Genomic DNA, 72,089 nt, shown 5'->3' on the forward strand with positions numbered 1-72,089 from the left:
ATGAAATGAGAAAGTGGTAAAGTGCTTATCTCGATGAGCTGAGCAAGTTGGAAGAAATCCAAAACCGTTTCCAAAGTTTCTCTGAATACCATCGAGCAGTGAATGCCATTTGGCTGGTATTCTGCCAATGTGTGTATCTCAACGAAATGAGAAAGTGGTAACGTGCTTATCTGGAGAAGTTGTGCAAGTTGGAAGAAATTCACAATCGGTTCCAAAGTTTCTCTGAATACCTTAGAGCAGTGAATGCCATTTTGCTGATATTCTGCCAATGTGTGTATGTCAATGAAATGAGAAAGGGGTAAAGTCCTTATCTCGATGACTTCAGCAAGTTGTAGGAAATCTACAAACGGTTCCAATGTTTCTCTGGATACGCTCGAACAGTGATTGCAATTTGGCTGATTTTCTGCCAATGTGTGTATCTCATGGAAATGAGAAAGTGGTTACGTGCTTATCTCGAAGAGTTCAGCAAGTTGGACGAAATCCTCAATATGTTGCAAAGTTTCTCTGAATACTATCGAGCAGTGTATGCCATTTGGCTGATATTCTGCCAATGTGTGTATCTCAATGAAATGAGAAAGTGGTAAAGTGCTTATCTCGATGAGTTGTGCAAGTTGGAAGAAATCCAAAATCGGTTCCAAAGCTTCTCCGAATACCTTCGAGCAGTGAATGCCATTTGGCTGATTTTCTGCCAATATGTGCATCTCAATGAAATGAGAAAGTGGAAAAGTGCTCATCTCAATGAGTTGAACAAATTGGAGGAAATCCACAAAAGGTTCCAAAGTTTCGCTGAATACTTTGTGGCACTGAATGACACTTGGCTGATATTCTGCCAATGTGTGTATCTGACTGAAACGAGGAAGTGGTAAAGTGCTTATCTCGATGAGTACAGCAAGTTGGAAGGAAACCACAATAGGTCCCAAAGTTTCTCTGAACGCCTTCGAGTAGTGAATGCCATTTGGCTGATATTTTGCCAATGTGTGTATCTCAATGAAATGAGAAAGTGGTAAAGTGCTCATCTGGATGAGTTGAGCAAGTTGGAAGAAATCCTCAATAAGTTCCAAAGTTTCTCTGAATACCATCGAGCAGTGAATGCCATTTGGCTTATATTCTGCCAATGTGTGTATTTCAATGAAATGAGAAAGTGGTAACATGCTTATCTCGATGAGTTCAGCAAGATGGAAGAAATCCACAATATGTTGCAAAGTTTCTCTGAATACTTTCGAGCACTGAATGCCATTTGGCTGATATTCTGCCAATGTGTGTATATCAGCGAAATGAGAAAGTGGTAAAGTGCTTATCTCGAAGAGTTCAGCAAGTTGGAAGAAATCCACAATCGGTTCCAAAGTTCCTCAGAATGACTTAGAGTAGTGAATGCCATTTGGCTGATATTCTGCCAATGTGTGTATCTCAATGAAATGAGAAAGTGGTAAAGTGCTTATCTCGATGAATTGTGCAAGTTGGAAGAAAAGAACAATAGGTCCCCAAGTTTCTCTGAACGCCTTCGAGTTGTGAATGCCATTTGGCTGATATTCTGCCAATGTGTGTATCTCAATGAAATGAGGAAGTGGTAAAGTGCTTATCTCGATGAATTGTGCAAGTTGGAAGAAATCCACAATCGGTTCCAAAGTTTCTCCGAATACCTTCGAGCAGTGAATGCCATTTGGCTGATATTCTGCCAATCTGTGCATCTCAATGATATGAGAAAGTGGAAAAGTGCTCATCTCGATGAGTTGAACAAATTGGAGGAAATCCACAAAAGGTTCCAAAGTTTCGCTGAATACTTTGTGGCACTGAATGACACTTGGCTGATATTCTGCCAATGAGTCTATCTCAATGAAATGAGGAAGTGGTAAAGTGCTTATCTCGATGAGTTGTGCAATTTGGATGAAAAGCACAATAGGTCCCAAAGTTTCTCTGAACGCCTTCGAGTTGTGAATGCCATTTGGCTGATATTCTGCCAATGTGTGTATCTCAATGAAATGAGAAAGTGGTAAAGTGCTTATCTCGATGAATTGTGCAAGTTGGAAGAAATCCACAATCGGTTCTAAAGTTTCTCCGAATACCTTCGAGCAGTGAATGCCATTTGGCTGATTTTCTACCAATGTGTGCATCTCAATGAAATGAGAAAGTGGAAAAGTGCTCATCTCGATGAGTTGAACGAATTGGAGAAAATCCACAAAAGTTTCCAAAATTTCGCTGAATACTTTGTGGTACTGAATGACACTTGGCTGATATTCTGCCAATGTGTGTATCTCAATGAAATGAGCAAGTGGCAAAGCGCTTATCTCGATGAGTTCAGCAAGTTGGAAGAAAACCACAATAGGTCCCAAAGTTTCTCTGAACGCCTTCGAGTTGTGAATGCAATTTGGCTGATATGCTGCCAATGTGTGTATCTCAATGAAATGAGAAAGTGGTAAAGTGCTTATCTGGATGAGTTGAGCAAGTTGGAAGAAATCCTCAATAAGTTCCAAAGTTTCTCTGAATACCATCGATCAGTGAATGCCATTTGTCTGATATTCTGCCAATGTGTGTATTTCAATGAAATGAGAAAGTGGTAAAGTGCTTATCTCGATGAGCTGAGCAAGTTGGAAGAAATCCAAAACCGTTTCCAAAGTTTCTCTGAATACCATCGAGCAGTGAATGCCATTTGGCTGGTATTCTGCCAATGTGTGTATCTCAACGAAATGAGAAAGTGGTAACGTGCTTATCTGGAGAAGTTGTGCAAGTTGGAAGAAATTCACAATCGGTTCCAAAGTTTCTCTGAATACCTTAGAGCAGTGAATGCCATTTTGCTGATATTCTGCCAATGTGTGTATGTCAATGAAATGAGAAAGGGGTAAAGTCCTTATCTCGATGAATTCAGCAAGTTGTAGGAAATCTACAAACGGTTCCAATGTTTCTCTGGATACGCTCGAACAGTGATTGCAATTTGGCTGATTTTCTGCCAATGTGTGTATCTCAATGAAATGAGGAAGTGGTAAAGTGCTTATCTCGATGAATTGTGCAAGTTGGAAGAAATCCACAATCGGTTCCAAAGTTTCTCCGAATACCTTCGAGCAGTGAATGCCATTTGGCTGATATTCTGCCAATGTGTGCATCTCAATGATATGAGAAAGTGGAAAAGTGCTCATCTCGATGAGTTGAACGAATTATAGGAAATCCACAAAAGGTTCCAAAGTTTCGCTGAATACGCTCGAACAGTGATTGCAATTTGGCTGATTTTCTGCCAATGTGTGTATCTCAAGGAAATGAGAAAGTGGTAACGTGCTTATCTCGAAGAGTTCAGCAAGTTGGACGAAATCCTCAATATGTTGCAAAGTTTCACTGAATACTATCGAGCAGTGTATGCCATTTGGCTGATATTCTGCCAATGTGTGTATGTCAATGAAATGAGAAAGTGGTAAAGTGCTTATCCCGATGAGTTGTGCAAGTTGGAAGAAATCCACAATCGGTTCCAAGGTTTCTCGGAATACCTTCGAGCAGTGAATGCCAGTTGGCTGATTTTCTGCCAATGTGTGCATCTCAATGATATGAGAAAGTGGAAAAGTGATCATCTCGATTAGTTGAACAAATTGGAGGAAATCCACAAAAGGTTCCAAAGTTTCGCTGAATACTTTGTGGCACTGAATGACACTTGGCTGATATTCTGCCAATGTGTGTACCTCAATGAAATGAGGAAGTGGTAAAGTGCTTATCTCGATGAGTTGTGCAAGTTGGAAGAAAAGCACAATAGGTCCCAAAGTTTCTCTGACCGCCTTCGAGTTGTGAATGCCATTTGGCTGATATTCTGCCAATGTGTGTATCTCAATGAAATGAGAAAGTGGTAAAGTGCTTATCTCGAAGAATTGTGCAAGTTGGAAGAAATCCACAATCGGTTCCAAAGTTTCTCGAAATACCTTCGAGCAGTGAATGCCATTTGGCTGATTTTCTCCCAATGTGTGCATCTCAACGATATGAGAAAGTGGAAAAGTGCTCATCTCGATGAGTTGAACAAATTAGAGGAAATCCACAAAAGGTTCCAAAGTTTCGCTGAATACTTTGTGGCACTGAATGACAGTTGGCTGATATTCTGCCAATGTGTGTATCTCAATGAAATGAGGAAGTGGTAAAGTGCTTATCTCGATGAGTTGTGCGATTTGGAAGAAAAGCACAATAGGTCCCAAAGTTTCTCTGAACGCCTTCGAGTTGTGAATGCCATTTGGCTGATATTCTGCCAATGTGTGTACCTCAAAGAAATGAGAAAGTGGTAAAGTGCTTATCTCGATGAGTTGTGCAAGTTGGAAGAAATTCACAATCGGTTCCAAAGTTTCTCTGAATACCTTAGAGCAGTGAGTGCCATTTGGCTGATATTCTGCCAATGTGTGTATCTCAATGAAATGAGAAAGTGGTAAAGTGCTTATCTCGATGAATTGTGCAAGTTGGAAGAAATCCACATTCGGTTCTAAAGTTTCTCCGAATACCTTCGAGCAGTGAATGCCATTTGGCTGATTTTCTACCAATGTGTGCATCTCAATGATATGAGAAAGTGGAAAAGTGCTCATCTCGATGAGTTGAACGAATTGGAGAAAATCCACAAAAGGTTCCAAAATTTCGTTGAATACTTTGTGGCACTGAATGACACTTGGCTGATATTCTGCCAATGTGTGTATCTCAATAAAATGAGGAAGTGGTAAAGTGCTTATCTCGATGAGTTCAGCAAGTTGGAAGAAAAGAACAATAGGTCCCAATGTTTCTCTCAACGCCTTCGAGTTGTGAATGCAATTTGGCTGATATTCTGCCAATGTGTGTATCTCAATGAAATGAGAAAGTGGTAAAGTGCTTATCTGGATGAGTTGAGCAAGTTGGAAGAAATCCTCAATAAGTTCCAAAGTTTCTCTGAATACCATCGAGCAGTGAATGCCATTTGGCTGATATTCTGCCAATGTGTGTATCTCAAGGAAATCAGAAAGGGGTAAAGTCCTTATCTCGATGAGTTCAGCAAGTTGTAGGAAATCTACAAACGGTTCCAATGTTTCTCTGAATACGCTCGAACAGTGATTGCAATTTGGCTGATTTTCTGCCAATGTGTGTATCTCAAGGAAATGAGAAAGTGGTAACGTGCTTATCTCGAAGAGTTCAGCAAGTTGGACGAAATCCTCAATATGTTGCAAAGTTTCTCTGAATACCATCGATCAGTGAATGCCATTTGTCTGATATTCTGCCAATGTGTGTATTTCAATGAAATGAGAAAGTGGTAAAGTGCTTATCTCGATGAGCTGAGCAAGTTGGAAGAAATCCAAAACCGTTTCCAAAGTTTCTCTGAATACCATCGAGCAGTGAATGCCATTTGGCTGGTATTCTGCCAATGTGCGTATCTCAACGAAATGAGAAAGTGGTAACGTGCTTATCTGGAGAAGTTGTGCAAGTTGGAAGAAATTCACAATCGGTTCCAAAGTTTCTCTGAATACCTTAGAGCAGTGAATGCCATTTTGCTGATATTCTGCCAATGTGTGTATGTCAATGAAATGAGAAAGGGGTAAAGTCCTTATCTCGATGAATTCAGCAAGTTGTAGGAAATCTACAAACGGTTCCAATGTTTCTCTGGATACGCTCGAACAGTGATTGCAATTTGGCTGATTTTCTGCCAATGTGTGTATCTCATGGAAATGAGAAAGTGGTTACGTGCTTATCTCGAAGAGTTCAGCAAGTTGGACGAAATCCTCAATATGTTGCAAAGTTTCTCTGAATACTATCGAGCAGTGTATGCCATTTGGCTGATATTCTGCCAATGTGTGTATCTCAATGAAATGAGAAAGTGGTAAAGTGCTTATCTCGATGAGTTGTGCAAGTTGGAAGAAATCCAAAATCGGTTCCAAAGCTTCTCCGAATACCTTCGAGCAGTGAATGCCATTTGGCTGATTTTCTGCCAATATGTGCATCTCAATGAAATGAGAAAGTGGAAAAGTGCTCATCTCAATGAGTTGAACAAATTGGAGGAAATCCACAAAAGGTTCCAAAGTTTCGCTGAATACTTTGTGGCACTGAATGACACTTGGCTGATATTCTGCCAATGTGTGTATCTGACTGAAACGAGGAAGTGGTAAAGTGCTTATCTCGATGAGTACAGCAAGTTGGAAGGAAACCACAATAGGTCCCAACGTTTCCCTGAACGCCTTCGAGTAGTGAATGCCATTTGGCTGATATTTTGCCAATGTGTGTATCTCAATGAAATGAGAAAGTGGTAAAGTGCTTATCTGGATGAGTTGAGCAAGTTGGAAGAAATCCTCAATAAGTTCCAAAGTTTCTCTGAATACCATCGAGCAGTGAATGCCATTTGGCTTATATTCTGCCAATGTGTGTATTTCAATGAAATGAGAAAGTGGTAACATGCTTATCTCGATGAGTTCAGCAAGACGGAAGAAATCCACAATATGTTGCAAAGTTTCTCTGTATACTTTCGAGCACTGAATGCCATTTGGCTGATATTCTGCCAATGTGTGTATATCAGCGAAATGAGAAAGTGGTAAAGTGCTTATCTTGAAGAGTTCAGCAAGTTGGAAGAAATCCACAATCGGTTCCAAAGTTCCTCAGAATGACTTAGAGTAGTGAATGCCATTTGGCTGATATTCTGCCAATGTGTGTATCTCAATGAAATGAGAAAGTGGTAAAGTGCTTATCTCGATGAATTGTGCAAGTTGGAAGAAATCCACAATCGGTTCCAAAGTTTCTCCGAATACCTTCGAGCAGTGAATGCCATTTGGCTGATATTCTGCCAATGTGTGCATCTCAATGATATGAGAAAGTGGAAAAGTGCTCATCTCGATGAGTTGAACAAATTGGAGGAAATCCACAAAAGGTTCCAAAGTTTCGCTGAATACTTTGTGGCACTGAATGACACTTGGCTCATATTCTGCCAATGAGTGTATCTCAATGAATTGAGGAAGTGGTAAAGTGCTTATCTCGATGAGTTGTGCAATTTGGATGAAAAGCACAATAGGTCCCAAAGTTTCTCTGAACGCCTTCGAGTTGTGAATGCCATTTGGCTGATATTCTGCCAATGTGTGTATCTCAATGAAATGAGAAAGTGGTAAAGTGCTTATCTCGATGAATTGTGCAAGTTGGAAGAAATCCACAATCGGTTCTAAAGTTTCTCCGAATACCTTCGAGCAGTGAATGCCATTTGGCTGATTTTCTACCAATGTGTGCATCTCAATGAAATGAGAAAGTGGAAAAGTGCTCATCTCGATGAGTTGAACGAATTGGAGAAAATCCACAAAAGGTTCCAAAATTTCGCTGAATACTTTGTGGTACTGAATGACACTTGGCTGATATTCTGCCAATGTGTGTATCTCAATGAAATGAGGAAGTGGTAAAGCGCTTATCTCGATGAGTTCAGCAAGTTGGAAGAAAACCACAATAGGTCCCAAAGTTTCTCTGAACGCCTTCGAGTTGTGAATGCCATTTGGCTGATATGCTGCCAATGTGTGTATTTCAATGAAATGAGAAAGTGGTAAAGTGCTTATATCGATGAGCTGAGCAAGTTGGAAGAAATCCAAAACCGTTTCGAAAGTTTTTCTGAATACCATCGAGCAGTGAATGCCATTTGGCTGTTATTCTGCCAATGTGTGTATCTCAATGAAATGAGAAATTGGTAACGTGCTTATCTCGATGAGTTGTGCAAGTTGGATTAAATTCACAATCGGTTCCAAAGTTTCTCTGAATACCTTAGAGCAGTGAATGCCATTTGGCTGATATTCTGCCAATGTGTGTATCTCAAGGAAATCAGAAAGGGGTAAAGTCCTTATCTCGATGAGTTCAGCAAGTTGTAGGAAATCTACAAACGGTTCCAATGTTTCTCTGAATACGCTCGAACAGTGATTGCAATTTGGCTGATTTTCTGCCAATGTGTGTATCTCAAGGAAATGAGAAAGTGGAAACGTGCTTATCTCGAAGAGTTCAGCAAGTTGGACGAAATCCTCAATATGTTGCAAAGTTTCACTGAATACTATCGAGCAGTGTATGCCATTTGGCTGATATTCTGCCAATGTGTGTATGTCAATGAAATGAGATAGTGGTAAAGTGCTTATCCCGATGAGTTGTGCAAGTTGGAAGAAATCCACAATCGGTTCCAAAGTTTCTCCGAATACCTTCGAGCAGTGAATGCCATTTGGCTGATTTTCTGCCAATGTGTGCATCTCAATGATATGAGAAAGTGGAAAAGTGCTCATCTTGATGAGTTGAACAAATTGGAGGAAATCCACAAAAGGTTCCAAATTTTCGCTGAATACTTTGTGGCACTGAACGACACTTGGCTGATATTCTGCCCATGTGTGCATCTCAATGAAAAGAGGAAGTGGTAAAGTGCTTATCTCGATGAGTTGTGCAATTTGGAAGAAAAGCAAAATAGGTCCCAAAGTTTCTCTGAACGCCTTCGAGTTGTGAATGCCATTTGGCTGATATTCTGCCAATGTGTGTATGTCAATGAAATGAGAAAGTGGTAAAGTGCTTATCCCGATGAGTTGTGCAAGTTGGAAGAAATCCACAATCGGTTCTAAAGTTTCTCCGAATACCTTCGAGCAGTGAATGCCATTTGGCTGATTTTCTACCAATGTGTGCATCTCAATGAAATGAGAAAGTGGAAAAGTGCCCATCTCGATGAGTTGAACGAATTGGAGAAAATCCACAAAAGGTTCCAAAATTTCGTTGAATACTTTGTGGCACTGAATGACACTTGGCTGATATTCTGCCAATGTGTGTATCTCAATGAAATGAGGAAGTGGTAAAGTGCTTATCTCGATGAGTTCAGCAAGTTGGAAGAAAACCACAATAGGTCCCAAAGTTTCTCTGACGCCTTCGAGTTGTGAATGCAATTTGGCTGATATGCTGCCAATGTGTGTATCTCAATGAAATGAGAAAGTGGTAAAGAGCTTATCTGGATGAGTTGAGCAAGTTGGAAGAAATCCTCAATAAGTTCCAAAGTTTCTCTGAATACCATCGATCAGTGAATGCCATTTGGCTGATGTTCTGCCAATGTGTGTATTTCAATGAAATGAGTAAGTGGTAAAGTGCTTATCTCGATGAGCTGAGCAAGTTGGAAGAAATCCAAAACCGTTTCCAAAGTTTCTCTGAATAGCATCGAGCAGTGAATGCCATTTGGCTGGTATTCTGCCAATGTGTGTATCTCAACGAAATGAGAAAGTGGTAACGTGCTTATCTGGAGAAGTTGTGCAAGTTGGAAGAAATTCACAATCGGTTCCAAAGTTTCTCTGAATACCTTAGAGCAGTGAATGCCATTTGGCTGATATTCTGCCAATGTGTGTATGTCAATGAAATGAGAAAGTGGTAAAGTGCTTACCACGATGAGTTGTCCAAGTTGGAAGAAATCCACAATCGGTTCCAAATTTTCTCCGAATACCTTCGAGCAGTGAATGCCATTTGGCTGATTTTCTGCCAATGTGTGCATCTCAATGATATGAGAAAGTGGAAAAGTGCTCATCTCGATGAGATGAACAAATTGGAGGAAATCCACAAAAGGTTCCAAAGTTTCGCTGAATACTTTGTGGCACTGAATGACACTTGGCTGATATTCTGCCAATGTGTGTACCTCAATGAAATGAGGAAGTGGTAAAGTGCTTATCTCGATGAGTTGTGCAATTTGGAAGAAAAGCACAATAGGTCCCAAAGTTTCTCTGAACGCCTTCGAGTTGTGAATGCCATTTGGCTGATATTCTGCCAATGTGTGTATCTGAATGAAACGAGGAAGTGGTAAAGTGCTTATCTCGATGAGTACAGCAAGTTGGAAGGAAACCACAATAGGTCCCAAAGTTTCTCTGAACGCCTTCGAGTAGTGAATGCCATTTGGCTGATATTTTGCCAATGTGTGTATCTCAATGAAATGAGAAAGTGGTAAAGTGCTTATCTGGATGAGTTGAGCAAGTTGGAAGAAATCCTCAATAAGTTCCAAAGTTTCTCTGAATACCATCGAGCAGTGAATGCCATTTGGCTTATATTCTGCCAATGTGTGTATTTCAATGAAATGAGAAAGTGGTAACATGCTTATCTCGATGAGTTCAGCAAGATGGAAGAAATCCACAATATGTTGCAAAGTTTCTCTGAATACATTCGAGCACTGAATGCCATTTGGCTGATATTCTGCCAATGTGTGTATATCAGCGAAATGAGAAAGTTGGTAAGTGCTTATCTTGAAGAGTTCAGCAAGTTGGAAGAAATCCACAATCGGTTCCAAAGTTCCTCAGAATGACTTAGAGTAGTGAATGCCATTTGGCTGATATTCTGCCAATGTGTGTATCTCAATGAAATGAGAAAGTGGTAAAGTGCTTATCTCGATGAATTGTGCAAGTTGGAAGAAAAGCACAATAGGTCCCAAAGTTTCTCTGAACGCCTTCGAGTTGTGAATGCCATTTGGCTGATATTCTGCCAATGTGTGTATCTCAATGAAATGAGGAAGTGGTAAAGTGCTTATCTCGATGAATTGTGCAAGTTGGAAGAAATCCACAATCGGTTCCAAAGTTTCTCCGAATACCTTCGAGCAGTGAATGCCATTTGGCTGATATTCTGCCAATGTGTGCATCTCAATGATATGAGAAAGTGGAAAAGTGCTCATCTCGATGAGTTGAACAAATTGGAGGAAATCCACAAAAGGTTCCAAAGTTTCGCTGAATACTTTGTGGCACTGAATGACACTTGGCTGATATTCTGCCAATGAGTGTATCTCAATGAAATGAGGAAGTGGTAAAGTGCTTATCTCGATGAGTTGTGCAATTTGGATGAAAAGCACAATAGGTCCCAAAGTTTCTCTGAACGCCTTCGAGTTGTGAATGCCATTTGGCTGATATTCTGCCAATGTGTGTATCTCAATGAAATGAGAAAGTGGTAAAGTGCTTATCTCGATGAATTGTGCAAGTTGGAAGAAATCCACAATCGGTTCTAAAGTTTCTCCGAATACCTTCGAGCAGTGAATGCCATTTGGCTGATTTTCTACCAATGTGTGCATCTCAATGAAATGAGAAAGTGGAAAAGTGCTCATCTCGATGAGTTGAACGAATTGGAGAAAATCCACAAAAGGTTCCAAAATTTCGCTGAATACTTTGTGGTACTGAATGACACTTGGCTGATATTCTGCCAATGTGTGTATCTCAATGAAATGAGGAAGTGGTAAAGTGCTTATCTCGATGAGTTCAGCAAGTTGGAAGAAAAGCACAATAGGTCCCAAAGTTTCTCTGAACGCCTTCGAGTTGTGAATGCCATTTGGCTGATATTCTGCCAATGTGTGTATCTCAATGAAATGAGAAAGTGGTAAAGTGCTTATCTGGATGAGTTGAGCAAGTTGGAAGAAATCCTCAATAAGTTCCAAAGTTTCTCTGAATACCATCGATCAGTGAATGCCATTTGGCTGATGTTCTGCCAATGTGTGTATTTCAATGAAATGAGAAAGTGGTAAAGTGCTTATCTCGATGAGCTGAGCAAGTTGGAAGAAATCCAAAACCGTTTCCAAAGTTTCTCTGAATACCATCGAGCAGTGAATGCCATTTGGCTGGTATTCTGCCAATGTGTGTATCTCAACGAAATGAGAAAGTGGTAACGTGCTTATCTCGATGAGTTGTGCAAGTTGGAAGAAATTCACAATCGGTTCCAAAGTTTCTCTGAATACCTTAGAGCAGTGAATGCCATTTGGCTGATATTCTGCCAATGTGTGTATCTCAAGGAAATCAGAAAGGGGTAAAGTCCTTATCTCGATGAATTCAGCAAGTTGTAGGATATCTACAAACGGTTCCAATGTTTCTCTGGATACGCTCGAACAGTGATTGCAATTTGGCTGATTTTCTGCCAATGTGTGTATCTCATGGAAATGAGAAAGTGGTTACGTGCTTATCTCGAAGAGTTCAGCAAGTTGGACGAAATCCTCAATATGTTGCAAAGTTTCTCTGAATACTATCGAGCAGTGTATGCCATTTGGCTGATATTCTGCCAATGTGTGTATCTCAATGAAATGAGAAAGTGGTAAAGTGCTTATCTCGATGAGTTGTGCAAGTTGGAAGAAATCCAAAATCGGTTCCAAAGCTTCTCCGAATACCTTCGAGCAGTGAATGCCATTTGGCTGATTTTCTGCCAATATGTGCATCTCAATGAAATGAGAAAGTGGAAAAGTGCTCATCTCAATGAGTTGAACAAATTGGAGGAAATCCACAAAAGGTTCCAAAGTTTCGCTGAATACTTTGTGGCACTGAATGACACTTGGCTGATATTCTGCCAATGTGTGTATCTGACTGAAACGAGGAAGTGGTAAAGTGCTTATCTCGATGAGTACAGCAAGTTGGAAGGAAACCACAATAGGTCCCAAAGTTTCTCTGAACGCCTTCGAGTAGTGAATGCCATTTGGCTGATATTTTGCCAATGTGTGTATCTCAATGAAATGAGAAAGTGGTAAAGTGCTTATCTGGATGAGTTGAGCAAGTTGGAAGAAATCCTCAATAAGTTCCAAAGTTTCTCTGAATACCATCGAGCAGTGAATGCCATTTGGCTTATATTCTGCCAACGTGTGTATTTCAATGAAATGAGAAAGTGGTAACATGCTTATCTCGATGAGTTCAGCAAGATGGAAGAAATCCACAATATGTTGCAAAGTTTCTCTGAATACTTTCGAGCACTGAATGCCATTTGGCTGATATTCTGCCAATGTGTGTATATCAGCGAAATGAGAAAGTGGTAAAGTGCTTATCTCGAAGAGTTCAGCAAGTTGGAAGAAATCCACAATCGGTTCCAAAGTTCCTCAGAATGACTTAGAGTAGTGAATGCCATTTGGCTGATATTCTGCCAATGTGTGTATCTCAATGAAATGAGAAAGTGGTAAAGTGCTTATCTCGATGAATTGTGCAAGTTGGAAGAAAAGAACAATAGGTCCCAAAGTTTCTCTGAACGCCTTCGAGTTGTGAATGCCATTTGGCTGATATTCTGCCAATGTGTGTATCTCAATGAAATGAGGAAGTGGTAAAGTGCTTATCTCGATGAATTGTGCAAGTTGGAAGAAATCCACAATCGGTTCCAAAGTTTCTCCGAATACCTTCGAGCAGTGAATGCCATTTGGCTGATATTCTGCCAATGTGTGCATCTCAATGATATGAGAAAGTGGAAAAGTGCTCATCTCGATGAGTTGAACAAATTGGAGGAAATCCACAAAAGGTTCCAAAGTTTCGCTGAATACTTTGTGGCACTGAATGACACTTGGCTGATATTCTGCCAATGAGTGTATCTCAATGAAATGAGGAAGTGGTAAAGTGCTTATCTCGATGAGTTGTGCAAGTTGGAAGAAAAGCACAATAGGTCCCAAAGTTTCTCTGAACGCCTTCGAGTTGTGAATGCCATTTGACTGATATTCTGCCAATGTGTGTATCTCAATGAAATGAGAAAGTGGTAAAGTGCTTATCTCGATGAATTGTGCAAGTTGGAAGAAATCCACAATCGGTTCTAAAGTTTCTCCGAATACCTTCGAGCAGTGAATGCCATTTGGCTGATTTTCTACCAATGTGTGCATCTCAATGAAATGAGAAAGTGGAAAAGTGCTCATCTCGATGAGTTGAACGAATTGGAGAAAATCCACAAAAGGTTCCAAAATTTCGCTGAATACTTTGTGGTACTGAATGACACTTGGCTGATATTCTGCCAATGTGTGTATCTCAATGAAATGAGGAAGTGGTAAAGTGCTTATCTCGATGAGTTCAGCAAGTTGGAAGAAAACCACAATAGGTCCCAAAGTTTCTCTGAACGCCTTCGAGTTGTGAATGCAATTTGGCTGATATGCTGCCAATGTGTGTATCTCAATGAAATGAGAAAGTGGTAAAGTGCTTATCTGGATGAGTTGAGCAAGTTGGAAGAAATCCTCAATAAGTTCCAAAGTTTCTCTGAATACCATCGATCAGTGAATGCCATTTGTCTGATATTCTGCCAATGTGTGTATTTCAATGAAATGAGAAAGTGGTAAAGTGCTTATCTCGATGAGCTGAGCAAGTTGGAAGAAATCCAAAACCGTTTCCAAAGTTTCTCTGAATAGCATCGAGCAGTGAATGCCATTTGGCTGGTATTCTGCCAATGTGTGTATCTCAACGAAATGAGAAAGTGGTAACGTGCTTATCTGGAGAAGTTGTGCAAGTTGGAAGAAATTCACAATCGGTTCCAAAGTTTCTCTGAATACCTTAGAGCAGTGAATGCCATTTTGCTGATATTCTGCCAATGTGTGTATGTCAATGAAATGAGAAAGGGGTAAAGTCCTTATCTCGATGAATTCAGCAAGTTGTAGGAAATCTACAAACGGTTCCAATGTTTCTCTGGATACGCTCGAACAGTGATTGCAATTTGGCTGATTTTCTGCCAATGTGTGTATCTCATGGAAATGAGAAAGTGGTTACGTGCTTATCTCGAAGAGTTCAGCAAGTTGGACGAAATCCTCAATATGTTGCAAAGTTTCTCTGAATACTATCGAGCAGTGTATGCCATTTGGCTGATATTCTGCCAATGTGTGTATCTCAATGAAATGAGAAAGTGGTAAAGTGCTTATCTCGATGAGTTGTGCAAGTTGGAAGAAATCCAAAATCGGTTCCAAAGCTTCTCCGAATACCTTCGAGCAGTGAATGCCATTTGGCTGATTTTCTGCCAATATGTGCATCTCAATGAAATGAGAAAGTGGAAAAGTGCTCATCTCAATGAGTTGAACAAATTGGAGGAAATCCACAAAAGGTTCCAAAGTTTCGCTGAATACTTTGTGGCACTGAATGACACTTGGCTGATATTCTGCCAATGTGTGTATCTGACTGAAACGAGGAAGTGGTAAAGTGCTTATCTCGATGAGTACAGCAAGTTGGAAGGAAACCACAATAGGTCCCAAAGTTTCTCTGAACGCCTTCGAGTAGTGAATGCCATTTGGCTGATATTTTGCCAATGTGTGTATCTCAATGAAATGAGAAAGTGGTAAAGTGCTTATCTGGATGAGTTGAGCAAGTTGGAAGAAATCCTCAATAAGTTCCAAAGTTTCTCTGAATACCATCGAGCAGTGAATGCCATTTGGCTTATATTCTGCCAATGTGTGTATTTCAATGAAATGAGAAAGTGGTAACATGCTTATCTCGATGAGTTCAGCAAGATGGAAGAAATCCACAATATGTTGCAAAGTTTCTCTGAATACTTTCGAGCACTGAATGCCATTTGGCTGATATTCTGCCAATGTGTGTATATCAGCGAAATGAGAAAGTTTGTAAGTGCTTATCTCGAAGAGTTCAGCAAGTTGGAAGAAATCCACAATCGGTTCCAAAGTTCCTCAGAATGACTTAGAGTAGTGAATGCCATTTGGCTGATATTCTGCCAATGTGTGTATCTCAATGAAATGAGAAAGTGGTAAAGTGCTTATCTCGATGAATTGTGCAAGTTGGAAGAAAAGCACAATAGGTCCCAAAGTTTCTCTGAACGCCTTCGAGTTGTGAATGCCATTTGGCTGATATTCTGCCAATCTGTGTATCTCAATGAAATGAGGAAGTGGTAAAGTGATTATCTCGATGAATTGTGCAAGTTGGAAGAAATCCACAATCGGTTCCAAAGTTTCTCCGAATACCTTCGAGCAGTGAATGCCATTTGGCTGATATTCTGCCAATGTGTGCATCTCAATGATATGAGAAAGTGGAAAAGTGCTCATCTCGATGAGTTGAACAAATTGGAGGAAATCCACAAAAGGTTCCAAAGTTTCGCTGAATACGTTGTGGCACTGAATGACACTTGGCTGATATTCTGCCAATGAGTGTATCTCAATGAAATGAGGAAGTGGTAAAGTGCTTATCTCGATGAGTTGTGCAATTTGGATGAAAAGCACAATAGGTCCCAAAGTTTCTCTGAACGCCTTCGAGTTGTGAATGCCATTTGGCTGATATTCTGCCAATGTGTGTATCTCAATGAAATGAGAAAGTGGTAAAGTGCTTATCTCGATGAATTGTGCAAGTTGGAAGAAATCCACAATCGGTTCTAAAGTTTCTCCGAATACCATCGATCAGTGAATGCCATTTGGCTGATATTCTGCCAATGTGTGTATTTCAATGAAATGAGAAAGTGGTAAAGTGCTTATCTCGATGAGCTGAGCAAGTTGGAAGAAATCCAAAACCGTTTCCAAAGTTTCTCTGAATAGCATCGAGCAGTGAATGCCATTTGGCTGTTATTCTGCCAATGTGTGTATCTCAATGAAATGAGAAATTGGTAACGTGCTTATCTCGATGAGTTGTGCAAGTTGGAAGAAATTCACAATCGGTTCCAAAGTTTCTCTGAATACCTTAGAGCAGTGAATGCGATTTGGCTGATATTCTGCCAATGTGTGTATCTCAAGGAAATCAGAAAGGGGTAAAGTCCTTATCTCGATGAGTTCAGCAAGTTGTAGGAAATCTACAAACGGTTCCAATGTTTCTCTGAATACGCTCGAACAGTGATTGCAATTTGGCTGATTTTCTGCCAATGTGTGTATCTCAAGGAAATGAGAAAGTGGTAACGTGCTTATCTCGAAGAGTTCAGCAAGTTGGACGAAATCCTCAATATGTTGCAAAGTTTCACTGAATACTATCGAGCAGTGTATGCCATTTGGCTGATATTCTGCCAATGTGTGTATGTCAATGAAATGAGAAAGTGGTAAAGAGCTTATCCCGATGAGTTGTGCAAGTTGGAAGAAATCCACAATCGGTTCCAAAGTTTCTCCGAATACCTTCGAGCAGTGAATGCCATTTGGCTGATTTTCTGCCAATGTGTGCATCTCAATGATATGAGAAAGTGGAAAAGTGATCATCTCGATTAGTTGAACAAATTGGAGGAAATCCACAAAAGGTTCCAAAGTTTCGCTGAATACTTTGTGGCACTGAGTGACACTTGGCTGATATTCTGCCAATGTGTGTACCTCAATGAAATGAGGAAGTGGTAAAGTGCTTATCTCGATGAGTTGTTCAAGTTGGAAGAAAAGCACAATAGGTCCCAAAGTTTCTCTGACCGCCTTCGAGTTGTGAATGCCATTTGGCTGATATTCTGCCAATGTGTGTATCTCAATGAAATGAGAAAGTGGTAAAGTGCTTATCTCGAAGAATTGTGCAAATTGGAAGAAATCCACAATCGGTTCCAAAGTTTCTCGAAATACCTTCGAGCAGTGAATGCCATTTGGCTGATTTTCTGCCAATGTGTGCATCTCAATGATATGAGAAAGTCGAAAAGTGATCATCTCGATTAGTTGAACAAATTGGAGGAAATCCACAAAAGGTTCCAAAGTTTCGCTGAATACTTTGTGGCACTGAGTGACACTTGGCTGATATTCTGCCAATGTGTGTACCTCAATGAAAGGAGGAAGTGGTAAAGTGCTTATCTCGATGAGTTGTTCAAGTTGGAAGAAAAGCACAATAGGTCCCAAAGTTTCTCTGAACGCCTTCGAGTTGTGAATGCCATTTGGCTGATATTCTGCCAATATGTGTATCTCAATGAAATGAGAAAGTGGTAAAGTGCTTATCTCGAAGAATTGTGCAAATTGGAAGAAATCCACAATCGGTTCCAAAGTTTCTCGAAATACCTTCGAGCAGTGAATGCCATTTGGCTGATTTTCTGCCAATGTGTGCATCTCAATGATATGAGAAAGTGGAAAAGTGCTCATCTCGATGAGTTGAACAAATTGGAGGAAATCCACAAAAGGTTCCAAAGTTTCGCTGAATACTTTGTGGCACTGAATGACAGTTGGCTGATATTCTGCCAATGTGTGTATCTCAATGAAATGAGGAAGTGGTAAAGTGCTTATCTCGATGAATTGTGCAAGTTGGAAGAAAAGAACAATAGGTCCCAAAGTTTCTCTGAACGCCTTCGAGTTGTGAATGCCATTTGGCTGATATTCTGCCAATGTGTGTATCTCAATGAAATGAGAAAGTGGTAAAGTGCTTATCTCGATGATTTCAGCAAGATGGAAGAAATCCACAATATGTTGCAAAGTTTCTCTGAATACTTTCGAGCACTGAATGCCATTTGGCTGATATTCTGCCAATGTGTGTATATCAGCGAAATGAGAAAGTGGTAAAGTGCTTATCTCGAAGAGTTCAGCAAGTTGGAAGAAATCCACAATCGGTTCCAAAGTTCCTCAGAATGACTTAGAGTAGTGAATGCCATTTGGCTGATATTCTGCCAATGTGTGTATCTCAATGAAATGAGAAAGTGGTAAAGTGCTTATCTGGATGAGTTGAGCAAGTTGGAAGAAATCCTTCATAAGTTCCAAAGTTTCTCTGAATACCATCGAGCAGTGAATGCCATTTGGCTTATATTCTGCCAATGTGTGTATTTCAATGAAATGAGAAAGTGGTAACATGCTTATCTCGATGATTTCAGCAAGATGGAAGAAATCCACAATATGTTGCAAAGTTTCTCTGAATACTTTCGAGCACTGAATGCCATTTGGCTGATATTCTGCCAATGTGTGTATATCAGCGAAATGAGAAAGTGGTAAAGTGCTTATCTCGAAGAGTTCAGCAAGTTGGAAGAAATCCACAATCGGTTCCAAAGTTCCTCAGAATGACTTAGAGTAGTGAATGCCATTTGGCTGATATTCTGCCAATGTGTGTATCTCAATGAAATGAGAAAGTGGTAAAGTGCTTATCTCGATGAATTGTGCAAGTTGGAAGAAAAGCACAATAGGTCCCAAAGTTTCTCTGAACGCCTTCGAGTTGTGAATGCCATTTGGCTGATATTCTGCCAATGTGTGTATCTCAATGAAGTGAGAAAGTGGTAAAGTGCTTATCTCGATGAATTGTGCAAGTTGGAAGAAATCCACAATCGGTTCCAAAGTTTCTCCGAATACCTTCGAGCAGTGAATGCCATTTGGCTGATTTTCTGCCAATGTGTGCATCTCAATGATATGAGAAAGTGGAAAAGTGCTCATCTCGATGAGTTGAACAAATTGGAGGAAATCCACAAAAGGTTCCAAAGTTTCGCTGAATACTTTGTGGCTCTGAATGAGACTTGGCTGATATTCTGCCAATGTGTGTATCTCAATGAAATGAGGAAGTGGTAAAGTGCTTATCTCGATGAGTTCAGCAAGTTGGAAGAAAACCACAATAGGTCCCAAAGTTTCTCTGAACGCCTTCGAGTTGTGAATGCCATTTGGCTGATATTCTGCCAATGTGTGTATCTCAATGAAATGAGAAAGTGGTAAAGTGCTTATCTGGATGAGTTGAGCAAGTTGGAAGAAATCGTTATTATGTTCCAAAGTTTCTCTGAATACCATCGAGCAATGAATGCCATTTGGCTGGTATCCTGCCAATGTCTGTACCTCAATGAAATGAGAAAGTGGTAAAGTGCTTATCTCGATGAGCTGAGCAAGTTGGAAGAAATCCAAAACCGTTTCCAAAGTTTCTCTGAATACCATCGAGCAGTGAATGCCATTTGGCTGTTATTCTGCCAATGTGTGTATCTCAATGAAATGAGAAAGTGGTAACGTGCTTATCTCGATGAGTTGTGCAAGTTGGAAGAAATTCACAATCGGTTCCAAAGTTTCTCTGAATACCTTAGAGCAGTGAATGCCATTTTGCTGATATTCTGCCAATGTGTGTATGTCAATGAAATGAGAAAGTGGTAAAGTGCTTATCCCGATGAGTTGTGCAAGTTGGAAGAAATCCACAATCGGTTCTAAAGTTTCTCCGAATACCTTCGAGCAGTGAATGCCACTTGGCTGATTTTCTGCCAATGTGTGCATCTCAATGATATGAGAAAGTGGAAAAGTGCTCATCTCGATGAGTTGAACAAATTGGAGGAAATCCACAAAAGGTTCCAAAGTTACGCTGAATACTTTGTGGCACTGAACGACACTTGGCTGATATTCTGCCAATGTGTGTATCTCAATGAAAAGAGGAAGTGGTAAAGTGCTTATCTCGATGAGTTGTGCAATTTGGAAGAAAAGCAAAATAGGTCCCAAAGTTTCTCTGAACGCCTTCGAGTTGTGAATGCCATTTGGCTGATATTCTGCCAATGTGTGTATGTCAATGAAATGAGAAAGTGGTAAAGTGCTTATCCCGATGAGTTGTGCAAGTTGGAAGAAATCCACAATCGGTCCTAAAGTTTCTCCGAATACCTTCGAGCAGTGAATGCCATTTGGCTGATTTTCTACCAATGTGTGCATCTCAATGAAATGAGAAAGTGGAGAAGTGCCCATCTCGATGAGTTGAACGAATTGGAGAAAATCCACAAAAGGTTCCAAAATTTCGTTGAATACTTTGTGGCACTGAATGACACTTGGCTGATATTCTGCCAATGTGTGTATCTCAATGAAATGAGGAAGTGGTAAAGTGCTTATCTCGATGAGTTCAGCAAGTTGGAAGAAAACCACAATAGGTCCCAAAGTTTCACTGAACGCCTTCGAGTTGTGAATGCAATTTGGCTGATATGCTGCCAATGTGTGTATCTCAATGAAATGAGAAAGTGGTAAAGTGCTTATCTGGATGAGTTGAGCAAGTTGGAAGAAATCCTCAATAAGTTCCAAAGTTTCTCTGAATACCATCGAGCAGTGAATGCCATTTGGCTTATATTCTGCCAATGTGTGTATTTCAATGAAATGAGAAAGTGGTAACATGCTTATCTCGATGAGTTCAGCAAGATGGAAGAAATCCACAATATGTTGCAAATTTTCTCTGAATACTTTCGAGCACTGAATGCCATTTGGCTGATATTCTGCCAATGTGTGTATATCAGCGAAATGAGAAAGTGGTAAAGTGCTTATCTCGAAGAGTTCAGCAAGTTGGAAGAAATCCACAATCGGTTCCAAAGTTCCTCAGAATGACTTAGAGTAGTGAATGCCATTTGGCTGATATTCTGCCAATGTGTGTATCTCAATGAAATGAGAAAGTGGTAAAGTGCTTATCTCGATGAATTGTGCAAGTTGGAAGAAAAGAACAATAGGTCCCAAAGTTTCTCTGAACGCCTTCGAGTTGTGAATGCCATTTGGCTGATATTCTGCCAATGTGTGTATCTCAATGAAATGAGGAAGTGGTAAAGTGCTTATCTCGATGAATTGTGCAAGTTGGAAGAAATCCACAATCGGTTCCAAAGTTTCTCCGAATACCTTCGAGCAGTGAATGCCATTTGGCTGATATTCTGCCAATGTGTGCATCTCAATGATATGAGAAAGTGGAAAAGTGCTCATCTCGATGAGTTGAACAAATTGGAGGAAATCCACAAAAGGTTCCAAAGTTTCGCTGAATACTTTGTGGCACTGAATGACACTTGGCTGATATTCTGCCAATGAGTGTATCTCAATGAAATGAGGAAGTGGTAAAGTGCTTATCTCGATGAGTTGTGCAAGTTGGAAGAAAAGCACAATAGGTCCCAAAGTTTCTCTGAACGCCTTCGAGTTGTGAATGCCATTTGACTGATATTCTGCCAATGTGTGTATCTCAATGAAATGAGAAAGTGGTAAAGTGCTTATCTCGATGAATTGTGCAAGTTGGAAGAAATCCAAAATCGGTTCTAAAGTTTCTCCGAATACCTTCGAGCAGTGAATGCCATTTGGCTGATTTTCTACCAATGTGTGCATCTCAATGAAATGAGAAAGTGGAAAAGTGCTCATCTCGATGAGTTGAACGAATTGGAGAAAATCCACAAAAGGTTCCAAAATTTCGCTGAATACTTTGTGGTACTGAATGACACTTGGCTGATATTCTGCCAATGTGTGTATCTCAATGAAATGAGGAAGTGGTAAAGTGCTTATCTCGATGAGTTCAGCAAGTTGGAAGAAAACCACAATAGGTCCCAAAGTTTCTCTGAACGCCTTCGAGTTGTGAATGCAATTTGGCTGATATGCTGCCAATGTGTGTATCTCAATGAAATGAGAAAGTGGTAAAGTGCTTATCTGGATGAGTTGAGCAAGTTGGAAGAAATCCTCAATAAGTTCCAAAGTTTCTCTGAATACCATCGATCAGTGAATGCCATTTGTCTGATATTCTGCCAATGTGTGTATTTCAATGAAATGAGAAAGTGGTAAAGTGCTTATCTCGATGAGCTGAGCAAGTTGGAAGAAATCCAAAACCGTTTCCAAAGTTTCTCTGAATACCATCGAGCAGTGAATGCCATTTGGCTGGTATTCTGCCAATGTGTGTATCTCAACGAAATGAGAAAGTGGTAACGTGCTTATCTGGAGAAGTTGTGCAAGTTGGAAGAAATTCACAATCGGTTCCAAAGTTTCTCTGAATACCTTAGAGCAGTGAATGCCATTTTGCTGATATTCTGCCAATGTGTGTATGTCAATGAAATGAGAAAGGGGTAAAGTCCTTATCTCGATGAATTCAGCAAGTTGTAGGATATCTACAAACGGTTCCAATGTTTCTCTGGATACGCTCGAACAGTGATTGCAATTTGGCTGATTTTCTGCCAATGTGTGTATCTCATGGAAATGAGAAAGTGGTTACGTGCTTATCTCGAAGAGTTCAGCAAGTTGGACGAAATCCTCAATATGTTGCAAAGTTTCTCTGAATACTATCGAGCAGTGTATGCCATTTGGCTGATATTCTGCCAATGTGTGTATCTCAATGAAATGAGAAAGTGGTAAAGTGCTTATCTCGATGAGTTGTGCAAGTTGGAAGAAATCCAAAATCGGTTCCAAAGCTTCTCCGAATACCTTCGAGCAGTGAATGCCATTTGGCTGATTTTCTGCCAATATGTGCATCTCAATGAAATGAGAAAGTGGAAAAGTGCTCATCTCAATGAGTTGAACAAATTGGAGGAAATCCACAAAAGGTTCCAAAGTTTCGCTGAATACTTTGTGGCACTGAATGACACTTGGCTGATATTCTGCCAATGTGTGTATCTGACTGAAACGAGGAAGTGGTAAAGTGCTTATCTCGATGAGTACAGCAAGTTGGAAGGAAACCACAATAGGTCCCAAAGTTTCTCTGAACGCCTTCGAGTAGTGAATGCCATTTGGCTGATATTTTGCCAATGTGTGTATCTCAATGAAATGAGAAAGTGGTAAAGTGCTTATCTGGATGAGTTGAGCAAGTTGGAAGAAATCCTCAATAAGTTCCAAAGTTTCTCTGAATACCATCGAGCAGTGAATGCCATTTGGCTTATATTCTGCCAACGTGTGTATTTCAATGAAATGAGAAAGTGGTAACATGCTTATCTCGATGAGTTCAGCAAGATGGAAGAAATCCACAATATGTTGCAAAGTTTCTCTGAATACTTTCGAGCACTGAATGCCATTTGGCTGATATTCTGCCAATGTGTGTATATCAGCGAAATGAGAAAGTGGTAAAGTGCTTATCTCGAAGAGTTCAGCAAGTTGGAAGAAATCCACAATCGGTTCCAAAGTTCCTCAGAATGACTTAGAGTAGTGAATGCCATTTGGCTGATATTCTGCCAATGTGTGTATCTCAATGAAATAAGAAAGTGGTAAAGTGCTTATCTCGATGAATTGTGCAAGTTGGAAGAAAAGAACAATAGGTCCCAAAGTTTCTCTGAACGCCTTCGAGTTGTGAATGCCATTTGGCTGATATTCTGCCAATGTGTGTATCTCAATGAAATGAGGAAGTGGTAAAGTGCTTATCTCGATGAATTGTGCAAGTTGGAAGAAATCCACAATCGGTTCCAAAGTTTCTCCGAATACCTTCGAGCAGTGAATGCCATTTGGCTGATATTCTGCCAATGTGTGCATCTCAATGATATGAGAAAGTGGAAAAGTGCTCATCTCGATGAGTTGAACAAATTGGAGGAAATCCACAAAAGGTTCCAAAGTTTCGCTGAATACTTTGTGGCACTGAATGACACTTGGCTGATATTCTGCCAATGAGTGTATCTCAATGAAATGAGGAAGTGGTAAAGTGCTTATCTCGATGAGTTGTGCAAGTTGGAAGAAAAGCACAATAGGTCCCAAAGTTTCTCTGAACGCCTTCGAGTTGTGAATGCCATTTGACTGATATTCTGCCAATGTGTGTATCTCAATGAAATGAGAAAGTGGTAAAGTGCTTATCTCGATGAATTGTGCAAGTTGGAAGAAATCCACAATCGGTTCTAAAGTTTCTCCGAATACCTTCGAGCAGTGAATGCCATTTGGCTGATTTTCTACCAATGTGTGCATCTCAATGAAATGAGAAAGTGGAAAAGTGCTCATCTCGATGAGTTGAACGAATTGGAGAAAATCCACAAAAGGTTCCAAAATTTCGCTGAATACTTTGTGGTACTGAATGACACTTGGCTGATATTCTGCCAATGTGTGTATCTCAATGAAATGAGGAAGTGGTAAAGTGCTTATCTCGATGAGTTCAGCAAGTTGGAAGAAAACCACAATAGGTCCCAAAGTTTCTCTGAACGCCTTCGAGTTGTGAATGCAATTTGGCTGATATGCTGCCAATGTGTGTATCTCAATGAAATGAGAAAGTGGTAAAGTGCTTATCTGGATGAGTTGAGCAAGTTGGAAGAAATCCTCAATAAGTTCCAAAGTTTCTCTGAATACCATCGATCAGTGAATGCCATTTGTCTGATATTCTGCCAATGTGTGTATTTCAATGAAATGAGAAAGTGGTAAAGTGCTTATCTCGATGAGCTGAGCAAGTTGGAAGAAATCCAAAACCGTTTCCAAAGTTTCTCTGAATAGCATCGAGCAGTGAATGCCATTTGGCTGGTATTCTGCCAATGTGTGTATCTCAACGAAATGAGAAAGTGGTAACGTGCTTATCTGGAGAAGTTGTGCAAGTTGGAAGAAATTCACAATCGGTTCCAAAGTTTCTCTGAATACCTTAGAGCAGTGAATGCCATTTTGCTGATATTCTGCCAATGTGTGTATGTCAATGAAATGAGAAAGGGGTAAAGTCCTTATCTCGATGAATTCAGCAAGTTGTAGGAAATCTACAAACGGTTCCAATGTTTCTCTGGATACGCTCGAACAGTGATTGCAATTTGGCTGATTTTCTGCCAATGTGTGTATCTCATGGAAATGAGAAAGTGGTTACGTGCTTATCTCGAAGAGTTCAGCAAGTTGGACGAAATCCTCAATATGTTGCAAAGTTTCTCTGAATACTATCGAGCAGTGTATGCCATTTGGCTGATATTCTGCCAATGTGTGTATCTCAATGAAATGAGAAAGTGGTAAAGTGCTTATCTCGATGAGTTGTGCAAGTTGGAAGAAATCCAAAATCGGTTCCAAAGCTTCTCCGAATACCTTCGAGCAGTGAATGCCATTTGGCTGATTTTCTGCCAATATGTGCATCTCAATGAAATGAGAAAGTGGAAAAGTGCTCATCTCAATGAGTTGAACAAATTGGAGGAAATCCACAAAAGGTTCCAAAGTTTCGCTGAATACTTTGTGGCACTGAATGACACTTGGCTGATATTCTGCCAATGTGTGTATCTGACTGAAACGAGGAAGTGGTAAAGTGCTTATCTCGATGAGTACAGCAAGTTGGAAGGAAACCACAATAGGTCCCAAAGTTTCTCTGAACGCCTTCGAGTAGTGAATGCCATTTGGCTGATATTTTGCCAATGTGTGTATCTCAATGAAATGAGAAAGTGGTAAAGTGCTTATCTGGATGAGTTGAGCAAGTTGGAAGAAATCCTCAATAAGTTCCAAAGTTTCTCTGAATACCATCGAGCAGTGAATGCCATTTGGCTTATATTCTGCCAATGTGTGTATTTCAATGAAATGAGAAAGTGGTAACATGCTTATCTCGATGAGTTCAGCAAGATGGAAGAAATCCACAATATGTTGCAAAGTTTCTCTGAATACTTTCGAGCACTGAATGCCATTTGGCTGATATTCTGCCAATGTGTGTATATCAGCGAAATGAGAAAGTTTGTAAGTGCTTATCTCGAAGAGTTCAGCAAGTTGGAAGAAATCCACAATCGGTTCCAAAGTTCCTCAGAATGACTTAGAGTAGTGAATGCCATTTGGCTGATATTCTGCCAATGTGTGTATCTCAATGAAATGAGAAAGTGGTAAAGTGCTTATCTCGATGAATTGTGCAAGTTGGAAGAAAAGCACAATAGGTCCCAAAGTTTCTCTGAACGCCTTCGAGTTGTGAATGCCATTTGGCTGATATTCTGCCAATCTGTGTATCTCAATGAAATGAGGAAGTGGTAAAGTGATTATCTCGATGAATTGTGCAAGTTGGAAGAAATCCACAATCGGTTCCAAAGTTTCTCCGAATACCTTCGAGCAGTGAATGCCATTTGGCTGATATTCTGCCAATGTGTGCATCTCAATGATATGAGAAAGTGGAAAAGTGCTCATCTCGATGAGTTGAACAAATTGGAGGAAATCCACAAAAGGTTCCAAAGTTTCGCTGAATACTTTGTGGCACTGAATGACACTTGGCTGATATTCTGCCAATGAGTGTATCTCAATGAAATGAGGAAGTGGTAAAGTGCTTATCTCGATGAGTTGTGCAATTTGGATGAAAAGCACAATAGGTCCCAAAGTTTCTCTGAACGCCTTCGAGTTGTGAATGCCATTTGGCTGATATTCTGCCAATGTGTGTATCTCAATGAAATGAGAAAGTGGTAAAGTGCTTATCTCGATGAATTGTGCAAGTTGGAAGAAATCCACAATCGGTTCTAAAGTTTCTCCGAATACCATCGATCAGTGAATGCCATTTGGCTGATATTCTGCCAATGTGTGTATTTCAATGAAATGAGAAAGTGGTAAAGTGCTTATCTCGATGAGCTGAGCAAGTTGGAAGAAATCCAAAACCGTTTCCAAAGTTTCTCTGAATAGCATCGAGCAGTGAATGCCATTTGGCTGTTATTCTGCCAATGTGTGTATCTCAATGAAATGAGAAATTGGTAACGTGCTTATCTCGATGAGTTGTGCAAGTTGGAAGAAATTCACAATCGGTTCCAAAGTTTCTCTGAATACCTTAGAGCAGTGAATGCGATTTGGCTGATATTCTGCCAATGTGTGTATCTCAAGGAAATCAGAAAGGGGTAAAGTCCTTATCTCGATGAGTTCAGCAAGTTGTAGGAAATCTACAAACGGTTCCAATGTTTCTCTGAATACGCTCGAACAGTGATTGCAATTTGGCTGATTTTCTGCCAATGTGTGTATCTCAAGGAAATGAGAAAGTGGTAACGTGCTTATCTCGAAGAGTTCAGCAAGTTGGACGAAATCCTCAATATGTTGCAAAGTTTCACTGAATACTATCGAGCAGTGTATGCCATTTGGCTGATATTCTGCCAATGTGTGTATGTCAATGAAATGAGAAAGTGGTAAAGAGCTTATCCCGATGAGTTGTGCAAGTTGGAAGAAATCCACAATCGGTTCCAAAGTTTCTCCGAATACCTTCGAGCAGTGAATGCCATTTGGCTGATTTTCTGCCAATGTGTGCATCTCAATGATATGAGAAAGTGGAAAAGTGATCATCTCGATTAGTTGAACAAATTGGAGGAAATCCACAAAAGGTTCCAAAGTTTCGCTGAATACTTTGTGGCACTGAGTGACACTTGGCTGATATTCTGCCAATGTGTGTACCTCAATGAAATGAGGAAGTGGTAAAGTGCTTATCTCGATGAGTTGTTCAAGTTGGAAGAAAAGCACAATAGGTCCCAAAGTTTCTCTGACCGCCTTCGAGTTGTGAATGCCATTTGGCTGATATTCTGCCAATGTGTGTATCTCAATGAAATGAGAAAGTGGTAAAGTGCTTATCTCGAAGAATTGTGCAAATTGGAAGAAATCCACAATCGGTTCCAAAGTTTCTCGAAATACCTTCGAGCAGTGAATGCCATTTGGCTGATTTTCTGCCAATGTGTGCATCTCAATGATATGAGAAAGTCGAAAAGTGATCATCTCGATTAGTTGAACAAATTGGAGGAAATCCACAAAAGGTTCCAAAGTTTCGCTGAATACTTTGTGGCACTGAGTGACACTTGGCTGATATTCTGCCAATGTGTGTACCTCAATGAAAGGAGGAAGTGGTAAAGTGCTTATCTCGATGAGTTGTTCAAGTTGGAAGAAAAGCACAATAGGTCCCAAAGTTTCTCTGAACGCCTTCGAGTTGTGAATGCCATTTGGCTGATATTCTGCCAATATGTGTATCTCAATGAAATGAGAAAGTGGTAAAGTGCTTATCTCGAAGAATTGTGCAAATTGGAAGAAATCCACAATCGGTTCCAAAGTTTCTCGAAATACCTTCGAGCAGTGAATGCCATTTGGCTGATTTTCTGCCAATGTGTGCATCTCAATGATATGAGAAAGTGGAAAAGTGCTCATCTCGATGAGTTGAACAAATTGGAGGAAATCCACAAAAGGTTCCAAAGTTTCGCTGAATACTTTGTGGCACTGAATGACAGTTGGCTGATATTCTGCCAATGTGTGTATCTCAATGAAATGAGGAAGTGGTAAAGTGCTTATCTCGATGAATTGTGCAAGTTGGAAGAAAAGAACAATAGGTCCCAAAGTTTCTCTGAACGCCTTCGAGTTGTGAATGCCATTTGGCTGATATTCTGCCAATGTGTGTATCTCAATGAAATGAGAAAGTGGTAAAGTGCTTATCTCGATGATTTCAGCAAGATGGAAGAAATCCACAATATGTTGCAAAGTTTCTCTGAATACTTTCGAGCACTGAATGCCATTTGGCTGATATTCTGCCAATGTGTGTATATCAGCGAAATGAGAAAGTGGTAAAGTGCTTATCTCGAAGAGTTCAGCAAGTTGGAAGAAATCCACAATCGGTTCCAAAGTTCCTCAGAATGACTTAGAGTAGTGAATGCCATTTGGCTGATATTCTGCCAATGTGTGTATCTCAATGAAATGAGAAAGTGGTAAAGTGCTTATCTGGATGAGTTGAGCAAGTTGGAAGAAATCCTTCATAAGTTCCAAAGTTTCTCTGAATACCATCGAGCAGTGAATGCCATTTGGCTTATATTCTGCCAATGTGTGTATTTCAATGAAATGAGAAAGTGGTAACATGCTTATCTCGATGATTTCAGCAAGATGGAAGAAATCCACAATATGTTGCAAAGTTTCTCTGAATACTTTCGAGCACTGAATGCCATTTGGCTGATATTCTGCCAATGTGTGTATATCAGCGAAATGAGAAAGTGGTAAAGTGCTTATCTCGAAGAGTTCAGCAAGTTGGAAGAAATCCACAATCGGTTCCAAAGTTCCTCAGAATGACTTAGAGTAGTGAATGCCATTTGGCTGATATTCTGCCAATGTGTGTATCTCAATGAAATGAGAAAGTGGTAAAGTGCTTATCTCGATGAATTGTGCAAGTTGGAAGAAAAGCACAATAGGTCCCAAAGTTTCTCTGAACGCCTTCGAGTTGTGAATGCCATTTGGCTGATATTCTGCCAATGTGTGTATCTCAATGAAGTGAGAAAGTGGTAAAGTGCTTATCTCGATGAATTGTGCAAGTTGGAAGAAATCCACAATCGGTTCCAAAGTTTCTCCGAATACCTTCGAGCAGTGAATGCCATTTGGCTGATTTTCTGCCAATGTGTGCATCTCAATGATATGAGAAAGTGGAAAAGTGCTCATCTCGATGAGTTGAACAAATTGGAGGAAATCCACAAAAGGTTCCAAAGTTTCGCTGAATACTTTGTGGCTCTGAATGAGACTTGGCTGATATTCTGCCAATGTGTGTATCTCAATGAAATGAGGAAGTGGTAAAGTGCTTATCTCGATGAGTTCAGCAAGTTGGAAGAAAACCACAATAGGTCCCAAAGTTTCTCTGAACGCCTTCGAGTTGTGAATGCCATTTGGCTGATATTCTGCCAATGTGTGTATCTCAATGAAATGAGAAAGTGGTAAAGTGCTTATCTGGATGAGTTGAGCAAGTTGGAAGAAATCGTTATTATGTTCCAAAGTTTCTCTGAATACCATCGAGCAATGAATGCCATTTGGCTGGTATCCTGCCAATGTCTGTACCTCAATGAAATGAGAAAGTGGTAAAGTGCTTATCTCGATGAGCTGAGCAAGTTGGAAGAAATCCAAAACCGTTTCCAAAGTTTCTCTGAATACCATCGAGCAGTGAATGCCATTTGGCTGTTATTCTGCCAATGTGTGTATCTCAATGAAATGAGAAAGTGGTAACGTGCTTATCTCGATGAGTTGTGCAAGTTGGAAGAAATTCACAATCGGTTCCAAAGTTTCTCTGAATACCTTAGAGCAGTGAATGCCATTTTGCTGATATTCTGCCAATGTGTGTATGTCAATGAAATGAGAAAGTGGTAAAGTGCTTATCCCGATGAGTTGTGCAAGTTGGAAGAAATCCACAATCGGTTCTAAAGTTTCTCCGAATACCTTCGAGCAGTGAATGCCACTTGGCTGATTTTCTGCCAATGTGTGCATCTCAATGATATGAGAAAGTGGAAAAGTGCTCATCTCGATGAGTTGAACAAATTGGAGGAAATCCACAAAAGGTTCCAAAGTTACGCTGAATACTTTGTGGCACTGAACGACACTTGGCTGATATTCTGCCAATGTGTGTATCTCAATGAAAAGAGGAAGTGGTAAAGTGCTTATCTCGATGAGTTGTGCAATTTGGAAGAAAAGCAAAATAGGTCCCAAAGTTTCTCTGAACGCCTTCGAGTTGTGAATGCCATTTGGCTGATATTCTGCCAATGTGTGTATGTCAATGAAATGAGAAAGTGGTAAAGTGCTTATCCCGATGAGTTGTGCAAGTTGGAAGAAATCCACAATCGGTCCTAAAGTTTCTCCGAATACCTTCGAGCAGTGAATGCCATTTGGCTGATTTTCTACCAATGTGTGCATCTCAATGAAATGAGAAAGTGGAGAAGTGCCCATCTCGATGAGTTGAACGAATTGGAGAAAATCCACAAAAGGTTCCAAAATTTCGTTGAATACTTTGTGGCACTGAATGACACTTGGCTGATATTCTGCCAATGTGTGTATCTCAATGAAATGAGGAAGTGGTAAAGTGCTTATCTCGATGAGTTCAGCAAGTTGGAAGAAAACCACAACAGGTCCCAAAGTTTCACTGAACGCCTTCGAGTTGTGAATGCAATTTGGCTGATATGCTGCCAATGTGTGTATCTCAATGAAATGAGAAAGTGGTAAAGTGCTTATCTGGATGAGTTGAGCAAGTTGGAAGAAATCCTCAATAAGTTCCAAAGTTTCTCTGAATACCATCGAGCAGTGAATGCCATTTGGCTTATATTCTGCCAATGTGTGTATTTCAATGAAATGAGAAAGTGGTAACATGCTTATCTCGATGAGTTCAGCAAGATGGAAGAAATCCACAATATGTTGCAAATTTTCTCTGAATACTTTCGAGCACTGAATGCCATTTGGCTGATATTCTGCCAATGTGTGTATATCAGCGAAATGAGAAAGTGGTAAAGTGCTTATCTCGAAGAGTTCAGCAAGTTGGAAGAAATCCACAATCGGTTCCAAAGTTCCTCAGAATGACTTAGAGTAGTGAATGCCATTTGGCTGATATTCTGCCAATGTGTGTATCTCAATGAAATGAGAAAGTGGTAAAGTGCTTATCTCGATGAATTGTGCAAGTTGGAAGAAAAGAACAATAGGTCCCAAAGTTTCTCTGAACGCCTTCGAGTTGTGAATGCCATTTGGCTGATATTCTGCCAATGTGTGTATCTCAATGAAATGAGGAAGTGGTAAAGTGCTTATCTCGATGAATTGTGCAAGTTGGAAGAAATCCACAATCGGTTCCAAAGTTTCTCCGAATACCTTCGAGCAGTGAATGCCATTTGGCTGATATTCTGCCAATGTGTGCATCTCAATGATATGAGAAAGTGGAAAAGTGCTCATCTCGATGAGTTGAACAAATTGGAGGAAATCCACAAAAGGTTCCAAAGTTTCGCTGAATACTTTGTGGCACTGAATGACACTTGGCTGATATTCTGCCAATGAGTGTATCTCAATGAAATGAGGAAGTGGTAAAGTGCTTATCTCGATGAGTTGTGCAAGTTGGAAGAAAAGCACAATAGGTCCCAAAGTTTCTCTGAACGCCTTCGAGTTGTGAATGCCATTTGACTGATATTCTGCCAATGTGTGTATCTCAATGAAATGAGAAAGTGGTAAAGTGCTTATCTCGATGAATTGTGCAAGTTGGAAGAAATCCAAAATCGGTTCTAAAGTTTCTCCGAATACCTTCGAGCAGTGAATGCCATTTGGCTGATTTTCTACCAATGTGTGCATCTCAATGAAATGAGAAAGTGGAAAAGTGCTCATCTCGATGAGTTGAACGAATTGGAGAAAATCCACAAAAGGTTCCAAAATTTCGCTGAATACTTTGTGGTACTGAATGACACTTGGCTGATATTCTGCCAATGTGTGTATCTCAATGAAATGAGGAAGTGGTAAAGTGCTTATCTCGATGAGTTCAGCAAGTTGGAAGAAAACCACAATAGGTCCCAAAGTTTCTCTGAACGCCTTCGAGTTGTGAATGCAATTTGGCTGATATGCTGCCAATGTGTGTATCTCAATGAAATGAGAAAGTGGTAAAGTGCTTATCTGGATGAGTTGAGCAAGTTGGAAGAAATCCTCAATAAGTTCCAAAGTTTCTCTGAATACCATCGATCAGTGAATGCCATTTGTCTGATATTCTGCCAATGTGTGTATTTCAATGAAATGAGAAAGTGGTAAAGTGCTTATCTCGATGAGCTGAGCAAGTTGGAAGAAATCCAAAACCGTTTCCAAAGTTTCTCTGAATACCATCGAGCAGTGAATGCCATTTGGCTGGTATTCTGCCAATGTGTGTATCTCAACGAAATGAGAAAGTGGTAACGTGCTTATCTGGAGAAGTTGTGCAAGTTGGAAGAAATTCACAATCGGTTCCAAAGTTTCTCTGAATACCTTAGAGCAGTGAATGCCATTTTGCTGATATTCTGCCAATGTGTGTATGTCAATGAAATGAGAAAGGGGTAAAGTCCTTATCTCGATGAATTCAGCAAGTTGTAGGAAATCTACAAACGGTTCCAATGTTTCTCTGGATACGCTCGAACAGTGATTGCAATTTGGCTGATTTTCTGCCAATGTGTGTATCTCATGGAAATGAGAAAGTGGTTACGTGCTTATCTCGAAGAGTTCAGCAAGTTGGACGAAATCCTCAATATGTTGCAAAGTTTCTCTGAATACTATCGAGCAGTGTATGCCATTTGGCTGATATTCTGCCAATGTGTGTATCTCAATGAAATGAGAAAGTGGTAAAGTGCTTATCTCGATGAGTTGTGCAAGTTGGAAGAAATCCAAAATCGGTTCCAAAGCTTCTCCGAATACCTTCGAGCAGTGAATGCCATTTGGCTGATTTTCTGCCAATATGTGCATCTCAATGAAATGAGAAAGTGGAAAAGTGCTCATCTCAATGAGTTGAACAAATTGGAGGAAATCCACAAAAGGTTCCAAAGTTTCGCTGAATACTTTGTGGCACTGAATGACACTTGGCTGATATTCTGCCAATGTGTGTATCTGACTGAAACGAGGAAGTGGTAAAGTGCTTATCTCGATGAGTACAGCAAGTTGGAAGGAAACCACAATAGGTCCCAAAGTTTCTCTGAACGCCTTCGAGTAGTGAATGCCATTTGGCTGATATTTTGCCAATGTGTGTATCTCAATGAAATGAGAAAGTGGTAAAGTGCTTATCTGGATGAGTTGAGCAAGTTGGAAGAAATCCTCAATAAGTTCCAAAGTTTCTCTGAATACCATCGAGCAGTGAATGCCATTTGGCTTATATTCTGCCAATGTGTGTATTTCAATGAAATGAGAAAGTGGTAACATGCTTATCTCGATGAGTTCAGCAAGATGGAAGAAATCCACAATATGTTGCAAAGTTTCTCTGAATACTTTCGAGCACTGAATGCCATTTGGCTGATATTCTGCCAATGTGTGTATATCAGCGAAATGAGAAAGTTTGTAAGTGCTTATCTCGAAGAGTTCAGCAAGTTGGAAGAAATCCACAATCGGTTCCAAAGTTCGTCAGAATGACTTAGAGTAGTGAATGCCATTTGGCTGATATTCTGCCAATGTGTGTATCTCAATGAAATGAGAAAGTGGTAAAGTGCTTATCTCGATGAATTGTGCAAGTTGGAAGAAAAGCACAATAGGTCCCAAAGTTTCTCTGAACGCCTTCGAGTTGTGAATGCCATTTGGCTGATATTCTGCCAATCTGTGTATCTCAATGAAATGAGGAAGTGGTAAAGTGATTATCTCGATGAATTGTGCAAGTTGGAAGAAATCCACAATCGGTTCCAAAGTTTCTCCGAATACCTTCGAGCAGTGAATGCCATTTGGCTGATATTCTGCCAATGTGTGCATCTCAATGATATGAGAAAGTGGAAAAGTGCTCATCTCGATGAGTTGAACAAATTGGAGGAAATCCACAAAAGGTTCCAAAGTTTCGCTGAATACTTTGTGGCACTGAATGACACTTGGCTGATATTCTGCCAATGAGTGTATCTCAATGAAATGAGGAAGTGGTAAAGTGCTTATCTCGATGAGTTGTGCAATTTGGATGAAAAGCACAATAGGTCCCAAAGTTTCTCTGAACGCCTTCGAGTTGTGAATGCCATTTGGCTGATATTCTGCCAATGTGTGTATCTCAATGAAATGAGGAAGTGGTAAAGTGCTTATCTCGATGAATTGTGCAAGTTGGAAGAAATCCACAATCGGTTCTAAAGTTTCTCCGAATACCATCGATCAGTGAATGCCATTTGGCTGATATTCTGCCAATGTGTGTATTTCAATGAAATGAGAAAGTGGTAAAGTGCTTATCTCGATGAGCTGAGCAAGTTGGAAGAAAACCAAAACCGTTTCCAAAGTTTCTCTGAATAGCATCGAGCAGTGAATGCCATTTGGCTGTTATTCTGCCAATGTGTGTATCTCAATGAAATGAGAAATTGGTAACGTGCTTATCTCGATGAGTTGTGCAAGTTGGAAGAAATTCACAATCGGTTCCAAAGTTTCTCTGAATACCTTAGAGCAGTGAATGCGATTTGGCTGATATTCTGCCAATGTGTGTATCTCAAGGAAATCAGAAAGGGGTAAAGTCCTTAACTCGATGAGTTCAGCAAGTTGTAGGAAATCTACAAACGGTTCCAATTTTTCTCTGAATACGCTCGAACAGTGATTGCAATTTGGCTGATTTTCTGCCAATGTGTGTATCTCAAGGAAATGAGAAAGTGGTAACGTGCTTATCTCGAAGAGTTCAGCAAGTTGGACGAAATCCTCAATATGTTGCAAAGTTTCACTGAATACTATCGAGCAGTGTATGCCATTTGGCTGATATTCTGCCAATGTGTGTATGTCAATGAAATGAGAAAGTGGTAAAGAGCTTATCCCGATGAGTTGTGCAAGTTGGAAGAAATCCACAATCGGTTCCAAAGTTTCTCCGAATACCTTCGAGCAGTGAATGCCATTTGGCTGATTTTCTGCCAATGTGTGCATCTCAATGATATGAGAAAGTGGAAAAGTGATCATCTCGATTAGTTGAACAAATTGGAGGAAATCCACAAAAGGTTCCAAAGTTTCGCTGAATACTTTGTGGCACTGAGTGACACTTGGCTGATATTCTGCCAATGTGTGTACCTCAATGAAATGAGGAAGTGGTAAAGTGCTTATCTCGATGAGTTGTTCAAGTTGGAAGAAAAGCACAATAGGTCCCAAAGTTTCTCTGACCGCCTTCGAGTTGTGAATGCCATTTGGCTGATATTCTGCCAATGTGTGTATCTCAATGAAATGAGAAAGTGGTAAAGTGCTTATCTCGAAGAATTGTGCAAATTGGAAGAAATCCACAATCGGTTCCAAATTTTCTCGAAATACCTTCGAGCAGTGAATGCCATTTGGCTGATTTTCTGCCAATGTGTGCATCTCAATGATATGAGAAAGTCGAAAAGTGATCATCTCGATTAGTTGAACAAATTGGAGGAAATCCACAAAAGGTTCCAAAGTTTCGCTGAATACTTTGTGGCACTGAGTGACACTTGGCTGATATTCTGCCAATGTGTGTACCTCAATGAAAGGAGGAAGTGGTAAAGTGCTTATCTCGATGAGTTGTTCAAGTTGGAAGAAAAGCACAATAGGTCCCAAAGTTTCTCTGAACGCCTTCGAGTTGTGAATGCCATTTGGCTGATATTCTGCCAATATGTGTATCTCAATGAAATGAGAAAGTGGTAAAGTGCTTATCTCGAAGAATTGTGCAAATTGGAAGAAATCCACAATCGGTTCCAAAGTTTCTCGAAATACCTTCGAGCAGTGAATGCCATTTGGCTGATTTTCTGCCAATGTGTGCATCTCAATGATATGAGAAAGTGGAAAAGTGCTCATCTCGATGAGTTGAACAAATTGGAGGAAATCCACAAAAGGTTCCAAAGTTTCGCTGAATACTTTGTGGCACTGAATGACAGTTGGCTGATATTCTGCCAATGTGTGTATCTCAATGAAATGAGGAAGTGGTAAAGTGCTTATCTCGATGAATTGTGCAAGTTGGAAGAAAAGAACAATAGGTCCCAAAGTTTCTCTGAACGCCTTCGAGTTGTGAATGCCATTTGGCTGATATTCTGCCAATGTGTGTATCTCAATGAAATGAGAAAGTGGTAAAGTGCTTATCTCGATGAATTGTGCAAATTGGAAGAAATCCGCAATCGGTTCTACAGTTTCTCCGAATACCTTCGAGCAGTGAATGCCATTTGGCTGATTTTCTACCAATGTGTGCATCTCAATGAAATGAGAAAGTGGAAAAGTGCTCATCTCGATGTGTTGAACGAATTGGAGGAAATCCACAAAAGATTCCAAAATTTCGTTGAATACTTTGTGGCACTGAGTGACACTTGGCTGATATTCTGCCAATGTGTGTATCTCAATGAAATGAGGAAGTGGTAAAGTGCTTATCTCGATGAGTTGTGCAATTTGGAAGAAAAGCACAATAGGTCCCAAAGTTTCTCTGAACGCCTTCGAGTTGTGAATGCCATTTGGCTGATATTCTGCCAATGTGTGTATCTCAATGAAATGAGAAAGTGGTAAAGTGCTTATCTCGATGAATTGTGCAAATTGGAAGAAATCCGCAATCGGTTCTAAAGTTTCTCCGAACACCTTCGAGCAGTGAATGCCATTTGGCTGATTTTCTACCAATGTGTGCATCTCAATGAAATGAGAAAGTGGAAAAGTGCTCATCTCGATGTGTTGAACGAATTGGAGAAAATCCACAAAAGGTTCCAAAATTTCGTTGAATACTTTGTGGCACTGAGTGACACTTGGCTGATATTCTGCCAATGTGTGTATCTCAATGAAATGAGGAAGTGGTAAAGTGCTTATCTCGATGAGTTCAGCAAGTTGGAAGAAAAGCACAATAGGTCCCAATGTTTCTCTCAACGCCTTCGAGTTGTGAATGCAATTTGGCTGATATTCTGCCAATGTGTGTATCTCAATGAAATGAGAAAGTGGTAAAGTGCTTATCTGGATGAGTTGAGCAAGTTGGAAGAAATCCTCAATAAGTTCCAAAGTTTCTCTGAATACCATCGATCAGTGAATGCCATTTGGCTGATGTTCTGCCAATGTGTGTATTTCAATGAAATGAGAAAGTGGTAACATGCTTATCTCGATGATTTCAGCAAGATGGAAGAAATCCACAATATGTTGCAAAGTTTCTCTGAATACTTTCGAGCACTGAATGCCATTTGGCTGATATTCTGCCAATGTGTGTATATCAGCGAAATGAGAAAGTGGTAAAGTGCTTATCTCGAAGAGTTCAGCAAGTTGGAAGAAATCCACAATCGGTTCCAAAGTTCCTCAGAATGACTTAGAGTAGTGAATGCCATTTGGCTGATATTCTGCCAATGTGTGTATCTCAATGAAATGAGAAAGTGGTAAAGTGCTTATCTCGATGAATTGTGCAAGTTGGAAGAAAAGCACAATAGGTCCCAAAGTTTCTCTGAACGCCTTCGAGTTGTGAATGCCATTTGGCTGATATTCTGCCAATGTGTGTATCTCAATGAAGTGAGAAAGTGGTAAAGTGCTTATCTCGATGAATTGTGCAAGTTGGAAGAAATCCACAATCGGTTCCAAAGTTTCTCCGAATACCTTCGAGCAGTGAATGCCATTTGGCTGATTTTCTGCCAATGTGTGCATCTCAATGATATGAGAAAGTGGAAAAGTGCTCATCTCGATGAGTTGAACAAATTGGAGGAAATCCACAAAAGGTTCCAAAGTTTCGCTGAATACTTTGTGGCTCTGAATGAGACTTGGCTGATATTCTGCCAATGTGTGTATCTCAATGAAATGAGGAAGTGGTAAAGTGCTTATCTCGATGAGTTCAGCAAGTTGGAAGAAAACCACAATAGGTCCCAAAGTTTCTCTGAACGCCTTCGAGTTGTGAATGCCATTTGGCTGATATTCTGCCAATGTGTGTATCTCAATGAAATGAGAAAGTGGTAAAGTGCTTATCTGGATGAGTTGAGCAAGTTGGAAGAAATCGTTATTATGTTCCAAAGTTTCTCTGAATACCATCGAGCAATGAATGCCATTTGGCTGGTATCCTGCCAATGTCTGTACCTCAATGAAATGAGAAAGTGGTAAAGTGCTTATCTCGATGAGCTGAGCAAGTTGGAAGAAATCCAAAACCGTTTCCAAAGTTTCTCTGAATACCATCGAGCAGTGAATGCCATTTGGCTGTTATTCTGCCAATGTGTGTATCTCAATGAAATGAGAAAGTGGTAACGTGCTTATCTCGATGAGTTGTGCAAGTTGGAAGAAATTCACAATCGGTTCCAAAGTTTCTCTGAATACCTTAGAGCAGTGAATGCCATTTTGCTGATATTCTGCCAATGTGTGTATGTCAGTGAAATGAGAAAGTGGTAAAGTGCTTATCCCGATGAGTTGTGCAAGTTGGAGGAAATCCACAATCGGTTCTAAAGTTTCTCCGAATACCTTCGAGCAGTGAATGCCACTTGGCTGATTTTCTGCCAATGTGTGCATCTCAATGATATGAGAAAGTGGAAAAGTGCTCATCTCGATGAGTTGAACAAATTGGAGGAAATCCACAAAAGGTTCCAAAGTTACGCTGAATACTTTGTGGCACTGAACGACACTTGGCTGATATTCTGCCAATGTGTGTATCTCAATGAAAAGAGGAAGTGGTAAAGTGCTTATCTCGATGAGTTGTGCAATTTGGAAGAAAAGCAAAATAGGTCCCAAAGTTTCTCTGAACGCTTTCGAGTTGTGAATGCCATTTGGCTGATATTCTGCCAATGTGTGTATGTCAATGAAATGAGAAAGTGGTAAAGTGCTTATCCCGATGAGTTGTGCAAGTTGGAAGAAATCCACAATCGGTTCTAAAGTTTCTCCGAATACCTTCGAGCAGTGAATGCCATTTGGCTGATTTTCTACCAATGTGTGCATCTCAATGAAATGAGAAAGTGGAGAAGTGCCCATCTCGATGAGTTGAACGAATTGGAGAAAATCCACAAAAGGTTCCAAAATTTCGTTGAATACTTTGTGGCACTGAATGACACTTGGCTGATATTCTGCCAATGTGTGTATCTCAATGAAATGAGGAAGTGGTAAAGTGCTTATCTCGATGAGTTCAGCAAGTTGGAAGAAAACCACAATAGGTCCCAAAGTTTCACTGAACGCCTTCGAGTTGTGAATGCAATTTGGCTGATATGCTGCCAATGTGTGTATCTCAATGAAATGAGAAAGTGGTAAAGTGCTTATCTGGATGAGTTGAGCAAGTTGGAAGAAATCCTCAATAAGTTCCAAAGTTTCTCTGAATACCATCGATCAGTGAATGCCATTTGTCTGATATTCTGCCAATGTGTGTATTTCAATGAAATGAGAAAGTGGTAACGTGCTTATCTGGAGAAGTTGTGCAAGTTGGAAGAAATTCACAATCGGTTCCAAAGTTTCTCTGAATACCTTAGAGCAGTGAATGCCATTTTGCTGATATTCTGCCAATGTGTGTATGTCAATGAAATGAGAAAGGGGTAAAGTCCTTATCTCGATGAATTCAGCAAGTTGTAGGAAATCTACAAACGGTTCCAATGTTTCTCTGGATACGCTCGAACAGTGATTGCAATTTGGCTGATTTTCTGCCAATGTGTGTATCTCATGGAAATGAGAAAGTTGTTACGTGCTTATCTCGAAGAGTTCAGCAAGTTGGACGAAATCCTCAATATGTTGCAAAGTTTCTCTGAATACTATCGAGCAGTGTATGCCATTTGGCTGATATTCTGCCAATGTGTGTATCTCAATGAAATGAGAAAGTGGTAAAGTGGTTATCTCGATGAGTTGTGCAAGTTGGAAGAAATCCAAAATCGGTTCCAAAGCTTCTCCGAATACCTTCGAGCAGTGAATGCCATTTGGCTGATTTTCTGCCAATATGTGCATCTCAATGAAATGAGAAAGTGGAAAAGTGCTCATCTCAATGAGTTGAACAAATTGTAGGAAATCCACAAAAGGTTCCAAAGTTTCGCTGAATACTTTGTGGCACTGAATGACACTTGGCTGATATTCTGCCAAAGTGTGTATCTGACTGAAACGAGGAAGTGGTAAAGTGCTTATCTCGATGAGTACAGCAAGTTGGAAGGAAACCACAATAGGTCCCAAAGTTTCTCTGAACGCCTTCGAGTAGTGAATGCCATTTGGCTGATATTTTGCCAATGTGTGTATCTCAATGAAATGAGAAAGTGGTAAAGTGCTTATCTGGATGAGTTGAGCAAGTTGGAAGAAATCCTCAGTAAGTTCCAAAGTTTCTCTGAATACCATCGAGCAGTGAATGCCATTTGGCTTATATTCTGCCAATGTGTGTATTTCAATGAAATGAGAAAGTGGTAACATGCTTATCTCGATGAGTTCAGCAAGATGGAAGAAATCCACAATATGTTGCAAAGTTTCTCTGAATACTTTCGAGCACTGAATGCCATTTGGCTGATATTCTGCCAATGTGTGTATCTCAATGATATGAGAAAGTGGAAAAGTGCTCATCTCGAAGAGTTCAGCAAGTTGGAAGAAATCCACAATCGGTTCCAAAGTTCCTCAGAATGACTTAGAGTAGTGAATGCCATTTGGCTGATATTCTGCCAATGTGTGTATCTCAATGAAATGAGAAAGTGGTAAAGTGCTTATCTCGATGAATTGTGCAAGTTGGAAGAAAAGAACAATAGGTCCCAAAGTTTCTCTGAACGCCTTCGAGTTGTGAATGCCATTTGGCTGATATTCTGCCAATGTGTGTATCTCAATGAAATGAGGAAGTGGTAAAGTGCTTATCTCGATGAATTGTGCAAGTTGGAAGAAATCCACAATCGGTTCCAAAGTTTCTCCGAATACCTTCGAGCAGTGAATGCCATTTGGCTGATATTCTGCCAATGTGTGCATCTCAATGATATGAGAAAGTGGAAAAGTGCTCATCTCGATGAGTTGAACGAATTGGAGAAAATCCACAAAAGGTTCCAAAATTTCGCTGAATACTTTGTGGTACTGAATGACACTTGGCTGATATTCTGCCAATGTGTGTATCTCAATGAAATGAGGAAGTGGTAAAGTGCTTATCTCGATGAGTTCAGCAAGTTGGAAGAAAACCACAATAGGTCCCAAAGTTTCTCTGAACGCCTTCGAGTTGTGAATGCAATTTGGCTGATATGCTGCCAATGTGTGTATCTCAATGAAATGAGAAAGTGGTAAAGTGCTTATCTGGATGAGTTGAGCAAGTTGGAAGAAATCCTCAATAAGTTCCAAAGTTTCTCTGAATACCATCGATCAGTGAATGCCATTTGTCTGATATTCTGCCAATGTGTGTATTTCAATGAAATGAGAAAGTGGTAAAGTGCTTATCTCGATGAGCTGAGCAAGTTGGAAGAAATCCAAAACCGTTTCCAAAGTTTCTCTGAATAGCATCGAGCAGTGAATGCCATTTGGCTGGTATTCTGCCAATGTGTGTATCTCAACGAAATGAGAAAGTGGTAACGTGCTTATCTGGAGAAGTTGTGCAAGTTGGAAGAAATTCACAATCGGTTCCAAAGTTTCTCTGAATACCTTAGAGCAGTGAATGCCATTTTGCTGATATTCTGCCAATGTGTGTATGTCAATGAAATGAGAAAGGGGTAAAGTCCTTATCTCGATGAATTCAGCAAGTTGTAGGAAATCTACAAACGGTTCCAATGTTTCTCTGGATACGCTCGAACAGTGATTGCAATTTGGCTGATTTTCTGCCAATGTGTGTATCTCATGGAAATGAGAAAGTGGTTACGTGCTTATCTCGAAGAGTTCAGCAAGTTGGACGAAATCCTCAATATGTTGCAAAGTTTCTCTGAATACTATCGAGCAGTGTATGCCATTTGGCTGATATTCTGCCAATGTGTGTATCTCAATGAAATGAGAAAGTGGTAAAGTGCTTATCTCGATGAGTTGTGCAAGTTGGAAGAAATCCAAAATCGGTTCCAAAGCTTCTCCGAATACCTTCGAGCAGTGAATGCCATTTGGCTGATTTTCTGCCAATATGTGCATCTCAATGAAATGAGAAAGTGGAAAAGTGCTCATCTCAATGAGTTGAACAAATTGGAGGAAATCCACAAAAGGTTCCAAAGTTTCGCTGAATACTTTGTGGCACTGAATGACACTTGGCTGATATTCTGCCAATGTGTGTATCTGACTGAAACGAGGAAGTGGTAAAGTGCTTATCTCGATGAGTACAGCAAGTTGGAAGGAAACCACAATAGGTCCCAAAGTTTCTCTGAACGCCTTCGAGTAGTGAATGCCATTTGGCTGATATTTTGCCAATGTGTGTATCTCAATGAAATGAGAAAGTGGTAAAGTGCTTATCTGGATGAGTTGAGCAAGTTGGAAGAAATCCTCAATAAGTTCCAAAGTTTCTCTGAATACCATCGAGCAGTGAATGCCATTTGGCTTATATTCTGCCAATGTGTGTATTTCAATGAAATGAGAAAGTGGTAACATGCTTATCTCGATGAGTTCAGCAAGATGGAAGAAATCCACAATATGTTGCAAAGTTTCTCTGAATACTTTCGAGCACTGAATGCCATTTGGCTGATATTCTGCCAATGTGTGTATATCAGCGAAATGAGAAAGTGGTAAAGTGCTTATCTCGAAGAGTTCAGCAAGTTGGAAGAAATCCACAATCGGTTCCAAAGTTCCTCAGAATGACTTAGAGTAGTGAATGCCATTTGGCTGATATTCTGCCAATGTGTGTATCTCAATGAAATGAGAAAGTGGTAAAGTGCTGATCTCGATGAATTGTGCAAGTTGGAAGAAAAGAACAATAGGTCCCCAAGTTTCTCTGAACGCCTTCGAGTTGTGAATGCCATTTGGCTGATATTCTGCCAATGTGTGTATCTCAATGAAATGAGGAAGTGGTAAAGTGCTTATCTCGATGAATTGTGCAAGTTGGAAGAAATCCACAATCCGTTCCAAAGTTTCTCCGAATACCTTCGAGCAGTGAATGCCATTTGGCTGATATTCTGCCAATCTGTGCATCTCAATGATATGAGAAAGTGGAAAAGTGCTCATCTCGATGAGTTGAACAAATTGGAGGAAATCCACAAAAGGTTCCAAAGTTTCGCTGAATACTTTGTGGCACTGAATGACACTTGGCTGATATTCTGCCAATGAGTGTATCTCAATGAAATGAGGAAGTGGTAAAGTGCTTATCTCGATGAGTTGTGCAATTTGGATGAAAAGCACAATAGGTCCCAAAGTTTCTCTGAACGCCTTCGAGTTGTGAATGCCATTTGGCTGATATTCTGCCAATGTGTGTATCTCAATGAAATGAGAAAGTGGTAAAGTGCTTATCTCGATGAATTGTGCAAGTTGGAAGAAATCCACAATCGGTTCTAAAGTTTCGCCGAACACCTTCGAGCAGTGAATGCCATTTGGCTGATTTTCTACCAATGTGTGCATCTCAATGAAATGAGAAAGTGGAAAAGTGCTCATCTCGATGTGTTGAACGAATTGGAGAAAATCCACAAAAGGTTCCAAAATTTCGTTGAATACTTTGTGGCACTGAGTGACACTTGGCTGATATTCTGCCAATGTGTGTATCTCAATGAAATGAGGAAGTGGTAAAGTGCTTATCTCGATGAGTTCAGCAAGTTGGAAGAAAACCACAATAGGTCCCAAAGTTTCTCTGAACGCCTTCGAGTTGTGAATGCAATTTGGCTGATATGCTGCCAATGTGTGTATCTCAATGAAATGAGAAAGTGGTAAAGTGCTTATCTGGATGAGTTGAGCAAGTTGGAAGAAATCCTCAATAAGTTCCAAAGTTTCTCTGAATACCATCGATCAGTGAATGCCATTTGTCTGATATTCTGCCAATGTGTGTATTTCAATGAAATGAGAAAGTGGTAACGTGCTTATCTGGAGAAGTTGTGCAAGTTGGAAGAAATTCACAATCGGTTCCAAAGTTTCTCTGAATACCTTAGAGCAGTGAATGCCATTTTGCTGATATTCTGCCAATGTGTGTATGTCAATGAAATGAGAAAGGGGTAAAGTCCTTATCTCGATGAATTCAGCAAGTTGTAGGAAATCTACAAACGGTTCCAATGTTTCTCTGGATACGCTCGAACAGTGATTGCAATTTGGCTGATTTTCTGCCAATGTGTGTATCTCATGGAAATGAGAAAGTTGTTACGTGCTTATCTCGAAGAGTTCAGCAAGTTGGACGAAATCCTCAATATGTTGCAAAGTTTCTCTGAATACTATCGAGCAGTGTATGCCATTTGGCTGATATTCTGCCAATGTGTGTATCTCAATGAAATGAGAAAGTGGTAAAGTGCTTATCTCGATGAGTTGTGCAAGTTGGAAGAATTCCAAAATCGGTTCCAAAGCTTCTCCGAATACCTTCGAGCAGTGAATGCCATTTGGCTGATTTTCTGCCAATATGTGCATCTCAATGAAATGAGAAAGTGGAAAAGTGCTCATCTCAATGAGTTGAACAAATTGTAGGAAATCCACAAAAGGTTCCAAAGTTTCGCTGAATACTTTGTGGCACTGAATGACACTTGGCTGATATTCTGCCAAAGTGTGTATCTGACTGAAACGAGGAAGTGGTAAAGTGCTTATCTCGATGAGTACAGCAAGTTGGAAGGAAACCACAATAGGTCCCAAAGTTTCTCTGAACGCCTTCGAGTAGTGAATGCCATTTGGCTGATATTTTGCCAATGTGTGTATCTCAATGAAATGAGAAAGTGGTAAAGTGCTTATCTGGATGAGTTGAGCAAGTTGGAAGAAATCCTCAGTAAGTTCCAAAGTTTCTCTGAATACCATCGAGCAGTGAATGCCATTTGGCTTATATTCTGCCAATGTGTGTATTTCAATGAAATGAGAAAGTGGTAACATGCTTATCTCGATGAGTTCAGCAAGATGGAAGAAATCCACAATATGTTGCAAAGTTTCTCTGAATACTTTCGAGCACTGAATGCCATTTGGCTGATATTCTGCCAATGTGTGTATATCAGCGAAATGAGAAAGTGGTAAAGTGCTTATCTCGAAGAGTTCAGCAAGTTGGAAGAAATCCACAATCGGTTCCAAAGTTTCTCCGAATACCTTCGAGCAGTGAATGCCATTTGGCTGATTTTCTGCCAATGTGTGCATCTCAATGATATGAGAAAGTGGAAAAGTGCTCATCTCGATGAGTTGAACAAATTGGAGGAAATCCACAAAAGGTTCCAAAGTTACGCTGAATACTTTGTGGCACTGAACGACACTTGGCTGATATTCTGCCAATGTGTGTGTATCTCAATGAAAAGAGGAAGTGGTAAAGTGCTTATCTCGATGAGTTGTGAAATTTGGAAGAAAAGCAAAATAGGCCCCAAAGTTTCTCTGAACGCCTTCGAGTTGTGAATGCCATTTGGCTGATATTCTGCCAATGTGTGTATGTCAATGAAATGAGAAAGTGGTAAAGTGCTTATCCCGATGAGTTGTGCAAGTTGGAAGAAATCCACAATCGGTTCTAAAGTTTCTCCGAATACCTTCGAGCAGTGAATGCCATTTGGCTGATTTTCTACCAATGTGTGCATCTCAATGAAATGAGAAAGTGGAGAAGTGCCCATCTCGATGAGTTGAACGAATTGGAGAAAATCCACAAAAGGTTCCAAAATTTCGTTGAATACTTTGTGGCACTGAATGACACTTGGCTGATATTCTGCCAATGTGTGTATCTCAATGAAATGAGGAAGTGGTAAAGTGCTTATCTCGATGAGTTCAGCAAGTTGGAAGAAAACCACAATAGGTCCCAAAGTTTCTCTGAACGCCTTCGAGTTGTGAATGCAATTTGGCTGATATGCTGCCAATGTGTGTATCTCAATGAAATGAGAAAGTGGTATAGTGCTTATCTGGATGAGTTGAGCAAGTTGGAAGAAATCCTCAATAAGTTCCAAAGTTTCTCTGAATACCATCGATCAGTGAATGCCATTTGTCTGATATTCTGCCAATGTGTGTATTTCAATGAAATGAGAAAGTGGTAAAGTGCTTATCTCGATGAGCTGAGCAAGTTGGAAGAAATCCAAAACCGTTTCCAAAGTTTCTCTGAATACCATCGAGCAGTGAATGCCATTTGGCTGGTATTCTGCCAATGTGTGTATCTCAACGAAATGAGAAAGTGGTAACGTGCTTATCTGGAGAAGTTGTGCAAGTTGGAAGAAATTCACAATCGGTTCCAAAGTTTCTCTGAATACCTTAGAGCAGTGAATGCCATTTTGCTGATATTCTGCCAATGTGTGTATGTCAATGAAATGAGAAAGGGGTAAAGTCCTTATCTCGATGAATTCAGCAAGTTGTAGGAAATCTACAAACGGTTCCAATGTTTCTCTGGATACGCTCGAACAGTGATTGCAATTTGGCTGATTTTCTGCCAATGTGTGTATCTCATGGAAATGAGAAAGTGGTTACGTGCTTATCTCGAAGAGTTCAGCAAGTTGGACGAAATCCTCAATATGTTGCAAAGTTTCTCTGAATACTATCGAGCAGTGTATGCCATTTGGCTGATATTCTGCCAATGTGTGTATCTCAACGAAATGAGAAAGTGGTAAAGTGCTTATCTCGATGAGTTGTGCAAGTTGGAAGAAATCCAAAATCGGTTCCAAAGCTTCTCCGAATACCTTCGAGCAGTGAATGCCATTTGGCTGATTTTCTGCCAATATGTGCATCTCAATGAAATGAGAAAGTGGAAAAGTGCTCATCTCAATGAGTTGAACAAATTGGAGGAAATCCACAAAAGGTTCCAAAGTTTCGCTGAATACTTTGTGGCACTGAATGACACTTGGCTGATATTCTGCCAATGTGTGTATCTGACTGAAACGAGGAAGTGGTAAAGTGCTTATCTCGATGAGTACAGCAAGTTGGAAGGAAACCACAATAGGTCCCAAAGTTTCTCTGAACGCCTTCGAGTAGTGAATGCCATTTGGCTGATATTTTGCCAATGTGTGTATCTCAATGAAATGAGAAAGTGGTAAAGTGCTTATCTGGATGAGTTGAGCAAGTTGGAAGAAATCCTCAATAAGTTCCAAAGTTTCTCTGAATACCATCGAGCAGTGAATGCCATTTGGCTTATATTCTGCCAATGTGTGTATTTCAATGAAATGAGAAAGTGGTAACATGCTTATCTCGATGAGTTCAGCAAGATGGAAGAAATCCACAATATGTTGCAAAGTTTCTCTGAATACTTTCGAGCACTGAATGCCATTTGGCTGATATTCTGCCAATGTGTGTATATCAGCGAAATGAGAAAGTGGTAAAGTGCTTATCTCGAAGAGTTCAGCAAGTTGGAAGAAATCCACAATCGGTTCCAAAGTTCGTCAGAATGACTTAGAGTAGTGAATGCCATTTGGCTGATATTCTGCCAATGTGTGTATCTCAATGAAATGAGAAAGTGGTAAAGTGCTTATCTCGATGAATTGTGCAAGTTGGAAGAAAAGAACAATAGGTCCCAAAGTTTCTCTGAACGCCTTCGAGTTGTGAATGCCATTTGGCTGATATTCTGCCAATGTGTGTATCTCAATGAAATGAGGAAGTGGTAAAGTGCTTATCTCGATGAATTGTGCAAGTTGGAAGAAATCCACAATCGGTTCCAAAGTTTCTCCGAATACCTTCGAGCAGTGAATGCCATTTGGCTGATATTCTGCCAATGTGTGCATCTCAATGATATGAGAAAGTGGAAAAGTGCTCATCTCGATGAGTTGAACAAATTGGAGGAAATCCACAAAAGGTTCCAAAGTTTCGCTGAATACTTTGTGGCACTGAATGACACTTGGCTGATATTCTGCCAATGAGTGTATCTCAATGAAATGAGGAAGTGGTAAAGTGCTTATCTCGATGAGTTGTGCAAGTTGGATGAAAAGCACAATAGGTCCCAAAGTTTCTCTGAACGCCTTCGAGTTGTGAATGCCATTTGGCTGATATTCTGCCAATGTGTGTATCTCAATGAAATGAGAAAGTGGTAAAGTGCTTATCTCGATGAATTGTGCAAGTTGGAAGAAATCCACAATCGGTTCTAAAGTTTCTCCGAATACCTTCGAGCAGTGAATGCCATTTGGCTGATTTTCTACCAATGTGTGCATCTCAATGAAATGAGAAAGTGGAAAAGTGCTCATCTCGATGAGTTGAACGAATTGGAGAAAATCCACAAAAGGTTCCAAAATTTCGCTGAATGCTTTGTGGTACTGAATGACACTTGGCTGATATTCTGCCAATGTGTGTATCTCAATGAAATGAGGAAGTGGTAAAGTGCTTATCTCGATGAGTTCAGCAAGTTGGAAGAAAACCACAATAGGTCCCAAAGTTTCTCTGAACGCCTTCGAGTTGTGAATGCAATTTGGCTGATATGCTGCCAATGTGTGTATCTCAATGAAATGAGAAAGTGGTAAAGTGCTTATCTGGATGAGTTGAGCAAGTTGGAAGAAATCCTCAATAAGTTCCAAAGTTTCTCTGAATACCATCGATCAGTGAATGCCATTTGTCTGATATTCTGCCAATGTGTGTATTTCAATGAAATGAGAAAGTGGTAAAGTGCTTATCTCGATGAGCTGAGCAAGTTGGAAGAAATCCAAAACCGTTTCCAAAGTTTCTCTGAATAGCATCGAGCAGTGAATGCCATTTGGCTGGTATTCTGCCAATGTGTGTATCTCAACGAAATGAGAAAGTGGTAACGTGCTTATCTGGAGAAGTTGTGCAAGTTGGAAGAAATTCACAATCGGTTCCAAAGTTTCTCTGAATACCTTAGAGCAGTGAATGCCATTTTGCTGATATTCTGCCAATGTGTGTATGTCAATGAAATGAGAAAGGGGTAAAGTCCTTATCTCGATGAATTCAGCAAGTTGTAGGAAATCTACAAACGGTTCCAATGTTTCTCTGGATACGCTCGAACAGTGATTGCAATTTGGCTGATTTTCTGCCAATGTGTGTATCTCATGGAAATGAGAAAGTGGTTACGTGCTTATCTCGAAGAGTTCAGCAAGTTGGACGAAATCCTCAATATGTTGCAAAGTTTCTCTGAATACTATCGAGCAGTGTATGCCATTTGGCTGATATTCTGCCAATGTGTGTATCTCAATGAAATGAGAAAGTGGTAAAGTGCTTATCTCGATGAGTTGTGCAAGTTGGAAGAAATCCAAAATCGGTTCCAAAGCTTCTCCGAATACCTTCGAGCAGTGAATGCCATTTGGCTGATTTTCTGCCAATATGTGCATCTCAATGAAATGAGAAAGTGGAAAAGTGCTCATCTCAATGAGTTGAACAAATTGGAGGAAATCCACAAAAGGTTCCAAAGTTTCGCTGAATACTTTGTGGCACTGAATGACACTTGGCTGATATTCTGCCAATGTGTGTATCTGACTGAAACGAGGAAGTGGTAAAGTGCTTATCTCGATGAGTACAGCAAGTTGGAAGGAAACCACAATAGGTCCCAAAGTTTCTCTGAACGCCTTCGAGTAGTGAATGCCATTTGGCTGATATTTTGCCAATGTGTGTATCTCAATGAAATGAGAAAGTGGTAAAGTGCTTATCTGGATGAGTTGAGCAAGTTGGAAGAAATCCTCAATAAGTTCCAAAGTTTCTCTGAATACCATCGAGCAGTGAATGCCATTTGGCTTATATTCTGCCAATGTGTGTATTTCAATGAAATGAGAAAGTGGTAACATGCTTATCTCGATGAGTTCAGCAAGATGGAAGAAATCCACAATATGTTGCAAAGTTTCTCTGAATACTTTCGAGCACTGAATGCCATTTGGCTGATATTCTGCCAATGTGTGTATATCAGCGAAATGAGAAAGTGGTAAAGTGCTTATCTCGAAGAGTTCAGCAAGTTGGAAGAAATCCACAATCGGTTCCAAAGTTCGTCAGAATGACTTAGAGTAGTGAATGCCATTTGGCTGATATTCTGCCAATGTGTGTATCTCAATGAAATGAGAAAGTGGTAAAGTGCTTATCTCGATGAATTGTGCAAGTTGGAAGTAAAGAACAATAGGTCCCAAAGTTTCTCTGAACGCCTTCGAGTTGTGAATGCCATTTGGCTGATATTCTGCCAATGTGTGTATCTCAATGAAATGAGGAAGTGGTAAAGTGCTTATCTCGATGAATTGTGCAAGTTGGAAGAAATCCACAATCGGTTCCAAAGTTTCTCCGAATACCTTCGAGCAGTGAATGCCATTTGGCTGATATTCTGCCAATGTGTGCATCTCAATGATATGAGAAAGTGGAAAAGTGCTCATCTCGATGAGTTGAACAAATTGGAGGAAATCCACAAAAGGTTCCAAAGTTTCGCTGAATACTTTGTGGCACTGAATGACACTTGGCTGATATTCTGCCAATGAGTGTATCTCAATGAAATGAGGAAGTGGTAAAGTGCTTATCTCGATGAGTTGTGCAAGTTGGATGAAAAGCACAATAGGTCCCAAAGTTTCTCTGAACGCCTTCGAGTTGTGAATGCCATTTGGCTGATATTCTGCCAATGTGTGTATCTCAATGAAATGAGAAAGTGGTAAAGTGCTTATCTCGATGAATTGTGCAAGTTGGAAGAAATCCACAATCGGTTCTAAAGTTTCTCCGAATACCTTCGAGCAGTGAATGCCATTTGGCTGATTTTCTACCAATGTGTGCATCTCAATGAAATGAGAAAGTGGAAAAGTGCTCATCTCGATGAGTTGAACGAATTGGAGAAAATCCACAAAAGGTTCCAAAATTTCGCTGAATACTTTGTGGTACTGAATGACACTTGGCTGATATTCTGCCAATGTGTGTATCTCAATGAAATGAGGAAGTGGTAAAGTGCTTATCTCGATGAGTTCAGCAAGTTGGAAGAAAACCACAATAGGTCCCAAAGTTTCTCTGAACGCCTTCGAGTTGTGAATGCAATTTGGCTGATATGCTGCCAATGTGTGTATCTCAATGAAATGAGAAAGTGGTAAAGTGCTTATCTGGATGAGTTGAGCAAGTTGGAAGAAATCCTCAATAAGTTCCAAAGTTTCTCTGAATACCATCGATCAGTGAATGCCATTTGTCTGATATTCTGCCAATGTGTGTATTTCAATGAAATGAGAAAGTGGTAAAGTGCTTATCTCGATGAGCTGAGCAAGTTGGAAGAAATCCAAAACCGTTTCCAAAGTTTCTCTGAATAGCATCGAGCAGTGAATGCCATTTGGCTGGTATTCTGCCAATGTGTGTATCTCAACGAAATGAGAAAGTGGTAACGTGCTTATCTGGAGAAGTTGTGCAAGTTGGAAGAAATTCACAATCGGTTCCAAAGTTTCTCTGAATACCTTAGAGCAGTGAATGCCATTTTGCTGATATTCTGCCAATGTGTGTATGTCAATGAAATGAGAAAGGGGTAAAGTCCTTATCTCGATGAATTCAGCAAGTTGTAGGAAATCTACAAACGGTTCCAATGTTTCTCTGGATACGCTCGAACAGTGATTGCAATTTGGCTGATTTTCTGCCAATGTGTGTATCTCATGGAAATGAGAAAGTGGTTACGTGCTTATCTCGAAGAGTTCAGCAAGTTGGACGAAATCCTCAATATGTTGCAAAGTTTCTCTGAATACTATCGAGCAGTGTATGCCATTTGGCTGATATTCTGCCAATGTGTGTATCTCAATGAAATGAGAAAGTGGTAAAGTGCTTATCTCGATGAGTTGTGCAAGTTGGAAGAAATCCAAAATCGGTTCCAAAGCTTCTCCGAATACCTTCGAGCAGTGAATGCCATTTGGCTGATTTTCTGCCGATATGTGCATCTCAATGAAATGAGAAAGTGGAAAAGTGCTCATCTCAATGAGTTGAACAAATTGTAGGAAATCCACAAAAGGTTCCAAAGTTTCGCTGAATACTTTGTGGCACTGAATGACACTTGGCTGATATTCTGCCAATGTGTGTATCTGACTGAAACGAGGAAGTGGTAAAGTGCTTATCTCGATGAGTACAGCAAGTTGGAAGGAAACCACAATAGGTCCCAAAGTTTCTCTGAACGCCTTCGAGTAGTGAATGCCATTTGGCTGATATTTTGCCAATGTGTGTATCTCAATGAAATGAGAAAGTGGTAAAGTGCTTATCTGGATGAGTTGAGCAAGTTGGAAGAAATCCTCAATAAGTTCCAAAGTTTCTCTGAATACCATCGAGCAGTGAATGCCATTTGGCTTATATTCTGCCAATGTGTGTATTTCAATGAAATGAGAAAGTGGTAACATGCTTATCTCGATGAGTTCAGCAAGATGGAAGAAATCCACAATATGTTGCAAAGTTTCTCTGAATACTTTCGAGCACTGAATGCCATTTGGCTGATATTCTGCCAATGTGTGTATATCAGCGAAATGAGAAAGTTGGTAAGTGCTTATCTCGAAGCGTTCAGCAAGTTGGAAGTAATCCACAATCGGTTCCAAAGTTCCTCAGAATGACTTAGAGTAGTGAATGCCATTTGGCTGATATTCTGCCAATGTGTGTATCTCAATGAAATGAGGAAGTGGTAAAGTGATTATCTCGATGAATTGTGCAAGTAGGAAGAAATCCACAATCGGTTCCAAAGTTTCTCCGAATACCTTCGAGCAGTGAATGCCATTTGGCTGATATTCTGCCAATCTGTGCATCTCAATGATATGAGAAAGTGGAAAAGTGCTCATCTCGATGAGTTGAACAAATTGGAGGAAATCCACAAAAGGTTCCAAAGTTTCGCTGAATACTTTGTGGCACTGAATGACACTTGGCTGATATTCTGCCAATGAGTGTATCTCAATGAAATGAGGAAGTGGTAAAGTGCTTATCTCGATGAGTTGTGCAATTTGGATGAAAAGCACAATAGGTCCCAAAGTTTCTCTGAACGCCTTCGAGTTGTGAATGCCATTTGGCTGATATTCTGCCAATGTGTGTATCTCAATGAAATGAGAAAGTGGTAAAGTGCTTATCTCGATGAATTGTGCAAGTTGGAAGAAATCCACAATCGGTTCTAAAGTTTCTCCGAATACCATCGATCAGTGAATGCCATTTGGCTGATATTCTGCCAATGTGTGTATTTCAATGAAATGAGAAAGTGGTAAAGTGCTTATCTCGATGAGCTGAGCAAGTTGGAAGAAATCCAAAACCGTTTCCAAAGTTTCTCTGAATAGCATCGAGCAGTGAATGCCATTTGGCTGTTATTCTGCCAATGTGTGTATCTCAATGAAATGAGAAATTGGTAACGTGCTTATCTCGATGAGTTGTGCAAGTTGGAAGAAATTCACAATCGGTTCCAAAGTTTCTCTGAATACCTTAGAGCAGTGAATGCGATTTGGCTGATATTCTGCCAATGTGTGTATCTCAAGGAAATCAGAAAGGGGTAAAGTCCTTATCTCGATGAGTTCAGCAAGTTGTAGGAAATCTACAAACGGTTCCAATGTTTCTCTGAATACGCTCGAACAGTGATTGCAATTTGGCTGATTTTCTGCCAATGTGTGTATCTCAAGGAAATGAGAAAGTGGTAACGTGCTTATCTCGAAGAGTTCAGCAAGTTGGACGAAATCCTCAATATGTTGCAAAGTTTCACTGAATACTATCGAGCAGTGTATGCCATTTGGCTGATATTCTGCCAATGTGTGTATGTCAATGAAATGAGAAAGTGGTAAAGTGCTTATCCCGATGAGTTGTGCAAGTTGGAAGAAATCCACAATCGGTTCCAAAGTTTCTCCGAATACCTTCGAGCAGTGAATGCCATTTGGCTGATTTTCTGCCAATGTGTGCATCTCAATGATATGAGAAAGTGGAAAAGTGATCATCTCGATTAGTTGAACAAATTGGAGGAAATCCACAAAAGGTTCCAAAGTTTCGCTGAATACTTTGTGGCACTGAGTGACACTTGGCTGATATTCTGCCAATGTGTGCACCTCAATGAAATGAGGAAGTGGTATAGTGCTTATCTCGATGAGTTGTTCAAGTTGGAAGAAAAGCACAATAGGTCCCAAAGTTTCTCTGACCGCCTTCGAGTTGTGAATGCCATTTGGCTGATATTCTGCCAATGTGTGTATCTCAATGAAATGAGAAAGTGGTAAAGTGCTTATCTCGAAGAATTGTGCAAATTGGAAGAAATCCACAATCGGTTCCAAAGTTTCTCGAAATACCTTCGAGCAGTGAATGCCATTTGGCTGATTTTCTGCCAATGTGTGCATCTCAATGATATGAGAAAGTGGAAAAGTGATCATCTCGATTAGTTGAACAAATTGGAGGAAATCCACAAAAGGTTCCAAAGTTTCGCTGAATACTTTGTGGCACTGAGTGACACTTGGCTGATATTCTGCCAATGTGTGTACCTCAATGAAATGAGGAAGTGGTAAAGTGCTTATCTCGATGAGTTGTTCAAGTTGGAAGAAAAGCACAATAGGTCCCAAAGTTTCTCTGACCGCCTTCGAGTTGTGAAAGCCATTTGGCTGATATTCTGCCAATGTGTGTATCTCAATGAAATGAGAAAGTGGTAAAGTGCTTATCTCGAAGAATTGTGCAAATTGGAAGAAATCCACAATCGGTTCCAAAGTTTCTCGAAATACCTTCGAGCAGTGAATGCCATTTGGCTGATTTTCTGCCAATGTGTGCATCTCAATGATATGAGAAAGTGGAAAAGTGCTCATCTCGATGAGTTGAACAAATTGGAGGAAATCCACAAAAGGTTCCAAAGTTTCGCTGAATACTTTGTGGCACTGAATGACAGTTGGCTGATATTCTGCCAATGTGTGTATCTCAATGAAATGAGGAAGTGGTAAAGTGCTTATCTCGATGAATTGTGCAAGTTGGAAGAAAAGAACAATAGGTCCCAAAGTTTCTCTGAACGCCTTCGAGTTGTGAATGCCATTTGGCTGATATTCTGCCAATGTGTGTATCTCAATGAAATGAGAAAGTGGTAAAGTGCTTATCTCGATGAATTGTGCAAATTGGAAGAAATCCGCAATCGGTTCCAAAGTTTCTCCGAATACCTTCGAGCAGTGAATGCCATTTGGCTGATTTTCTACCAATGTGCGCATCTCAATGAAATGAGAAAGTGGAAAAGTGCTCATCTCGATGTGTTGAACGAATTGGAGAAAATCCACAAAAGATTCCAAAATTTCGTTGAATACTTTGTGGCACTGAGTGACACTTGGCTGATATTCTGCCAATGTGTGTATCTCAATGAAATGAGGAAGTGGTAAAGTGCTTATCTCGATGAGTTGTGCAATTTGGAAGAGAAGCACAATAGGTCCCAAAGTTTCTCTGAACGCCTTCGAGTTGTGAATGCCATTTGGCTGATATTCTGCCAATGTGTGTATCTCAATGAAATGAGAAAGTGGTAAAGTGCTTATCTCGATGAATTGTGCAAATTGGAAGAAATCCGCAATCGGTTCTAAAGTTTCTCCGAATACCTTCGAGCAGTGAATGCCATTTGGCTGATTTTCTACCAATGTGTGCATCTCAATGAAATGAGAAAGTGGAAAAGTGCTCATCTCGATGTGTTGAACGAATTGGAGAAAATCCACAAAAGGTTCCAAAATTTCGTTGAATACTTTGTGGCACTGAGTGACACTTGGCTGATATTCTGCCAATGTGTGTATCTCAATGAAATGAGGAAGTGGTAAAGTGCTTATCTCGATGAGTTCAGCAAGTTGGAAGAAAAGCACAATAGGTCCCAATGTTTCTCTCAACGCCTTCGAGTTGTGAATGCAATTTGGCTGATATTCTGCCAATGTGTGTATCTCAATGAAATGAGAAAGTGGTAAAGTGCTTATCTGGATGAGTTGAGCAAGTTGGAAGAAATCCTCAATAAGTTCCAATTTTCTCTGAATACCATCGATCAGTGAATGCCATTTGGCTGATGTTCTGCCAATGTGTGTATTTCAATGAAATGAGAAAGTGGTAAAGTGCTTATCTCGATGAGCTGAGCAAGTTGGAAGAAATCCAAAACCGTTTCCAAAGTTTCTCTGAATACCATCGAGCAGTGAATGCCATTTGGCTGATATTCTGCCAAAGTGTGTATCTCAATGAAATGAGAAAGTGGTAACGTGCTTATCTCGATGAGTTGTGCAAGTTGGAAGAAATTCACAATCGGTTCCAAAGTTTCTCTGAATACCTTAGAGCAGTGAATGCCAGTTGGCTGATATTCTGCCAATGTGTGTATCTCAAGGAAATCAGAAAGGGGTAAAGTCCTTATCTCGATGAGTTCCGCAAGTTGTAGGAAATCTACAAACGGTTCCAATGTTTCTCTGGATACGCTCGAACAGTGATTGCAGTTTGGCTCATTTTCTGCCAATGTGTGTATCTCATGGAAATGAGAAAGTGGTTACGTGCTTATCTCGAAGAGTTCAGCAAGTTGGACGAAATCCTCAATATGTTGCAAAGTTTCTCTGAATACTATCGAGCAGTGTATGCCATTTGGCTGATATTCTGCCAATGTGTGTATCTCAATGAAATGAGAAAGTGGTAAAGTGCTTATCTCGATGAGTTGTGCAAGTTGGAAGAAATCCACAATCGGTTCCAAAGCTTCTCCGAATACCTTCGAGCAGTGAATGCCATTTGGCTGATTTTCTGCCAATATGTGCATCTCAATGAAATGAGAAAGTGGAAAAGTGCTCATCTCAATGAGTTGATCAAATTGGAGGAAATCCACAAAAGGTTCCAAAATTTCGTTGAATATTTTGTGGCACTGAATGACACTTGGCTGATATTCTGCCAATGTGTGTATCTGAATGAAACGAGGAAGTGGTAAAGTGCTTATCTCGATGAGTACAGCAAGTTGGAAGGAAACCACACTAGGTCCCAAAGTTTCTCTGAACGCCTTCGAGTAGTGAATGCCATTTGGCTGATATTTTGCCAATGTGTGTATCTCAATGAAATGAGAAAGTGGTAAAGTGCTTATCTGGATGAGTTGAGCAAGTTGGAAGAAATCCTTCATAAGTTCCAAAGTTTCTCTGAATACCATCGAGCAGTGAATGCCATTTGGCTTATATTCTGCCAATGTGTGTATTTCAATGAAATGAGAAAGTGGTAACATGCTTATCTCGATGATTTCAGCAAGATGGAAGAAATCCACAATATGTTGCAAAGTTTCTCTGAATACTTTCGAGCACTGAATGCCATTTGGCTGATATTCTGCCAATGTGTGTATATCTGCGAAATGAGAAAGTGGTAAAGTGCTTATCTCGAAGAGTTCAGCAAGTTGGAAGAAATCCACAATCGGTTCCAAAGTTCCTCAGAATGACTTAGAGTAGTGAATGCCATTTGGCTGATATTCTGCCAATGTGTGTATCTCAATGAAATGAGAAAGTGGTAAAGTGCTTATCTCGATGAATTGTGCAAGTTGGAAGAAAAGCACAATAGGTCCCAAAGTTTCTCTGAACGCCTTCGAGTTGTGAATGCCATTTGGCTGATATTCTGCCAATGTGTGTATCTCAATGAAGTGAGAAAGTGGTAAAGTGCTTATCTCGATGAATTGTGCAAGTTGGAAGAAATCCACAATCGGTTCCAAAGTTTCTCCGAATACCTTCGAGCAGTGAATGCCATTTGGCTGATTTTCTGCCAATGTGTGCATCTCAATGATATGAGAAAGTGGAAAAGTGCTCATCTCGATGAGTTGAACAAATTGGAGGAAATCCACAAAAGGTTCCAAAGTTTCGCTGAATACTTTGTGGCTCTGAATGAGACTTGGCTGATATTCTGCCAATGTGTGTATCTCAATGAAATGAGGAAGTGGTAAAGTGCTTATCTCGATGAGTTCAGCAAGTTGGAAGAAAACCACAATAGGTCCCAAAGTTTCTCTGAACGCCTTCGAGTTGTGAATGCCATTTGGCTGATATTCTGCCAATGTGTGTACCTCAATGAAATGAGAAAGTGGTAAAGTGCTTATCTGGATGAGTTGAGCAAGTTGGAAGAAATCGTTATTATGTTCCAAAGTTTCTCTGAATACCATCGAGCAATGAATGCCATTTGGCTGGTATTCTGCCAATGTCTGTACCTCAATGAAATGAGAAAGTGGTAAAGTGCTTATCTCGATGAGCTGAGCAAGTTGGAAGAAATCCAAAACCGTTTCCAAAGTTTCTCTGAATACCATCGAGCAGTGAATGCCATTTGGCTGTTATTCTGCCAATGTGTGTATCTCAATGAAATGAGAAAGTGGTAACGTGCTTATCTCGGTGAGTTGTGCAAGTTGGAAGAAATTCACAATCGGTTCCAAAGTTTCTCTGAATACCTTAGAGCAGTGAATGCCATTTTGCTGATATTCTGCCAATGTGTGTATGTCAATGAAATGAGAAAGTGGTAAAGTGCTTATCCCGATGAGTTGTGCAAGTTGGAAGAAATCCACAATCGGTTCTAAAGTTTCTCCGAATACCTTCGAGCAGTGAATGCCACTTGGCTGATTTTCTGCCAATGTGTGCATCTCAATGATATGAGAAAGTGGAAAAGTGCTCATCTCGATGAGTTGAACAAATTGGAGGAAATCCACAAAAGGTTCCAAAGTTACGCTGAATACTTTGTGGCACTGAACGACACTTGGCTGATATTCTGCCAATGTGTGTATCTCAATGAAAAGAGGAAGTGGTAAAGTGCTTATCTCGATGAGTTGTGCAATTTGGAAGAAAAGCAAAATAGGTCCCAAAGTTTCTCTGAACGCCTTCGAGTTGTGAATGCCATTTGGCTGATATTCTGCCAATGTGTGTATGTCAATGAAATGAGAAAGTGGTAAAGTGCTTATCCCGATGAGTTGTGCAAGTTGGAAGAAATCCACAATCGGTTCTAAAGTTTCTCCGAATACCTTCGAGCAGTGAATGCCATTTGGCTGATTTTCTACCAATGTGTGCATCTCAATGAAATGAGAAAGTGGAGAAGTGCCCATCTCGATGAGTTGAACGAATTGGAGAAAATCCACAAAAGGTTCCAAAATTTCGTTGAATACTTTGTGGCACTGAATGACACTTGGCTGATATTCTGCCAATGTGTGTATCTCAATGAAATGAGGAAGTGGTAAAGTGCTTATCTCGATGAGTTCAGCAAGTTGGAAGAAAACCACAATAGGTCCCAAAGTTTCACTGAACGCCTTCGAGTTGTGAATGCAATTTGGCTGATATGCTGCCAATGTGTGTATCTCAATGAAATGAGAAAGTGGTAAAGTGCTTAACTGGATGAGTTGAGCAAGTTGGAAGAAATCCTCAATAAGTTCCAAAGTTTCTCTGAATACCATCGATCAGTGAATGCCATTTGTCTGATATTCTGCCAATGTGTGTATTTCAATGAAATGAGAAAGTGGTAAAGTGCTTATCTCGATGAGCTGAGCAAGTTGGAAGAAATCCAAAACCGTTTCCAAAGTTTCTCTGAATACCATCGAGCAGTGAATGCCATTTGGCTGGTATTCTGCCAATGTGTGTATCTCAACGAAATGAGAAAGTGGTAACGTGCTTATCTGGAGAAGTTGTGCAAGTTGGAAGAAATTCACAATCGGTTCCAAAGTTTCTCTGAATACCTTAGAGCAGTGAATGCCATTTTGCTGATATTCTGCCAATGTGTGTATGTCAATGAAATGAGAAAGGGGTAAAGTCCTTATCTCGATGAATTCAGCAAGTTGTAGGAAATCTACAAACGGTTCCAATGTTTCTCTGGATACGCTCGAACAGTGATTGCAATTTGGCTGATTTTCTGCCAATGTGTGTATCTCATGGAAATGAGAAAGTGGTTACGTGCTTATCTCGAAGAGTTCAGCAAGTTGGACGAAATCCTCAATATGTTGCAAAGTTTCTCTGAATACTATCGAGCAGTGTATGCCATTTGGCTGATATTCTGCCAATGTGTGTATCTCAATGAAATGAGAAAGTGGTAAAGTGCTTATCTCGATGAGTTGTGCGAGATGGAAGAAATCCAAAATCCGTTCCAAAGCTTCTCCGAATACCTTCGAGCAGTGAATGCCATTTGGCTGATTTTCTGCCAATATGTGCATCTCAATGAAATGAGAAAGTGGAAAAGTGCTCATCTCAATGAGTTGAACAAATTGGAGGAAATCCACAAAAGGTTCCAAAGTTTCGCTGAATACTTTGTGGCACTGAATGACACTTTGCTGATATTCTGCCAATGTGTGTATCTGACTGAAACGAGGAAGTGGTAAAGTGCTTATCTCGATGAGGTCAGCAAGTTGGAAGAAAACCACAATAGGTCCCAAAGTTTCTCTGAACGCCTTCGAGTTGTGAATGCAATTTGGCTGATATGCTGCCAATGTGTGTATCTCAATGAAATGAGAAAGTGGTAAAGTGCTTATCTGGATGAGTTGAGCAAGTTGGAAGAAATCCTCAATAAGTTCCAAAGTTTCTCTGAATACCATCGATCAGTGAATGCCATTTGTCTGATATTCTGCCAATGTGTGTATTTCAATGAAATGAGAAAGTGGTAACGTGCTTATCTGGAGAAGTTGTGCAAGTTGGAAGAAATTCACAATCGGTTCCAAAGTTTCTCTGAATACCTTAGAGCAGTGAATGCCATTTTGCTGATATTCTGCCAATGTGTGTATGTCAATGAAATGAGAAAGGGGTAAAGTCCTTATCTCGATGAATTCAGCAAGTTGTAGGAAATCTACAAACGGTTCCAATGTTTCTCTGGATACGCTCGAACAGTGATTGCAATTTGGCTGATTTTCTGCCAATGTGTGTATCTCATGGAAATGAGAAAGTTGTTACGTGCTTATCTCGAAGAGTTCAGCAAGTTGGACGAAATCCTCAATATGTTGCAAAGTTTCTCTGAATACTATCGAGCAGTGTATGCCATTTGGCTGATATTCTGCCAATGTGTGTATCTCAATGAAATGAGAAAGTGGTAAAGTGCTTATCTCGATGAGTTGTGCAAGTTGGAAGAAATCCAAAATCGGTTCCAAAGCTTCTCCGAATACCTTCGAGCAGTGAATGCCATTTGGCTGATTTTCTGCCAATATGTGCATCTCAATGAAATGAGAAAGTGGAAAAGTGCTCATCTCAATGAGTTGAACAAATTGTAGGAAATCCACAAAAGGTTCCAAAGTTTCGCTGAATACTTTGTGGCACTGAATGACACTTGGCTGATATTCTGCCAAAGTGTGTATCTGACTGAAACGAGGAAGTGGTAAAGTGCTTATCTCGATGAGTACAGCAAGTTGGAAGGAAACCACAATAGGTCCCAAAGTTTCTCTGAACGCCTTCGAGTAGTGAATGCCATTTGGCTGATATTTTGCCAATGTGTGTATCTCAATGAAATGAGAAAGTGGTAAAGTGCTTATCTGGATGAGTTGAGCAAGTTGGAAGAAATCCTCAGTAAGTTCCAAAGTTTCTCTGAATACCATCGAGCAGTGAATGCCATTTGGCTTATATTCTGCCAATGTGTGTATTTCAATGAAATGAGAAAGTGGTAACATGCTTACCTCGATGAGTTCAGCAAGATGGAAGAAATCCACAATATGTTGCAAAGTTTCTCTGAATACTTTCGAGCACTGAATGCCATTTGGCTGATATTCTGCCAATGTGTGTATATCAGCGAAATGAGAAAGTGGTAAAGTGCTTATCTCGAAGAGTTCAGCAAGTTGGAAGAAATCCACAATCGGTTCCAAAGTTCCTCAGAATGACTTAGAGTAGTGAATGCCATTTGGCTGATATTCTGCCAATGTGTGTATCTCAATGAAATGAGAAAGTGGTAAAGTGCTTATCTCGATGAATTGTGCAAGTTGGAAGAAATCCACAATCGCTTCTAAAGTTTCTCCGAATACCTTCGAGCAGTGAATGCCTTTTGGCTGATTTTCTACCAATGTGTGCATCTCAATGAAATGAGAAAGTGGAAAAGTGCTCATCTCGATGAGTTGAACGAATTGGAGAAAATCCACAAAAGTTTCCAAAATTTCGCTGAATACTTTGTGGTACTGAATGACACTTGGCTGATATTCTGCCAATGTGTGTATCTCAATGAAATGAGGAAGTGGTAAAGCGCTTATCTCGATGAGTTCAGCAAGTTGGAAGAAAACCACAATAGGTCCCAAAGTTTCTCTGAACGCCTTCGAGTTGTGAATGCAATTTGGCTGATATGCTGCCAATGTGTGTATCTCAATGAAATGAGAAAGTGGTAAAGTGCTTATCTGGATGAGTTGAGCAAGTTGGAAGAAATCCTCAATAAGTTCCAAAGTTTCTCTGAATACCATCGATCAGTGAATGCCATTTGTCTGATATTCTGCCAATGTGTGTATTTCAATGAAATGAGAAAGTGGTAAAGTGCTTATCTCGATGAGCTGAGCAAGTTGGAAGAAATCCAAAACCGTTTCCAAAGTTTCTCTGAATACCATCGAGCAGTGAATGCCATTTGGCTGGTATTCTGCCAATGTGTGTATCTCAACGAAATGAGAAAGTGGTAACGTGCTTATCTGGAGAAGTTGTGCAAGTTGGAAGAAATTCACAATCGGTTCCAAAGTTTCTCTGAATACCTTAGAGCAGTGAATGCCATTTTGCTGATATTCTGCCAATGTGTGTATGTCAATGAAATGAGAAAGGGGTAAAGTCCTTATCTCGATGAATTCAGCAAGTTGTAGGAAATCTACAAACGGTTCCAATGTTTCTCTGGATACGCTCGAACAGTGATTGCAATTTGGCTGATTTTCTGCCAATGTGTGTATCTCATGGAAATGAGAAAGTGGTTACGTGCTTATCTCGAAGAGTTCAGCAAGTTGGACGAAATCCTCAATATGTTGCAAAGTTTCTCTGAATACTATCGAGCAGTGTATGCCATTTGGCTGATATTCTGCCAATGTGTGTATCTCAATGAAATGAGAAAGTGGTAAAGTGCTTATCTCGATGAGTTGTGCAAGTTGGAAGAAATCCAAAATCGGTTCCAAAGCTTCTCCGAATACCTTCGAGCAGTGAATGCCATTTGGCTGATTTTCTGCCAATATGTGCATCTCAATGAAATGAGAAAGTGGAAAAGTGCTCATCTCAATGAGTTGAACAAATTGGAGGAAATCCACAAAAGGTTCCAAAGTTTCGCTGAATACTTTGTGGCACTGAATGACACTTGGCTGATATTCTGCCAATGTGTGTATCTGACTGAAACGAGGAAGTGGTAAAGTGCTTATCTCGATGAGTACAGCAAGTTGGAAGGAAACCACAATAGGTCCCAAAGTTTCTCTGAACGCCTTCGAGTAGTGAATGCCATTTGGCTGATATTTTGCCAATGTGTGTATCTCAATGAAATGAGAAAGTGGTAAAGTGCTTATCTGGATGAGTTGAGCAAGTTGGAAGAAATCCTCAATAAGTTCCAAAGTTTCTCTGAATACCATCGAGCAGTGAATGCCATTTGGCTTATATTCTGCCAATGTGTGTATTTCAATGAAATGAGAAAGTGGTAACATGCTTATCTCGATGAGTTCAGCAAGATGGAAGAAATCCACAATATGTTGCAAAGTTTCTCTGAATACTTTCGAGCACTGAATGCCATTTGGCTGATATTCTGCCAATGTGTGTATATCAGCGAAATGAGAAAGTGGTAAAGTGCTTATCTCGAAGAGTTCAGCAAGTTGGAAGAAATCCACAATCGGTTCCAAAGTTCCTCAGAATGACTTAGAGTAGTGAATGCCATTTGGCTGATATTCTGCCAATGTGTGTATCTCAATGAAATGAGAAAGTGGTAAAGTGCTTATCTCGATGAATTGTGCAAGTTGGAAGAAAAGAACAATAGGTCCCCAAGTTTCTCTGAACGCCTTCGAGTTGTGAATGCCATTTGGCTGATATTCTGCCAATGTGTGTATCTCAATGAAATGAGGAAGTGGTAAAGTGCTTATCTCGATGAATTGTGCAAGTTGGAAGAAATCCACAATCGGTTCCAAAGTTTCTCCGAATACCTTCGAGCAGTGAATGCCATTTGGCTGATATTCTGCCAATCTGTGCATCTCAATGATATGAGAAAGTGGAAAAGTGCTCATCTCGATGAGTTGAACAAATTGGAGGAAATCCACAAAAGGTTCCAAAGTTTCGCTGAATACTTTGTGGCACTGAATGACACTTGGCTGATATTCTGCCAATGAGTGTATCTCAATGAAATGAGGAAGTGGTAAAGTGCTTATCTCGATGAGTTGTGCAATTTGGATGAAAAGCACAATAGGTCCCAAAGTTTCTCTGAACGCCTTCGAGTTGTGAATGCCATTTGGCTGATATTCTGCCAATGTGTGTATCTCAATGAAATGAGAAAGTGGTAAAGTGCTTATCTCGATGAATTGTGCAAGTTGGAAGAAATCCACAATCGGTTCTAAAGTTTCGCCGAACACCTTCGAGCAGTGAATGCCATTTGGCTGATTTTCTACCAATGTGTGCATCTCAATGAAATGAGAAAGTGGAAAAGTGCTCATCTCGATGTGTTGAACGAATTGGAGAAAATCCACAAAAGGTTCCAAAATTTCGTTGAATACTTTGTGGCACTGAGTGACACTTGGCTGATATTCTGCCAATGTGTGTATCTCAATGAAATGAGGAAGTGGTAAAGTGCTTATCTCGATGAGTTCAGCAAGTTGGAAGAAAACCACAATAGGTCCCAAAGTTTCTCTGAACGCCTTCGAGTTGTGAATGCAATTTGGCTGATATGCTGCCAATGTGTGTATCTCAATGAAATGAGAAAGTGGTAAAGTGCTTATCTGGATGAGTTGAGCAAGTTGGAAGAAATCCTCAATAAGTTCCAAAGTTTCTCTGAATACCATCGATCAGTGAATGCCATTTGTCTGATATTCTGCCAATGTGTGTATTTCAATGAAATGAGAAAGTGGTAACGTGCTTATCTGGAGAAGTTGTGCAAGTTGGAAGAAATTCACAATCGGTTCCAAAGTTTCTCTGAATACCTTAGAGCAGTGAATGCCATTTTGCTGATATTCTGCCAATGTGTGTATGTCAATGAAATGAGAAAGGGGTAAAGTCCTTATCTCGATGAATTCAGCAAGTTGTAGGAAATCTACAAACGGTTCCAATGTTTCTCTGGATACGCTCGAACAGTGATTGCAATTTGGCTGATTTTCTGCCAATGTGTGTATCTCATGGAAATGAGAAAGTTGTTACGTGCTTATCTCGAAGAGTTCAGCAAGTTGGACGAAATCCTCAATATGTTGCAAAGTTTCTCTGAATACTATCGAGCAGTGTATGCCATTTGGCTGATATTCTGCCAATGTGTGTATCTCAATGAAATGAGAAAGTGGTAAAGTGCTTATCTCGATGAGTTGTGCAAGTTGGAAGAAATCCAAAATCGGTTCCAAAGCTTCTCCGAATACCTTCGAGCAGTGAATGCCATTTGGCTGATTTTCTGCCAATATGTGCATCTCAATGAAATGAGAAAGTGGAAAAGTGCTCATCTCAATGAGTTGAACAAATTGGAGGAAATCCACAAAAGGTTCCAAAGTTTCGCTGAATACTTTGTGGCACTGAATGACACTTGGCTGATATTCTGCCAATGTGTGTATCTGACTGAAACGAGGAAGTGGTAAAGTGCTTATCTCGATGAGTACAGCAAGTTGGAAGGAAACCACAATAGGTCCCAAAGTTTCTCTGAACGCCTTCGAGTAGTGAATGCCATTTGGCTGATATTTTGCCAATGTGTGTATCTCAATGAAATGAGAAAGTGGTAAAGTGCTTATCTGGATGAGTTGAGCAAGTTGGAAGAAATCCTCAATAAGTTCCAAAGTTTCTCTGAATACCATCGAGCAGTGAATGCCATTTGGCTGATTTTCTGCCAATATGTGCATTTCAATGAAATGAGAAAGTGGAAAAGTGCTCATCTCAATGAGTTGAACAAATTGTAGGAAATCCACAAAAGGTTCCAAAGTTTCGCTGAATACTTTGTGGCACTGAATGACACTTGGCTGATATTCTGCCAAAGTGTGTATCTGACTGAAACGAGGAAGTGGTAAAGTGCTTATCTCGATGAGTACAGCAAGTTGGAAGGAAACCACAATAGGTCCCAAAGTTTCTCTGAACGCCTTCGAGTAGTGAATGCCATTTGGCTGATATTTTGCCAATGTGTGTATCTCAATGAAATGAGAAAGTGGTAAAGTGCTTATCTGGATGAGTTGAGCAAGTTGGAAGAAATCCTCAGTAAGTTCCAAAGTTTCTCTGAATACCATCGAGCAGTGAATGCCATTTGGCTTATATTCTGCCAATGTGTGTATTTCAATGAAATGAGAAAGTGGTAACATGCTTACCTCGATGAGTTCAGCAAGATGGAAGAAATCCACAATATGTTGCAAAGTTTCTCTGAATACTTTCGAGCACTGAATGCCATTTGGCTGATATTCTGCCAATGTGTGTATATCAGCGAAATGAGAAAGTGGTAAAGTGCTTATCTCGAAGAGTTCAGCAAGTTGGAAGAAATCCACAATCGGTTCCAAAGTTCCTCAGAATGACTTAGAGTAGTGAATGCCATTTGGCTGATATTCTGCCAATGTGTGTATCTCAATGAAATGAGAAAGTGGTAAAGTGCTTATCTCGATGAATTGTGCAAGTTGGAAGAAATCCACAATCGCTTCTAAAGTTTCTCCGAATACCTTCGAGCAGTGAATGCCTTTTGGCTGATTTTCTACCAATGTGTGCATCTCAATGAAATGAGAAAGTGGAAAAGTGCTCATCTCGATGAGTTGAACGAATTGGAGAAAATCCACAAAAGTTTCCAAAATTTCGCTGAATACTTTGTGGTACTGAATGACACTTGGCTGATATTCTGCCAATGTGTGTATCTCAATGAAATGAGGAAGTGGTAAAGCGCTTATCTCGATGAGTTCAGCAAGTTGGAAGAAAACCACAATAGGTCCCAAAGTTTCTCTGAACGCCTTCGAGTTGTGAATGCAATTTGGCTGATATGCTGCCAATGTGTGTATCTCAATGAAATGAGAAAGTGGTAAAGTGCTTATCTGGATGAGTTGAGCAAGTTGGAAGAAATCCTCAATAAGTTCCAAAGTTTCTCTGAATACCATCGATCAGTGAATGCCATTTGTCTGATATTCTGCCAATGTGTGTATTTCAATGAAATGAGAAAGTGGTAAAGTGCTTATCTCGATGAGCTGAGCAAGTTGGAAGAAATCCAAAACCGTTTCCAAAGTTTCTCTGAATACCATCGAGCAGTGAATGCCATTTGGCTGGTATTCTGCCAATGTGTGTATCTCAACGAAATGAGAAAGTGGTAACGTGCTTATCTGGAGAAGTTGTGCAAGTTGGAAGAAATTCACAATCGGTTCCAAAGTTTCTCTGAATACCTTAGAGCAGTGAATGCCATTTTGCTGATATTCTGCCAATGTGTGTATGTCAATGAAATGAGAAAGGGGTAAAGTCCTTATCTCGATGAATTCAGCAAGTTGTAGGAAATCTACAAACGGTTCCAATGTTTCTCTGGATACGCTCGAACAGTGATTGCAATTTGGCTGATTTTCTGCCAATGTGTGTATCTCATGGAAATGAGAAAGTGGTTACGTGCTTATCTCGAAGAGTTCAGCAAGTTGGACGAAATCCTCAATATGTTGCAAAGTTTCTCTGAATACTATCGAGCAGTGTATGCCATTTGGCTGATATTCTGCCAATGTGTGTATCTCAATGAAATGAGAAAGTGGTAAAGTGCTTATCTCGATGAGTTGTGCAAGTTGGAAGAAATCCAAAATCGGTTCCAAAGCTTCTCCGAATACCTTCGAGCAGTGAATGCCATTTGGCTGATTTTCTGCCAATATGTGCATCTCAATGAAATGAGAAAGTGGAAAAGTGCTCATCTCAATGAGTTGAACAAATTGGAGGAAATCCACAAAAGGTTCCAAAGTTTCGCTGAATACTTTGTGGCACTGAATGACACTTGGCTGATATTCTGCCAATGTGTGTATCTGACTGAAACGAGGAAGTGGTAAAGTGCTTATCTCGATGAGTACAGCAAGTTGGAAGGAAACCACAATAGGTCCCAAAGTTTCTCTGAACGCCTTCGAGTAGTGAATGCCATTTGGCTGATATTTTGCCAATGTGTGTATCTCAATGAAATGAGAAAGTGGTAAAGTGCTTATCTGGATGAGTTGAGCAAGTTGGAAGAAATCCTCAATAAGTTCCAAAGTTTCTCTGAATACCATCGAGCAGTGAATGCCATTTGGCTTATATTCTGCCAATGTGTGTATTTCAATGAAATGAGAAAGTGGTAACATGCTTATCTCGATGAGTTCAGCAAGATGGAAGAAATCCACAATATGTTGCAAAGTTTCTCTGAATACTTTCGAGCACTGAATGCCATTTGGCTGATATTCTGCCAATGTGTGTATATCAGCGAAATGAGAAAGTGGTAAAGTGCTTATCTCGAAGAGTTCAGCAAGTTGGAAGAAATCCACAATCGGTTCCAAAGTTCCTCAGAATGACTTAGAGTAGTGAATGCCATTTGGCTGATATTCTGCCAATGTGTGTATCTCAATGAAATGAGAAAGTGGTAAAGTGCTTATCTCGATGAATTGTGCAAGTTGGAAGAAAAGAACAATAGGTCCCCAAGTTTCTCTGAACGCCTTCGAGTTGTGAATGCCATTTGGCTGATATTCTGCCAATGTGTGTATCTCAATGAAATGAGGAAGTGGTAAAGTGCTTATCTCGATGAATTGTGCAAGTTGGAAGAAATCCACAATCGGTTCCAAAGTTTCTCCGAATACCTTCGAGCAGTGAATGCCATTTGGCTGATATTCTGCCAATCTGTGCATCTCAATGATATGAGAAAGTGGAAAAGTGCTCATCTCGATGAGTTGAACAAATTGGAGGAAATCCACAAAAGGTTCCAAAGTTTCGCTGAATACTTTGTGGCACTGAATGACACTTGGCTGATATTCTGCCAATGAGTGTATCTCAATGAAATGAGGAAGTGGTAAAGTGCTTATCTCGATGAGTTGTGCAATTTGGATGAAAAGCACAATAGGTCCCAAAGTTTCTCTGAACGCCTTCGAGTTGTGAATGCCATTTGGCTGATATTCTGCCAATGTGTGTATCTCAATGAAATGAGAAAGTGGTAAAGTGCTTATCTCGATGAATTGTGCAAGTTGGAAGAAATCCACAATCGGTTCTAAAGTTTCGCCGAACACCTTCGAGCAGTGAATGCCATTTGGCTGATTTTCTACCAATGTGTGCATCTCAATGAAATGAGAAAGTGGAAAAGTGCTCATCTCGATGTGTTGAACGAATTGGAGAAAATCCACAAAAGGTTCCAAAATTTCGTTGAATACTTTGTGGCACTGAGTGACACTTGGCTGATATTCTGCCAATGTGTGTATCTCAATGAAATGAGGAAGTGGTAAAGTGCTTATCTCGATGAGTTCAGCAAGTTGGAAGAAAACCACAATAGGTCCCAAAGTTTCTCTGAACGCCTTCGAGTTGTGAATGCAATTTGGCTGATATGCTGCCAATGTGTGTATCTCAATGAAATGAGAAAGTGGTAAAGTGCTTATCTGGATGAGTTGAGCAAGTTGGAAGAAATCCTCAATAAGTTCCAAAGTTTCTCTGAATACCATCGATCAGTGAATGCCATTTGTCTGATATTCTGCCAATGTGTGTATTTCAATGAAATGAGAAAGTGGTAACGTGCTTATCTGGAGAAGTTGTGCAAGTTGGAAGAAATTCACAATCGGTTCCAAAGTTTCTCTGAATACCTTAGAGCAGTGAATGCCATTTTGCTGATATTCTGCCAATGTGTGTATGTCAATGAAATGAGAAAGGGGTAAAGTCCTTATCTCGATGAATTCAGCAAGTTGTAGGAAATCTACAAACGGTTCCAATGTTTCTCTGGATACGCTCGAACAGTGATTGCAATTTGGCTGATTTTCTGCCAATGTGTGTATCTCATGGAAATGAGAAAGTTGTTACGTGCTTATCTCGAAGAGTTCAGCAAGTTGGACGAAATCCTCAATATGTTGCAAAGTTTCTCTGAATACTATCGAGCAGTGTATGCCATTTGGCTGATATTCTGCCAATGTGTGTATCTCAATGAAATGAGAAAGTGGTAAAGTGCTTATCTCGATGAGTTGTGCAAGTTGGAAGAAATCCAAAATCGGTTCCAAAGCTTCTCCGAATACCTTCGAGCAGTGAATGCCATTTGGCTGATTTTCTGCCAATATGTGCATCTCAATGAAATGAGAAAGTGGAAAAGTGCTCATCTCAATGAGTTGAACAAATTGGAGGAAATCCACAAAAGGTTCCAAAGTTTCGCTGAATACTTTGTGGCACTGAATGACACTTGGCTGATATTCTGCCAATGTGTGTATCTGACTGAAACGAGGAAGTGGTAAAGTGCTTATCTCGATGAGTACAGCAAGTTGGAAGGAAACCACAATAGGTCCCAAAGTTTCTCTGAACGCCTTCGAGTAGTGAATGCCATTTGGCTGATATTTTGCCAATGTGTGTATCTCAATGAAATGAGAAAGTGGTAAAGTGCTTATCTGGATGAGTTGAGCAAGTTGGAAGAAATCCTCAATAAGTTCCAAAGTTTCTCTGAATACCATCGAGCAGTGAATGCCATTTGGCTTATATTCTGCCAATGTGTGTATTTCAATGAAATGAGAAAGTGGTAACATGCTTATCTCGATGAGTTCAGCAAGATGGAAGAAATCCACAATATGTTGCAAAGTTTCTCTGAATACTTTCGAGCACTGAATGCCATTTGGCTGATATTCTGCCAATGTGTGTATATCAGCGAAATGAGAAAGTGGTAAAGTGCTTATCTCGAAGAGTTCAGCAAGTTGGAAGAAATCCACAATCGGTTCCAAAGTTCCTCAGAATGACTTAGAGTAGTGAATGCCATTTGGCTGATATTCTGCCAATGTGTGTATCTCAATGAAATGAGAAAGTGGTAAAGTGCTTATCTCGATGAATTGTGCAAGTTGGAAGAAAAGAACAATAGGTCCCAAAGTTTCTCTGAACGCCTTCGAGTTGTGAATGCCATTTGGCTGATATTCTGCCAATGTGTGTATCTCAATGAAATGAGGAAGTGGTAAAGTGCTTATCTCGATGAATTGTGCAAGTTGGAAGAAATCCACAATCGGTTCCAAAGTTTCTCCGAATACCTTCGAGCAGTGAATGCCATTTGGCTGATATTCTGCCAATGTGTGCATCTCAATGATATGAGAAAGTGGAAAAGTGCTCATCTCGATGAGTTGAACAAATTGGAGGAAATCCACAAAAGGTTCCAAAGTTTCGCTGAATACTTTGTGGCACTGAATGACACTTGGCTGATATTCTGCCAATGAGTGTATCTCAATGAAATGAGGAAGTGGTAAAGTGCTTATCTCGATGAGTTGTGCAAGTTGGATGAAAAGCACAATAGGTCCCAAAGTTTCTCTGAACGCCTTCGAGTTGTGAATGCCATTTGGCTGATATTCTGCCAATGTGTGTATCTCAATGAAATGAGAAAGTGGTAAAGTGCTTATCTCGATGAATTGTGCAAGTTGGAAGAAATCCACAATCGGTTCTAAAGTTTCTCCGAATACCTTCGAGCAGTGAATGCCATTTGGCTGATTTTCTACCAATGTGTGCATCTCAATGAAATGAGAGAGTGGAAAAGTGCTCATCTCGATGAGTTGAACGAATTGGAGAAAATCCACAAAAGGTTCCAAAATTTCGCTGAATGCTTTGTGGTACTGAATGACACTTGGCTGATATTCTGCCAATGTGTGTATCTCAATGAAATGAGGAAGTGGTAAAGTGCTTATCTCGATGAG

This window comes from Carcharhinus amblyrhynchos, unplaced genomic scaffold (genome assembly GCF_965287045.1).
Source record: "Carcharhinus amblyrhynchos unplaced genomic scaffold, sCarAmb.v2.hapA chromosome_127, whole genome shotgun sequence".
Lineage (NCBI taxonomy): Eukaryota > Metazoa > Chordata > Chondrichthyes > Carcharhiniformes > Carcharhinidae > Carcharhinus > Carcharhinus amblyrhynchos.